Source organism: Solanum lycopersicum, chromosome 10 (genome assembly GCF_036512215.1).
Source record: "Solanum lycopersicum chromosome 10, SLM_r2.1".
In the NCBI taxonomy this organism is placed as follows: Eukaryota; Viridiplantae; Streptophyta; class Magnoliopsida; order Solanales; family Solanaceae; genus Solanum; species Solanum lycopersicum.
Window position 1 is genome coordinate 49,650,229 of NC_090809.1, and position 72,089 is coordinate 49,722,317.

At 32.1% G+C, this 72,089-nt stretch overlaps 5 protein-coding genes and 3 long non-coding RNA genes across 8 annotated transcripts; 4 read left to right on the forward strand and 4 right to left on the reverse strand.

Annotated features, from left to right (window-relative positions):
* The first annotated feature begins 3,382 nt into the window (after window positions 1-3,382).
* Window positions 3,383-5,187, forward strand: LOC101247078 (2-hydroxyisoflavanone dehydratase). Its single transcript, XM_004248689.5, has one exon. It carries the CDS (start codon window positions 3,960-3,962, stop codon window positions 4,896-4,898), a length of 939 nt encoding a protein of 312 aa, XP_004248737.1. The 5' UTR covers window positions 3,383-3,959; the 3' UTR covers window positions 4,899-5,187.
* Window positions 5,188-7,479: 2,292 nt separating this feature from the next.
* On the reverse strand, window positions 7,480-10,072 carry LOC778326 (ferredoxin--nitrite reductase, chloroplastic). The gene is made up of 4 exons (XM_004248688.5): window positions 9,493-10,072; window positions 9,064-9,418; window positions 8,661-8,949; window positions 7,480-8,394 (listed from the first exon to the last, which is right to left on the reverse strand). Exons 1-4 carry the CDS (start codon window positions 9,863-9,865, stop codon window positions 7,657-7,659), a joined length of 1,755 nt encoding a protein of 584 aa, XP_004248736.1. The 5' UTR covers window positions 9,866-10,072; the 3' UTR covers window positions 7,480-7,656.
* An 8,734-nt stretch (window positions 10,073-18,806) lies between these two features.
* Window positions 18,807-20,207, forward strand: LOC138338887 (uncharacterized). The gene is made up of 4 exons (XM_069289971.1): window positions 18,807-19,402; window positions 19,498-19,507; window positions 19,616-20,048; window positions 20,125-20,207. The coding sequence occupies exons 1-4, from the start codon at window positions 18,807-18,809 to the stop codon at window positions 20,205-20,207; spliced, it is 1,122 nt and encodes a 373-aa protein (XP_069146072.1).
* Window positions 20,208-20,384: 177 nt separating this feature from the next.
* On the forward strand, window positions 20,385-21,292 carry LOC138338888 (uncharacterized). The gene is made up of 2 exons (XM_069289972.1): window positions 20,385-20,735; window positions 20,852-21,292. The coding sequence occupies exons 1-2, from the start codon at window positions 20,385-20,387 to the stop codon at window positions 21,290-21,292; spliced, it is 792 nt and encodes a 263-aa protein (XP_069146073.1).
* Window positions 21,293-50,436: 29,144 nt separating this feature from the next.
* On the forward strand, window positions 50,437-50,946 carry LOC101243751 (agamous-like MADS-box protein AGL62). The gene has a single exon (XM_004248853.1). The coding sequence runs from the start codon at window positions 50,437-50,439 to the stop codon at window positions 50,944-50,946; it is 510 nt and encodes a 169-aa protein (XP_004248901.1).
* Window positions 50,947-51,509: 563 nt separating this feature from the next.
* Window positions 51,510-54,499, reverse strand: LOC138339161 (uncharacterized). Its single transcript, XR_011212184.1, has 2 exons — window positions 53,483-54,499; window positions 51,510-51,957 (listed from the first exon to the last, which is right to left on the reverse strand). It is a non-coding gene; the product is annotated as an uncharacterized lncRNA (long non-coding RNA).
* Window positions 54,500-55,377: 878 nt separating this feature from the next.
* LOC138339160 (uncharacterized) lies at window positions 55,378-57,756 on the reverse strand. The gene is made up of 2 exons (XR_011212183.1): window positions 57,492-57,756; window positions 55,378-55,616 (listed from the first exon to the last, which is right to left on the reverse strand). It is a non-coding gene; the product is annotated as an uncharacterized lncRNA (long non-coding RNA).
* Window positions 57,757-66,093: 8,337 nt separating this feature from the next.
* Window positions 66,094-72,059, reverse strand: LOC138339159 (uncharacterized). The gene is made up of 2 exons (XR_011212182.1): window positions 70,957-72,059; window positions 66,094-66,360 (listed from the first exon to the last, which is right to left on the reverse strand). It is a non-coding gene; the product is annotated as an uncharacterized lncRNA (long non-coding RNA).
* Window positions 72,060-72,089: the final 30 nt, after the last annotated feature.

Genomic DNA, 72,089 nt, shown 5'->3' on the forward strand with positions numbered 1-72,089 from the left:
GGAGATGGAAGAACTAGTTACTCTGCAGGACAATCACAACTCTACTGTGAATTTTTGTCTGTTGTGCGGAATTCGAGATAATACGAGAAAATATAAATGCGAAAAACAAGACAACAGATTTACGTGGTTCACCAATAAATTGGCTACATCCATGGGAAGAGAGGGAGCAGTTTTATTATGGAGAGGCAAAAACAGAATACAGAATAGGGTTTGCCATAGCGTCTATATATAGTGCTAAGCTACGTCCTAACAGGCTTGGGCCCAACATACAGAATTGACAGATAATTAAGGGCCCAATACAACAACATTGTATACCGTCAGGCCGGGGGGGCGTCTCCGCCCCCCGGACCCCCAGGCCAGGGGGCGCGTCGCCCCCCTGGACCCCCCGACTCGCTGACCGGGCAGCGAGACCCCCATCCTTTCTGTTATAACAGGTCCGATTCAAGGCATTCAACATTATCACTATAAAGGTCATACAAAAGAAACCTGTTACAAACTTCATGGTTATCCTAAAAAGAAAAAGAGAAACATCTTCTTATGCAAAAAATGCTTCTGCTGGCAATGATTCTGGAGCATTTGATTCATCTTTAGGTTTTAATACTAGAGCAAATGAGTCATCCACTAATACTACTTCAGGACAGAGTGTGTCAATGTTTACTCAAGAGCAATATCATGAGATTTTGCAGATGCTGAGAAAAGGAAAGAGTAAAAAGGTGGATGCAATGGCCAATGTAGCTACTACAGGTGTATCAGAGACATCAGGTAATTTTACAGCTCTAATGTCTAATATGTCACATGTTAATTGGATTATAGATATTGGTGCCTACAATCATATGGTACACAACTTTAGCTTAATAAGTCAGTCCACAAATCTTGATGTTCAGGGTGGTATTAAAGTAAATTTACCTACTGGTGATCAGGTGTCTATTAGTCATGTTGGTGAATCATTGGTTTTTAAACACAAACTAGTAAAGGATGTGTTTTTTGTTCCAGAATTAAAGTATAATCTCTTGTCAGTATCACAACTAACAAAACAATAGGAGTGTGATGTAGTGTTTTTTCCTGATTTTTTCATTTTTCAAGATCTCTTCAATAGGAGGGTCTTGGGTTACATGAAGAACTGATTGACAAACTAGGAATGAAAAATGTATTTTTCAATTCTTAGCTTGAGGGGGAGTGTTAAAAGGATTTATAAACTAATCGTGTACTCTTTTTAATATATATTTAGTTAGGTAGTTAGTTACAAGTTAGTTAGAAAATAGGAATAATGTTAGTTAGAATAATTAGTTGTCATTTTATACTCAAAACAGTTTTGTATATATATGATGTAAACACACAGATTCAATATACAGAAATTTCCAATTCTTCTTCAATTCCTTCTTTCGTCTTCTCCCATCTTCTTAAGCTCCATTAATGGAGTTTCTTCACACCTTCTCTTGTAACAAATTATCTCGAAAGAGATGTAAATGGAACTACATCTCATAAACTAGTTTCACTTTTGTATGGATAAACCTTCATATCAAAAATATAAAATCCTTTTCTTTCTTAAATAAAAAAAAATGTCCATTTAATTGTGTTGAGTAAAGCCATGAGCTAATTCTTAAACTTTTATATTAATCTTTCGTTTCTTCTCTTTCTCTTGGAACAATGCTAAAGTTATTAACTAATAACTTGATAATTATTGGTGCCAAATCTTTACGAAAATACACTTCTTATAAACATCTCCCAAATATGAGTCACTCTATATTCTGTCATCCAAGAAAACATCAACAATACTGGTATCCTATAAATTTGATAAATTTGATGTCTTTGATTTTTAATTATTAAACCACTTTCTCTCCAACATTTCAATTTTATTAATGCACTTTGTCAAACTTCAATTTCGTCGATTCACTTATAATCAATTTTCATACATTTTCTTCACTTTTTTTCATTTCAATTTCTATAGAAAAGTTTCCTTTTATTCCCTATGTAAATTTGCAACATTTATCACCTACCATTTTCTTAACATAGTTAAATTTTATGTTATATCATTTGTCAGACGGGCAACACACATTGGATAGCGTTGTTGGTCATTAGCGAAGGCTATAAAATTTTCTAACAAAATTACAGAGGCTTGGTACGCGCATCCGGCCCCAAATTTGAGCTCCCCCTCCCCTTCCCTTTTTTTTTTAAAAAAAAATAATTAATTATAATAATAGAATTATATAGGTTTTTAAGGGGAAAAAACGTAGTACTACATCATTTTTATTTGCGTCTTTTTTTGGTTTTATTTCAAAAAATATATATATTCTTTTTTTGTCAACTTTTTCATTTTAATTTTTAATATAATATATTTACGATCGTAAGATTTTGATATATTATACATACTTTTTAAAGATAATATAAGGTTTGAATTTTATTTTTTTTAATTTCGTCTCAAGTAAAAAAATTGACAAACCTTTTCATTAAAAGAAATGGAAACAAATGTTGCAGTGCTTGAAATTAAAACAATTGAAACAAATGTTGTACTATTTATAGAAAAGTAAACCTTTGCATTACGAAAAATGACATTGTATCTCAAAAATAATTCATTTATGTTAACAACTTTGCATCTGTAAAAGAAAACCTAAGGGAGTAAACTCTGAAATAAACCTTTTAAGTTCTATAATTTATTTTTGATTTTAGGTTATAAATGTGGTTTAGTCGCTCCTAATTATGTATTGAGATATGTATTATTAATACATGACAATTCATGATATTATTAATGCAGGAGTTTTAATGTGTGCATTAGCACCATTAAATATTCAATTGCTCCTAAAAATATTTTTTTCATATTTTTCATCACATTTATAAAGGATATATTCGTAAATAAATATTTTTTTTTAAAAATAATACGTAATACATGCTATTTTAATACACTCAATTAAACAATAAATAAAAAACAGTCTTTGTTTATCAATATACGCTTAACTAATATAAATTATTATATATTTTATTCAACATTATTTTTGTACTCGTTGCTAAACGATAACATAATATTCAAACACGACATGCTACTAGCATTATTGAAGTTACTTATTTTGTAGCTTGTATGGTATTCAAACATGACATGCTACTTTGTTGAATTTGCTTACTCTGAATTCAATAAAGTCAGTGTCAAAGAAATCATAAATTTCAGCATCTTAATAAGTTTTGAGGCCTAAAATTAAATTTTATAAGAGATTTTTATTTTTTAGTTATCATATATAAATGTAATAACTATAACATACTCAATATAATTTTACTAGTAGATTCTTAAGAAATTAAAATGTATGCAGACCTTATGAAATTTTTTATGAAAAAATATATTATAAAATAAAATTAATAAAATCTGACTCAAAAGATTTAAATGATAATATAAAGATACTGAAATAGTTACGTTCAATTTAATAATAAGTTGATAAAATAATATTGAATACACCTAAAAATAAATTTGCTTTTGTTTTAATAAACACATAACAATAGATTTTGCATAATACAAAAGGTTTGACTTTATAATAGACTTAAGAATATTCAATAATGAGAGAATAAAAATCAGCAGGCGATAAAAATGTTAAATATAAGAATAATAATGTTGCTTCTTGATAGTCATTGAGATATAAATAAATCAACAAAATAGATAGTCACGTAAGATTTGGGGCCCTAAGTATTACTTTAATGGCCTTATGGTGGAGATGGCCCAGAGGCGGACCAAACCCCTCTAGGTGGGAATGCACGTGCACTCGTTAACTTCAGACAGAATAATGTATTAATATGTATATGTATCTTGAGAAACTAACAGAGATTATGATATAATTAACCGTGCAACCATGAAAAGCATAGGAGTGTCATTGTGCTACTAGTATAAGCTAGAGGATCCACTCGCATTTGAATCCAGCTAGAGTGCCTATATATAGTGGGAATTCTACTTATATACTCTCAAGCTTTAATATCAAAGCATGGTTTCATTGCCAACAGATGAAATAGCCCATGATTTTCCCCCTTTCTTTCGTGTCTACAAAGATGGCAGAGTCGAAAGATTTCATAACTATGTCTATGTTCATCCATCAGATAATTTCAATACTGGAGTTCGATCTAAAGATGTCAATAACAATTCAGCTCGCCTTTATCTTCCCAAAATAACCGAAAAAGAACAAAAGTTTCCTCTCCTTATATACATCCATGGTGGAGGTTTTTCAATAGAATCAGCTTTTTCATCAGGGCATGATAAGTACCTACACTCTATAGTTACTAAGGCCAATGTGGTTGCGATATCCATTGATTATAGACTAGCTCCAGAGCACCTTTTACCTACGTGTTATGATGATTCTTGGTCCGTCATTAGATGGACTTCTTTACATGTTGAAATGTGTGATCATCTTATATTAACAGAAGAAACAGTTATGGAGCCATGGCTCAAGGATCACGTAGATTTCTCACGTGTTTTCTTGGCTGGTGAGAGTGCGGGTGCAAATATTGTACATGACATGGTTGTTAGAGCAAGTGCTAGTGAAAAGCCACTAGGGGATGGTTTTAAGATTGCTGGAATAGCACTAATCCATCCATTTTTCGGTAACGATGAAGTTGATGAGTATTGTTCGTTTATTTTTCCAGAGTGTGAAGGACTTGATGATCCTAGGTTGAATCCAGCAGCTCATCTTAGGTTACTATCAAGTCTTATTTGTCGAAAGGTTATGGTTTTTACCGCGGAGAAAGATTTTCTAAGAGAGAGGAGTTTGACTTATTATGATGCATTGAAGAAGAGTGGATGGAATGGTGAGGTTGAGATTATGGAGACACAAGGGGAGGATCATGTTTTTCATTTGCTTGAACCAAATTGTGAGAAGGCTGCTCTATTGATGAAAAGGCTAGTTGAGTTTTTTAATGAGAAGATTTGATAAACAATGTTTGGCTGATCTTCATATTTGCAAGCTAGTACCATGGTTTAAATTTATCGCCCGCGTCTTGATCATAATACTCGATGAAAGAACACTTAAGTCGTTCTTTTCAAGGCTTAGGCTATTTTTTTGTTGAGTAGGGTCGTCTTAATACGATTGGTCAAACTTCAATAGAATGTCTTAATGTTGTTATGGTATTCTGTTATTTTATAGAGAAAAACGAATATTAAATGTTAATTTGAGGCATTAAGAGATAAATGACAGATTTAAAAGTGAAAGTTAGAGATAACACATCTTTTGTACGATTTATGTGAACAAAATTATAGTGGGCATTTTTTAAGTTTATTCCCGACATTTGGAAAAATCACCATCCTATATTGTTTCCTCTTGAAAAAAAAATCATACATTATTTACTTTGTTTAATCATTTCTATTTGTCTTGGTTCTTGTTTAAATTCATCATGATAATAATCAAAAGGATAAACCTTGAGAAAGCAAGATGAAGTCTCTCTTCCTCGTAGATAAGGCTAGCCCGTTGGGTACTTTACTTTAGAGCTTGAGTAGCACTCATTTCTATTTCTAGAGGAGTTAATGCACTCCAATTAAAGTCTACTAAACGAGTGTTAGAGGGAGCGAAGCCCTCAATCTTGAGGTTACTGAGATCTACGGCTGACTGATATTACCCTTCGCCATTAAGCTATAACATTATTTTTCTCATCGATGATCATATGTCTAGAATCAATTTTGGAATTAGGCACAGATGGAAAATCTTTGAAGTTCTTGAGAGTTTGAAAAGGAAACACGAATCAAGCCATAACCTTCTCTATTAAAAGAAAACCTTTTGATCTTTACTTCATGGAATGGTGTGTCAGACACATGATTGCTTAATGATGATTTCCAACATCATCTCTAAGATCTCCTCAGTTACTAGACAATTTTCAATCCAAAATAAAAACTTTTAATATTTTAATTAAAAAGAGAGAACTACCTATAAATTTGTATGTAAGTGTATAATACGAATTAAGAAAAAGTAAACATGATTCCTCCTCGAGAAGCTAAAGTTAAATGATTGAAGTCTTTTTAGGTTCAAATTAATTACTAATATTTTTAACAATACAAAATAGAGCTTTGATACTTCAACTTGAGATGGACTCCGATCACAAAAGAAATCAAATTTTATTTATAACGATCATTTGTCCATAAGTTTTAGGCATGATTATGAATCAGAAAAAATATTTCATCTGAGATACTCTTCAAATTAAACAAATTCAATATTCCACCAATAGCTCAAATATTTAAGTTTAGTGCGATAGAGTCTAGTAGTGATTGCTCTTATCACCTAGAAAGATGGGAATATTGATTTATTGTTTTTATAAATCCCTTGAAACAATTCGCACAGCATGAATACTATATTAATATTTTAATTAAAGCTGTATCTATATATATGTGTTTCTTGTCACTATTGAACATAATTATTTAGGTAATTACTCTACTCGCGATGGCTGCGTAATTGATAGAGGAAAAAATAGAATTTTCTATTTGATGCAATGTTCACTACACTATATATATGTCATTGTCTTGCTTTATGATGTTTTCACTATGCTCATTGGTAAAGTAATTTGTTTTGCTGTTACACAATCTTAGTATTATCTCAATAGGGAGTTCTTTAGGGCATTTCTAGCCTTATTTTTATTTTGTCAGACACCTAATTTTAATTTTTAAATTATTTTTTTCATATTATATTATTTCTCCCCTTTTTCAAGTAATCATCCTATAATAATTTCATATAATTTAAAATTTAATTTATTTTATTTTATTTAAAATTGCATTTTATTTTAAATTTCTAAAGAACAATTACAAATAATTGATAAAAGAGATCAATAAGTATAACCATAATCACAACTAAAATAATTTTATGGACTGTACACTTATTTTTTTGAATATTATTAAATCTGAAAATAACCTACTAAATTATAGGATAATTTTTTAAAACTATTATGTTATGTTTATTCTTTTATATTTAAATTATTATATTATGTATTATATTTTCAATATTAAAATTTTCATTGTATCATTTAAATTTTGTACATTCTTTAAAGTAAAAAATTAATAATATAGCACTTAAAAGTGACAAATTTTAAAAGAATTATGAATACCTGCTCGGACATCCTTTGTGTTGGTACGACAATTTCAAATGCCAACACGACTTATTTAAGTACCTGATATGTTTGTCATGATTTTATTTTTAGAGTCAAACTATAAAAATTTTGATTAACATTTTAATATGTATCTTTTATCATATTTATATGCAACAAATTGCAATTTATAGTACTTTTCATATAATTTTAGAATATATAATTTTTTTTGTTTAAAAAATATCAAATTAATGTGATCTAATTTAAGTTTGAGGATTAGTCAAATTAACATTTAAAAAGTGCAACATGACAAGCAATACCGAATGGAGAGAATAAGTAAATTATTTTAAGAATATAATAATCAAAACAAATGAATATCAAATTACATTTTAAAAAATGTATTATTAGGAATTCAACAATTCAAAAGCCTTTTAGTTTGGATGAGTATTTCCAAAAGAATACACAATGTGATTATATTTTGAAACAAGTTCAAGTATTTGCATCATGCTATGTCACACATGAACATGTTAACAACATCTCATGTTGTGATTATTTTACTAACTTACAATGCTGTACCTTGGAAATATTTCAATATCATAAAAAGTACATTCTGAAGATTTTAGATTACTCCTCTGTTTCTTCTCTTTCTCTTGGAACAGCACCAAAGTTGTTAATTAGTAAGTCGACGATTATTGGTACCAAATCCTCACATGGTACAGACTTCTTATAAACTTCTCCTAAATGCGAGTCGCTCCCTATTCTGCCACCCAAGAAAACATCAGCACCTTCAACAGTTTTGCCTTCCTTTCTAGTCAGGCATCCCATGAATCCGATATCGGCAACTTGAACTTGTCCACATGTATTTGGGCAACCTGTCCAGTGCATCCTCACTGGCTGTGTCACAGAGACTAGACGTTGAACCTCCTCGGTTATCTTCATTGAACGTGCTTTAGTCTCGATTATTGCTTGCCCACAGAATTGGTTACCAGTACAAGCCACCAAATTTCTCATGAGAATAGGTGGATCAGGTGAAAATCTGTTCTTTAGGAGAGGCTCATTGAGTAATGCATCGATCTTTGAGTTCTCGATGTTGGGAATAATGATGTTCTGTTCAACAGTCAACCGGAGTTCTCCTGAACCATACTCATCAGCCAAACGAGCTAGCTCGTCCATGTCATCTGCTTGGACACGACCAACCGGAATGTGAAGACCAACAAAGCTGTATCCTTCCTGTTTCTGCGGATGCACGCCAAGGTACTCTCTCCTTTCCCATTGTTTCAGGACCAAATCCTCTGAAGATTCTCTATCTAGCTTCTTTTGGGGCATTCTCTTCACAACTTCTGCCCTGAATCCTTCAACACCCTGAATCATTCAAATTTAACAGGGAGAAAATGATACCGGTTAGATCATCTACCGAAAAGTTTGGTTCTGCCAAAAAGCGATATAGTATTACATCAGCTAACACTAGTAAGCACTTCTATTCAAAACCAATATGTCATCATGGAACTCATGTTTCCCTATCAACACCGTGTATGCTATGACTTTACCAACTCCAATTGAGGCCATACGAATGACAAATTATTATTTTTAACAAGTAAAACATAAACCAACTAAGCAATGCTACTCACCAGTTCGTCAATTAACCACATCATTCTTGTTTTCTGCCTGTTCCCTCGGGTACCAAGATCTCTATAAGCTTCTAATATAGCTTTGCAAACAGGGACTACATCATCAGCTGGAACCCATGCATCAAGAGGAATTGCCTCTGCACATCGCTTCGGACTGAAGAATCCACCCACAAGCAGGTTGAATCCAAATCGTCCATCTTTGGTTGCAGGCATATACGCAAGATCATTGATATGCGGATGCTCATAAAGATCATGTGACCCTATTACACATACATTCCACTTCCTTGGCCTGCAATAACATGATTATAATGTAAAAATCTGATTAGCAGATGCTTTAAGTTAACCTCGATCAAAGCTATAAAGTTGAAACACAAAATTGTGAAATGTTTAGTGCAAGGCTTACAAGTTAGTCACATCCACATTGCCACGAAAATTGGCGGTGACATATTGGGACAGCAAATTAGTGTAAGGCCTTGTGTCTACAATTTCATGAAGATCAATCCCTGCGAGAGGATTCCCCACCGGATTTCGAACATTATCCATGCCACTCTGCAGACTAGTCAAGCCAACTTCATCAAGCCCCTTTAGAATCTCAGGCACATCAGGTAACACAACCCCACGAATCTGCCAATTTTGCCTTGTAGTCACATCACCACATCCATCTTTCCCATATTTCCTAATCACACTACCTAAATATCGAGTTTGATCACTCGTCGTTACTCCATTTGGAAGCTTCAATCGCATCATGAATCGACCATCTGAATATCACAAACATTAATACTAATGTGACGAATGAACTAATAAGTAAATGATCCCAATTTTTGCTACTTACAGTGGTGTTTTCTCCGATGGAAGAGTCCAAGCCACTTGAGGCGAATATCAATATCTTCTTTAGTTAGCTTTGATTTCTCGATCTCTTCAAGCGAGATCTTAGCAAGATCTTCGATACCATTTTCAGTGAATAGTTTCATTGGTTCCTTTTCAATCTTCGCCTTTTCAGCTGGATTTATGCCTTGTCTGAACTTATCCTTAACTACCCAATACCCATCTCTTTGCTCAACTCTAGGCTCTAGTCTTTCAGCAGCTATCTCCGCCGCCCCGTACGACGGTACCGCCACCGTCTGCGGTGGAGTAGCATGAAGTTTGGAAAATCTATTAGAATTTGGAAGTGAAGTAGCTGAAAATTTAACAGAAAAAGAAGTCATTTCGACAAATTAAAAAGAACAACTAAGTTACAAAACCAACTTAAAATTGAGAATTTAGTCGATTGAGGTAGCGGTGATCGTGCCGGTGGTGATGAAAATGGAAGAATAAGACCATTTTTGTAGTCGTGAAGTGGGGTAGGGGGGTACGGTGCTTTTGGACTCTTGGAAGTTCCAAAGGGTCGTTATTGTTTCTAAATTACAAGTGCTAATGACTAGGATATCCTTTCAAAGTTATTACTCCTCCGTTTATTACTCCTCCGTTGATCTAATTTGATTTGAAATAAAGTTTAAAATATAAAAAAAAAATTAATTTTATAATTTTAGTTTAAATTTATATTAAATGTATTAAAATATCTTTTAATTTTGTTAAACATGTTATGTAGAAAATTAAAATTAAAAAATTGCTAAAAAAAGATTATTCTTTTTCTAAATAAACTAAAAAAGAAAATAGAAGAAGTACCTCGCTTCTGAAAACAATGATCTAATTTAATTTGATACGAAATTTAAAAATTAAATAATAATATTTTTAATCTTATGAACTTAAATATATTACGTGATAAATATGAACTTAAATATATTATATGATAAATAAAAATAAAGTATTGCTAAAAAAGTTATTGTATATTTAAGAATATATCAAAAAGAAATATTAGTATATAATTTTTAAAGTGTGGGGTATAGAAAGGTCAACATTGTGTTATGTGAAGCTCCCTTAGGGAGGTTGTTTTTAGTAAGGGGCAACCTTTTGGGCCATCCATGGGTCAAGGAAAGAGACGTGTGGCCTTTTGATTAAGGCTACAGCATACATATTAAGAAAATTGCTTGAGGTGGTTTTTCTTATAGAGTAATAGTTTCTTTCATAATTATGAAATGAAGCTATAGTTCGTAGATTTATAAAATGTATGATAATAAGTATTTAAAATATGAAGAATTTATTGCATAATTGGCACGCAAAAAAACAACTTATTCACGCATAAATAAGATATATGGTAACCACACGCAAGTGAAGTATAATGTATTAGTGTATGTATGACACTTATATTTTACTTGTTTCTTCCATTATAACTTTCTATAGTTTTTATATGTGATTTATGATTTACGGGATGGATAATATGATTTTTAGGTGTGCATATTTATATGATAAAAATATATCTTAAAATGTTAATCAAAATTCTTATAATTTGACTCTAACAATAGAAATTATGACAAATAGTAATGGACGAATGAGTATATGATATCATGTATTCATGTTGTAACTTCTATTTCTAATTCTTATATAATATTTTCTTTAGACAAATATCAAAGAAATCGAATCATACCAATAATGAAAAGAGATTTAAAATGATGAGATAGTGTCAAAAAAATCTAATATTAACCATACAAAATAAGATAATTGAGAAATTGATATAATTGGAAAAAAATTTAAAAATAATCTTGTTATCAAAACCAGAAGTTACTGATTCTAATAAATTGTTCAGAAACACGAAGTATCTGAAATTTATAGAACCAGTAAGAGAGATGAATAAAAAATTAATTCACAAAAATTAAAATCTATAAAAACATACTAGAATCTGAAAAAATATTTTAAATCGGAAAAAGATCAAGTTCATTGAACTCACAGTGTCCCCTTAAGGAAATTATTCCCCTCTAGTATCCGAGGTTTGATTTGGAATATAACCTCCCAGGGTAAAATGATCTTAATCAGCAGAGTGTAGATACCAAAAACTCTACTGTCAGCGAACCAATCCATAGCATGAAAGTACACGAAGAAAAATGTGTGCAGAGGAAGAAGAAGAAGATCAAAAAATTCGTTAGGAAATATTCTGAAGAATGAGTGGTATTTATAGGCAAGAAGAATATGTTCTGAAACCTTTCAGAATATACATGAACATTAATGAAAGTTTGCAACCTTTCAAACGGTACAAACTGTTCCTGAAAGTTGCAACCTTTCAGAACAATCATGGCGGAAAATTAAAATAAAACAGAAAAGTTCATATAAAACGGATCGCGCACAGATTCGAGTCGGGTCGGCTTAGTCAACTAAAAAGTGGAAGCATTTCGGTTAATTTTCAACTTCTGTTATCAACTAATAAATTGAAAACATTTTTGGTCATTTAATTAATTAATTAATTAAATAAATAATTAAAATAAACTTTGTCCAAAAAATAATCTCTCGATCATTTGCCCTAACCGTAGCCGTATCCGAAGCCGAGGCGAGCGACGACGACAGCGCGAGGGGAGTCCCTCTTTCCAACCCCTTTAACAATTAATAGGAGTGTTTATGTATTTAAACTCTTCTGTTTTTCTTTCTATCACCGATGAGGGACAAATGCTTTTTCATTAAAGCATAAGAGGACGTTTCAAATTCTCAACTTTTTAAATTCCTCTCCTTCCCTCTATTTCCCATCAATTCTTGCTACATACTCAACAAATCAATCCAGCTGTACCACTAACATCACCTAATAATTCATGTGATTCAATATTATGGCTGTCAAATGGACGGGTTGGGTTGAAATTGAAAATATTAAAATGAGTTCAATAGTAATCGGGTTGGGTCTTGACCCACCCAAGTTTATTTTTGAAGGAATATTGATTGTATTGAAGTGTTAACCTAATAACGGAATACATGGGAGATATATATAGGAGATATAGGAAGGAGTACTAATCCTAATAGGACTAGGATTAAGAAGTACTAATCCTAATAGGACTAGGATTAGTACGGATTAGTACACAGTAAATACTACTATTATTTAATACTATTTATTTAATACTATCTGTTATTATCCCCCCTCAAGGTGAGCTGAGCGGAAGCGAACGGAAGCTTGGAACTGAGGTAATCATGTTGTCGGCTCGGGAGAGGCTTGGTGAGAATATCAGCCGATTGTTCTTCAGTGGGTACATACTGCACAGTCATGGTGCCGGCCTGAACTTCATCGCGAACAAAGAGACAATCGGTATCAACATGCTTCATTCTGGTGTGTAGGACGAAATTCTTGGCCACACAGATGGTTGATTTGTTGTCACAATAGAGAGCAAGAACAGTGTGAGTGGTGCGGAGTTCGCGAAGAATATATGTGACCCACATGGTCTCAGCAGCAAGAAGAGCAAGGGCGCGATATTCAGCTTCAGTCGAGGACCGAGAGACCTTGGGTTTTTTTTGTACACCAGGAGATCAGGTTCGACCCCAAAAAAACGAGAAACCCCGATGTAGATTTTCTGTCATTTTTATCATTCTCCCAATCTGAATCGGAGAAACCCCGAAGCTCCAAGTCCCCGGGTCGAATGAGTAAACCACGACCAAGAGTGACAAAAATGTACCTGAGAATGTGTTTTAGACAATGGTAATCATGTTCACTTGGTTGATGCATGCGCTGAGCAACTCGGTTGACAACAAACTAGATGTCAGAACGGGTAATGGCCAGATACTATAGAGCCCCAATGAGGCTGCGGAAGTGGGTGATATCGGCAAAGGGGGTGTCGGCTCCATTCGTAGACGAAGAGACTGCCATCGGTGTTGGTTGACTGGTGCATTTTTCTAGTCCAGCTTTTTGCAATAGATCTCGAGCATATTTTGACTGATGAAGAAACAAGCCGCTGCATGTCCGAGAGACCTCCATTCCCAGAAAATAATGTAACGGGCCAAGGTCCTTCATTTTGATGGTAGTATGCATAGCTCGAGTGACATCCTGAATGAGAGCTGCAGTAGAGCCTGTAATAATGATATCATCTACATAGACAAGAAGAACGACTGTATCGTGTGTTGAATGTCGAGTAAACAGACTCGTGTCGTGTACGCAACACGTGAAGCCGAGTCCCTGGAGGAACATTTTCAGACGTGTGTACCAAGCACGGGGGGCTTGCTTGAGCCCATACAGAGACTTCTGGAGTTTGCAAACATGTTGTGGGAAGCGGGGATCAACATAGCCCGGTGGTTGCGTCATGTAGATAGTTTCATCAAGCATGCCATGAAGAAAAGCATTGGAAACATCCAACTGATTGATGAGCCAATTGTTGCGCACGGCGAGTGACAGTACCAGGCGAATGGTTTCCTGCCGAATAACTGGACTGAATGTCTCGGAGTAATCAAGCCCATACTCCCGATTGTAGCCTTTAACAACCAAACGAGCCTTGTACCTGGAAATACTGCCATCTGCATTGTGTTTAATTTTGTACACCCATTTACAACCCACTGGGTGCCGCCCATGGGGCTTAGGTACAAGAACCCAAGTTTTCTGATCAGTCAAAGCCTTAAACTCGTCATCCATAGCATGACGCCAATAAACATTTTTTGAGGCAACAGAGTAGGTTGTTGGTTCACTATCGGGAAGAGGTGTATTTGGTAGTATGGTAGCCTGAAAGGTTTTGGGTTTAAAAATATCGGCTTTGCCACGGGTTAACATGGGATGAGTATTGGGGGGTGGCACGGGCGGTGGTGATTCGGGGGTGATCGGGAAGGACCCAAAACGGATTGGGCAGGAGATGTTGTGGGTATGGGGTGGTTCGGGTTGGTTGTGAGTGTGGGTGGTGGTTGCGGGTGTATTGTGGGTGACGGTCGAAGGGGTGATGAGGGGTGGTTGGATAGTGGGTGGAGGTGTGGGGGAAGGTGGTGAGGGACCCTGTGAGTATGTTGGAAAACGGGGAAGGACGCCAATGAATGATGTATTTGTGGAGGAGGAAATAGACTCATAGGGAAACTCATTTTCGACAAATTTGACATTACGAGATATATAGACTTTATGAGTTTGTGGGTCAAGACAGCGATAACCCTTAGAGGTAGGATGATAGCCCAAAAAAATACAAGGTTGGGATCAGGGTTGTAATTTGTGAGTAATATGAGGGCGTAGCCAAGGGTAGGCAAGACACCCAAAGACGCGGAGGTTGGTATAATTGGGAAGTTCTTGGTAAAGGAGTTGATAGGGTGATTTGTTGGAGAGAGTGTGACTGGGCATTCTGTTAATGAGGTAATTTGCGGTGGCTAGAACTTCTACCCAAAAGGAGATAGGGAGATGAGATTGATGTAGAAGAGTAACCACCGTTTCAATGAGATGGCGATGCTTACGCTCAGCCACCCCATTCTGTTCGGGAGTGTATGGACAGGAGGTTTGATGTATAATTCCCAGGGATTGGAGAGACTGGCCAAAGATGTTATTGACATATTCATTTCCATTGTCACTTCGAAAAAGTTTAACATGAGAATTGAATTGTGTTTTGACCATTTTTTCAAAAGTGACAAAGGTGGTGTATGCCTGTGATTTGTGTTTTAGTGGGTACAACCAAGTGTATTTTGTAAAATCATCCACAAAATAATATAATAGCGAAAACCAGCAAATGAAGGAACAACAGTAGGACCCCATAGGTCAGAATGAATAAGTTGAAAAGGTGCAGTTGTACGCTTCTCAGATAAAGTAAAAGGTAATTTATGAGATTTAGCAATTGAACAGGAGTCACAATTATTTAAATGAATGGAAGAAAAACCTAATTGAGACATTAAAGAATTTATTATTTGAGTAGACGGGTGACTCAGACGACTGTGCCACAACAGACTGTGGCCATCAGCCGAAAGAGTCACCGGAGCCACAGGAACGCTTTCTGAAACTGGGTGGGCAGACGAACTTGTGCCAGGAAGAACGTACAGACCATGCTCACAGGGGCCCTGAAAAATCACCCTCTTAGTAGTTTGGTCTAGGATCTGAAAATCATTAGAGGTGAACAAGAGTGAACAATTATTGTCTTTTGTGAATTGGTGAACTGAAAGGAGATTGGTTTTAATAAAAGGGACGTGGGTAAGATTACCTAGGTGAAAGATAACGGTGGGGGTTTTAATGGTACCCGTGCCAGTGTGAGAAATATTAAGGGACTCACCGTTGCTAACAGTAATACCATTGGAGCCATGATATTCGATTTGGAGCGTTAAGCTTGGATAGATCAGAAGTAACGTGCATGTTGGCCCCAGTATCCAACAGCCATTCAGAGGAAGGGCCAGCTTGAGATGCATAATTGGCACGGTTATCATTATTTCGGCTCTCCTCATACCGAAACCAGTAACGAACAGCGGTGTGTCGTGTTTTCTGACAGATTTGACAAGTGGGATGACCCCGCTCGTAAGTGCCCTGCCCGCCGCTGGAAGATGACTGCCCGCCGCTGCTGAAGGAGTGCAGGCTGTTGTTGCTGCCGTGCTGCTGACCGTCGTACGGCGAATGACTGCCCTGCCGACCGCCGCGCCCGCGGCCTCCGCTGTTTCTGCCGTAGCCGCCGCGGCTCCCCTGTCGGCCGCCACCACGCCCCCCGCGATAGTTCTGGCTTGCGGTGAGGGCGGTGGCCGGCTCCATAACAGCGGCTTCTCGGAGAAGAAGTTTGCTCTCCAAATCCACATTGATTTCTTCACTTTTTAGCCATGAGGAGAAAGTAGTCAGGTCAACGGGTGTTGGACTGATGCGAACCGCCTGTTTAATGGAGGAGTAAGCTGATGGGAGCCCCCGAACGACGCACATGACGAGATCTTTTTCGGGAATGATTTCGTTCACGGTGTCGAGGGCTGTGATGATGGTGGAGACCTCGTCTAAATACTCCGCCATAGTTTTCGTTCCTTTGGTAATTGTGTGGAGACGATCACGCAATTGAAAAATATGAGAGTGAGAAATTGATGCATAGCGTGTTGCGAGGGCCGTCCACAGGGCTGAAGCAGTTGTGTAGGATCGGACGTGTTTCTGAACCGTAGGAGAGATGACCTCAATCAAACATGATCGGATCTGGCCATCCGCGGCTTTCCAGGCGGCATGGACCGGATTGGTTTTTTCTGATTTTTCCGTGACGGTGATGACTGCCGGCGGCAGTTCTGTGCTTCCATCGACGTATTTGAGAAGGTAATTGGCCTCAAGGACTACAAGAACGGTGATTTTCCATGTAGGGTAATTTATGTCTGATAATTTTTTGGGAATCAGGGCATGAAGATGCCTGAGAAGGAGTTTAACGCCAGAAGGAAGTGAATCGAGAGGATCCACCTCGGTTGTCATGGCTGCCGCCGCCTAAGAGAAGAGAGGGAACGATCGGTGCCCTAAAGAGAGAGAAAAAAATCTAGAGAAAAGAAGATCTAGGTTTTCTGGCTCTTGATACCATGAAGGAATATTGATTGTATTGAAGTGTTAACCTAATAAGGAAATACATGGGAGATATATATAGGAGATATAGGAAGGAGTACTAATCCTAATAGGACTAGGATTAAGGAGTACTAATCCTAATAGGACTAGGATTAGTACACAGTAAATACTAGTATTATTTAATACTATTTATTTAATACTATCTGTTATTAATTTTGGGCTCAAATGGACTAAAAACGATTTGGGTCTTGACCCGTCCAATTTGATCCGATTAATCTCAACAATTTAACATATTGATATTTAACTTTTATAATCACAATTTGAATTTCGTTCAAGAATTTTTTGTTAAAAAAAGTAATAAATAGATAGATAAATCCTAAAAGATGTTAAATAAATAAATAATTTATACCTTCAATATAGGAACATATCTTAATAAAAAGTTTTAAAACAAGTTGAAATTGGAGATTGAATTGGACTCAATTGAGAATTCTCTTCGAATAGATTAATCTTAAATGAGTTGAGAATGAACTCAATTCAAATTATCTTGACCGCAACCCTTAAATTATGAACATATTGAACAAATTATCTATTTTTTGAGTTCACTTTTAACACCCCTATTTAATATTTAAAAAATAATAGTTCTATCATCACTATTTAAAAGTTTTGTTAGCGACAACTTGGTTACCACGAAACTGGTTGCCGCAGTTTTCCTACTTGACGGGGGCCACCCGGTACTGTTGGAACGTAGAATCACAGTAATCATAGTTAATATATATATATATATATATATATATATATATATATATATATATAAAAGTTCGCATTCGATTAAAAAGTATTAAAATAATTATTGAGTATGTTCCCGAATATAAAAAATATTTTAAAAAATTTATAATAAATTTTATTAAATAAATAAATAAATTTCTCACTATTTTTCGTGCTTAATATTATATTAAAAAATTAAAAAATTTAAAATATTAATATATAATCTAAACAAATACGCATAAGCGGACAATAACAGTACAAGAAAAGTTGAAAAGGTAGTCAGATTCCAGATTGCAGAGGAATTTGTTGTAGCTATGTTTAAGATGGATAGAAAAGAGTCATTGGAGACAGTTAGGAGCTGAAAATAACAATTTTGGGAGCAATAATCTACCAGACATGGAAAGCAAGAAAGTGAAGAACTTCAAGGATTGTGGGGTGGTGGGGATGGATAAGACTTTATAGAGTTTATAATAAAAATAATATTAATTAGAGTATATTAGTAATGCTTGTACAAATTATATCTATATTAATTCTTATTTATTATTTGATTTGTGTATTCATATATTGCATAAAAATATTTATTTGCTAAGATACCCTTCACAATTATGATAATAAAGATGTAAAAAGATTTTGAGGGGCAATGAGCCCTTTAATAATGCTAAGCATGCATTAAAACCCCTTATATTACTAATATTTAAAAATTTATGGTATTAGCAATAAACGCCATAATACACAAAAGAGAAATATTAATTATACATAGTATGAAAAATATAAAGTAATACTTACATAAATAGCTATAGTTTGAGGGTTATTAGATTGAGATGTCTATATTTATCATATTTAAAAAAAATAGCTACAGTTTGTTTAAAAAATTGGCTAATTGTTTTTTTTAAAAAAATACAAAAATACATTGGAATTTAAATGTAACTGAAAATCCTATTTTGTAGCCCACTAATTTGGCACTTTCAACTTGTAACTTACCTTTCCTTAATAGGATTCTTGTCATTATATAAAAAAATGAAGATATGCATAATATGTTCTTATACACTGTACTACTGGAAAAAAAATTACGAAAAAAAATGGCAACAATCTGTGTTTTAATTCGCCATTCCGGAAAATGGAGCGATGAGAATTGTTATGTGGAATACAACATTGACGGGATTGTTTTGAAGGAATATGCTTCATATTCTGATTTAGTTGATGTGATTTCCGTACAATGGAACGTTGATCTTACAAAGAAGTGTATGAAGATTAAATACACTATCGAAGGTGACGACACGTCTATGGAAATACGTAACGACATGGGTGTGCGCCTATATGTTCAGTTGAAAAAAATGAATACTCAAATTGGAGTATATAGGTGTGTTAGTATTTACGATATTGATATTGTATATTCTGGTTCTGGAGAAACTTCTATTGAAAGTGATGTGTTGCAACTTGAATACAATAAAGAATCAAATAGTGAGGATGATCCATTAGCAATTGTACCAGCATTTGGCGATCAAACAGTAGATGCATTTGATGCTGAAAATGATTTAATAATCACTAACAGATCGCAAAAGGAGATAATGGTGGATCAGATATACATGGATAAGTCGACATTGAAAGATGTGATGGAAAAATATTCAATCGAAAAAAGGTTTAAATTCTTGGTGGAGAGGTCAAACTCTATTAGGTAAATTATGTTTAAATTTATTCATATTACGTTTATTTATATATGTTTGAAGATGCAACTCAAAACTAAAATCAAACTATAAATGGTATTCGCAGTTATACTCTTGTATGTCAATCTAAAGAATGCACGTGGTTAATGAAAGCGTCAAGTATTAACAAGTCAAAAATGTTCAGAATTAGAGTTTTTAACTCTGAACATACATGTCCTTTGAAGGATGGAGTGCATTCAGATTGTCGAGCAACAAGTTCGTTGATTGGAGGAATAATAGCACCTAAATTGAGGAATCATAAGAGGAAGTACAGTCCAAATGATATTAAAGATGACATTAAGTTGGATTTGGGTATTGATATTAATTACATGTTGGCATGGCGATCAAAGGAGAAGGCATTAGAATCTATCATGGGGCAACCAGCTGCGTCTTACGGGAAGCTACCAGGATACTTGTATACGTTGGATAAGACGTATCCTGGTTCACATATACGAATGCAGAAAACACCTAATGACGAATTTTTGTATGTTTTTATAGCGCTGGATGCTTTTATAAAGGGATTTGATCATTGCAGGCCAATTGTTATTGTAGACGCCAGCCACCTCAAATCAGCATACACTGGTGCATTCGTATCAGCCAGCACTATGGATGGAGCAGGTATTTGGATACATACATACAATTTAATTTATTTTTATTTTTCTTGTTATTCATATATTTTTGTATATTATAATAGGGAATATATTACCTTTGACATACGGAGTTATAGATTCGGAAAATGATGCTTCTTGGACATGGTTCTTTGAACAATTCAAATAAGCCTATGGAGAAAGAGAGAATATGTGTGTAGTATCTGACCGACATAATAGCATAATTAAGGCCGTATCTATTGTTTACAACAATGTCGAACATTACGCCTGCATATGACACTTGTGGGCTAATGTATGTAAGAATTTTCGAAAAGCAAATGATCAATTGAGTGAAGTATTCTACACTATGGCAAAGGCATATACTCAAAGTGATTTTGATAAGCTAATGAAAAGGGTTGAGCAGTTTGATGTAAGGGTTAAGAATTACTTGGAGATGGTTGGATATGAGAAGTGGGCAAGGTTGTATGCACCAGTTCCTCGTGGTTGGGTTATGACATCGAATATTGCAGAGTGCATCAATTCGACGTTAGTAGCAGCAAGAGAATTACATATATTTGACTTTCTTGAACAAGTGCGATTGATGTTTGCTAGATGGACTTGCACAAATCGGAAAAATGCATCATGCACATTCACACTGCTAGGGAAGAAGTTTCAAGAGATGCTTTTGCTTAATGAATCAAAATCGTGGCGTATGATGGTATGTATATTGAAAAAAAATTCTTGTTCAATGGATCGTGTATTCATTTATTTTAGTAATCAAAAATATTTGCTTTAATATTAAAGTGTATAATTGAATTTCTGTATTGATTATAGGTTGCCCCATCAACTGATTACGTTTATTCCGTAAGTGATGAAGGGAAGAGTTATATTGTATGCTTGGAAAAAAAGAATTGCAGTTGCAACATGTTTCAAGTTGGCGGTATACCGTGCTCACATGCGTGGAGTGTGTTGAATAAAAATCGCATGCTTCCGGAAGAATATTGTTCAGAATTTTATAAGCGAGGAACAATATTGAAAACATATGAAGTCCCTATATATCCTCTACCTGACAAAGGTGAATGGAACATACCTGAACACATTGCTACCGAAGTTGTGTTGCCACCAAAATTCAAGCGACCTCCAGGAAGGCCAAAAAAGCAACGTGAAAAGTCATTTAGCGAGCTGAGCAAAAGGAAGGGTACCAATTCTTGTAGTACATGTGGACAACAAGGTCATAATAGGCGTTCATGTCGATCTGCAACACGAAATGCATAGAAATTGTTACATGACACTATTAAATTTCTTGTAGTTAATTTTTGTTATTTTGAATAAAGGAATGATGAGTTATTTGTCTTTTGAATATTTTGAAATATTTATTAAATAAGATATCAATTATGTAAGTATAATTATTTATGTATATGTAAGTATTACTTTTATACAAATTTTGGAATCAATTTCTTTGGTATAAGTGTATATGTATTTTGACATTGATTCTCAATATGTAGACTGTTAAAAACTATTTGTGGGATCGCCTAGTTATGTGCATGGATGCCATGTTTATACATGTAAAAATGGGGTCACTTAATTTTTTGTTGATAATCCATTGACTAATTCACCGATGCCAAAGCCAAATCATGTCAAGTCATGAACATCTAATTAATTATGAAATAACACAGAAATAAATTTAAAACAACTAATGTGATCATATATGAATATAAAGAAAAGTTGATAATGTTTGACAAAAAACCAAAATATTAGTTTTTACCATAAGTTCAAAAAAATAGAACTAGTATGAAATACTAATCAATCACAACAAGTTGACTATTATCAATCCTTGCGGGTGTCCTCATTCTTCTCGGCGGTGCCTCATTATCGCTAACAGCCCCATCTTTCATCTTTTTCATTGCATATTCCCACAAGAGTGCACCGTATCTGATACGGTGTAACTTAGAATCAAGATACTTAACTGGAATACCTTCGCCCTCACTTAGGTACTCAGCAAATGCTAGCAAGTATATCCCGCAATCCCTGAAAATATACATTACTTTTTAAAATCTGATACTTTTTAGAAAAATTGAACGAAGAGATTTGTTTTGTACTTACAAAAAATCTGATCCTTGTTGAGGTATATCCTCCACATACGTTACGTCGTATGCGATGTGGTTATCTTCTGCATCATCCGAACCATCTCCAATCTCCATTGAAACATACATTGGCAGAAGCTGAGCAAGCTTTTGAATTTCTTCTCTAACATGATAGTTATGACCTGCTGCTCTGTATGAGTCATATACATAAATGTGTTTGTCAATTAATGACAAAACAGCCAACACTCAGTGATTTTTATGCTCCACGTTCACTGGTATGAACACATTGTCGATTGTATTCCATGGAATGGCAGCTATCAACCTATATCCTTTTATGTAATCACGTATGGCGCTTTCAACATTTGCAACACAAAAGTTACTTCCAACTTGAGCATATGCAGCATAAATTTAAGAAATTTTTGACTTGAATATACAATCAACAGTAGTGTATCTGTATCGACTATTGATGTTGTATTTACTTTTTTTACGCAAGTAATACATGATCACATCAATATGCTGTAAACAATTAAAAAACAAATGTACAAAATTAGCACATCATAAAAATATGAACAATACTTATACTACTTTTTATGTTTAAATTCATATGTTTACCTCATCATTCAGCAGTTTTTTATCATAAGATAGAGAGTAGAACCAATTCTTGTTTGATATTCGATGAATGCCCAAATCCATATCAACCGCCAGTTTTGCTTTTTTATTCTTATATCGATCTTCACCATGCATCCTTTTGATAACAAATAAGAATTAATTAATATTTAAGTATATTATGTTTACATAATCATATATATATATATATATATATATATATATATATATATATACACACACACTTACTTATTCATATGGCTAGTAAGAAGCCCTTCAGAAAGCCACAAACAGTAATCGTCGAAAAGATCATAATTATATGGCCCTTGTATGAAGTCAGTAACAAAAGGATGTTTCTTTTCATAAGTTTTAACCACGTCATAAGAGCTACCTAAAATATTTAGTATACAGACACACAAATTAAAACAAACATATTTTCGCATATATGTATTAGGCACTACGATTGTTATAGAATCGTATATGTAAAAAAAAAAAAACTAGTAGGGGGCAGGTACGACACTAAGTATGTTAAACATTGTTATTTACCAGATGATGATACAATATTTGTGGAGTAAGGAGAGCAAATCAATTGATCAGAATGTATGATAATTTGAACTGGCACGGGTGTATTATCATAAACGCCACCCTCTGAACGGACCACAACCTCGGAATGAACGACAACATTCTTTTTGGGATATATTGTGTCAATATCAGGTAACAGAGCATCAAGCAACTCAAATTGTGACTGAGGTTGTTGGATTCCGTCGTTCTGAATTACATTACCGTCTCCTGTCAATCGATCAGGATGTCTGATCCTTTTAACTGGCACGGGTGTAGTATCATAAACGACACCCTCTGGATGGACCACAACCTCTGAATGAACCACATCATTCTTTTTGGGATTGATTGCATCAAATCAGGTAACAAAGCATCTATCAACTCAATTTGTGACTGAGGTTGTTGGATGTCATGATTCTGAAATACATTAATGTCATTAAGCTGTTCATGTACCGTCAAAGGGTCTTGTATGTGTATCTGAACAGGCTGCAAATACTCATTGACATTAATTTTGACATGTTCTTGAAGAACGAAACGAGGTGTCCGAACCTAACAATATTACAATAAAAACTAGTATTTGTATTCTTTTAACATTTTTCACCTTCAACTACTAACTAATCAAAAAATAATTTATTCAAATAGTACCTCGTTTGCATCACAGTGAGGCTTATCCATAACATTTGATATCTGATTGTTGTTCGACCAATTAGTACATGACTTGGAGATTCAGTTGCATCTTCCTGTGTATTTTATCCATTAGAAAATGAGATATTATAAGTAAGTAACTTGTATATGTAAATGTATTGTATTAATTTAATATTGTCATAATTAACCTGATTTGGTGCTCCATATTCACGACAGCTTCTGTTAAGTGCATCCATAACTTGTCTAAAATTCCCCATTATCAACAATTGCAACTCCTTGAACTCATTATTAACTTGATTATTAAATAGAATGTAAGTTTATATTGTAATACAATGTGAACTAAAAAAAATAGAACGTATTGCATACATAATTCTTGAAGGATGCACGATCTTGTCTCAGCAAACAAATTTCATTTGCCTTGGTATCTTGAGGTTCTTTCGAACTCCTTGGTGGTGTACGGTAGCAGAATCATCCGGACGATTATGCATCTTGTGTACTGATACATTATCCTCCAATGGATTTGAATCAGGATTTAATGTTGTACTCTTTGCCTTACGACAACCACTCAATACTGTGGGGCATTTATCTTTCAACCTCGAACCTGCATGCAAATTGGACTTTTTGATCAATGTGGATCTTAAAACATATGCCTTCTGTTTACCTTTTTCTTTATTGTGTGGCTTATGATTTGGAGGCTTTGAAGTGAAATCATCATCTTCGTCGTCATCTTTGTCACTAACAATTTGAAAGGTATTCTCTGTGTTTGCATTACTTTTTGATTCAAGCTGATAAAATGCAATCTCCTTAAGTGAAGGTTCGATGTTTTTGAATTTTAACTGCACACAAAAATATTTATAATTAAAAATTATATTGAAATACAACAAAATCTATACTAATTGACTAATTAAAATATGTTAAATTACCGTATTGTCGTTATCACTGAACATTCCTTCCATGAGGAATTCATAATGTATTCTGCTGTTTCTGGTCATCCAATTGACGATTCTAGGTATACGATTGCTCTTCTTTACAACAATATTCGAATCAACCGCAGAACAATATTCATATATCCAAATTTGCATGGCTAGAGGCATACCATCAATTCTATAATACTTTTTCTTCTCATCCATTTTTTTGTTACGCTTTTGAGCAATTTGTAGAAAATATCTTTCCCCTAAGGGTATTCATGGTACCGGCCGCTCTCAACTAGATCAAAATGTATTCTTGGAATTGATGAGCTCTTCTTCTCGCCGGAATATATGAACGTACAAATAAAATACAGAATAGCGAATTTAACAGCATCATCATCATTGCCACCCCAAACCTTTTTTTTATACTTACTGATCAAATCCACTTTTGTAACAATACTTTTACCCTCAAAATACTGATTGATTAATCTATTTGTCTTCCTTGTATCAAATAAAAAAATCATCTTTATTACCAAAACACTTCAAATCAGTAATGATAGCAAATTCTTTGTGGTATGATTTATATGAAACAACAATTCATCAGTGGAACTGTCCTCTAATTCACATACCATGAAACACCTAAACATTTGTGGTTGCGCTCCACACACGTGCATTTTTGTATATGCTCCAAAACATGTATCTTTAAAATGATTGAACTGGGTCGCTGTAAGCTTCCCCTTCAAATCTGTGACTATGTTATGGTTCACATAAACCTGCATGCGTGGTGGTTTAATTGGGCGAGCCAATACATGGAATCTGATACCCTGTAATTATAAAACATGTATCTTTAAATAAACTTTCTTGTTATATACTCAACGTAACCTTTGTTGTTCGACTTTCATTACATTATTACCACAATATACATCACTATAACATGCAACCTGCATACATTACATCAACATGTATACATTACATCACTGCCTACATTAACTCAAAAAATATCTCATACAAGTTGTATCCACTTATGTACTTTTTACAAAATTAAATATGTATATATCTATACTACAGTTACCACCATTGAACAACATAAATACTATATCATAATCAAAAACTATATTCATTTAAGTAAATTTTACAAATTAAAGTACACTGCATGTACATATGCAAAAATTATTCAAAAAAATAAAAAAAATAAAAAATGTACATACCTTTAATTCTTCACTGACTTCGTCTTGTTCTTCATTAACTACATGTTCTCTGATCATGTCGGAAAGTACATTTTTTACTTTCCTCCTCTTGTAACAATTTTTTTTAATCGCTTTCACCGTTGACCCTACTTTTCTTTTTGAAGGAGTCCTTACTATTTCATCTTTCGACTTCTTATGTAATTCCATAGCAGTAGTATATCCTGAAATTTGTGTTTTAATCTGAGTTATACCTAGGTCAAAAGATGGTATTTCAACCATGTTATGTAATGTATATTTTGTACCTCTTGTGATTATCCTTGTGGTATTTCGTTTAGACATAACAACCCAGATCCTAAAAAATAAAAAACAAATAAATATTAAACAACATAAATATTTCCGAAAATCAAGCAATGTTGCGTATTTGATTTGAAAAAATAAAACCTAATTTCGTGGAAGCTTGATAGAGTTCTAATTGATTAAGAATTTTATGGTAACTTTGATTTTGGGAGGATTTTGGATATAATTTTGAAGCTGTAAAATTGGTTTCTTAGAAAATGACTACCCTAGAAATAAGATTTTAAGAAATAAGTAGTAAGCTGAAAAAAGGTTTTTTGGATTTAACATGAAAATAGCCTATTTAATTGAAGCTAGGCGTGAGGCTGAAAATTTTCTCCTTGGAATTGACGTGAAAATAGCTTCTTTAATTGAAGCTAGGCATCCTGTAGTACTATAGCTATGGTTTCTTGGAAAAAGACTAGAAATCATATTTTTGGTAGGATTTATGAGATAAAGTAAAAAGCTGAAAATAGATTCTCTGTAGTACTAATTATGTGCTGTAACTACATAAATGGAGGCGTGCATGCAAAATTATGGAAAGAATACAACCATAATTATTATAGAAAGAATAAAAAACGTTAATATAGAACATAATTAATTAGGTGAGTAATACTAATTAATATAGGAGTATATTAAAGAGAGAGAAACGGGAGGCGTGAAAATTTGCTAATTAATACTTATTTGCTATTTATTAATTAAATATAGTCATAAAATAAAAATTTATGGAAGTATAACTATATTATTTTAATATAAAATATAGTTTGCCATTTTATGTAGTTTTTCCAAAATATAAAGAGTTAATGCATGTATTATTTTTACTATTATATTCTACCAAACGATCCCCTAGAAATAAAGATAAGATGTGTTAGAAGTGAATGACAAAAAAAAACACTTGTACGACTTATTTTCAATTTAAGGAAGGCATTTTTAATTATTTTTTATTAGTTTTAAACAACTTATTTTTTCCTATAATTATTTTATTAAAAAATATAAAATTTAATAATATTTTACCTTATATCGAACACACTAAATGAAATTCATATTTGAAAAAATATAAGCGAAGATTATAGTAATTGAAAAATGACAAGCACAACTCACAAGCATCTCATAACAGATCTGAGTACATAAAAGATAAATGCATTGACTTTTATTTTTTTTACTGAGATTATCGTTTATCTATTTTTATTAATTTTTGACTCTTAATTTTTATTAAAAGTCCTTGTTAAATCTTGAAAATACACTTATATTAGGTGAAATTTCCAATTTAATATATAATCTTTTAACATTAACTACATCAATTAAATTTCTAATTGTTACCTCATATCTAAAACTTCAAAAATTAATAGATTCACTTAGTTTTCTTCCGCAACAATATTTTTCAGGCTAAGAAAATTGTAAGTAGGATAAAATTGAAAAACGAAAAACTCATAATTTGCTTAAAATTAATAGTAAGCCCTATGGTCAATAGCACGACAGGTACAAAATAGAAGATACAGTTACTGTGCAGTTTGACAAAAAGTAAAGAAAAAGATGAAAGTGCATTATATTATATTTTTGTAGAAAAATAATAAATTTGTTGGCCTCCAAGAACAGCCAAGAGTCTTCTATATCAACTAGCCGCCACAACATGTCATTGAGCCAAAGGTCCAATTGCACATTACATAGAGCTAAACTGAAGATATTTTATTTAATTACTTCATTAAGTATTAATTAATACTTTCTTTGTATCAAAAAGAATGATCTACTTTGATTTGGAACAGAGTTTTTTTAAAAAAAGACTTTATAATTCTGTGGTTGTAAATTAAAGTTATGTCAACTGTACCAAAATATTATTTAATCTTGTGTTTTAAACATGTCACGTGGAAAATTAAAGTTAAATTATTGCCAAAAAAATGTGTCATTCTTTTTGACAAAAGTTGAAAAAAATTAGGAATATTCTTTTTGAAACGGATGAAATATTAATATTATAGAAAGCCTCAAGTGGCACATGAAAGTACAAACCATATTGCTTAGTGTACTAATTGAAGCTTAATTGTAACTTGTAACAGAAATTGTTTGGGGTGTTATGAAGTTAAGAATTTAGTTAGTAAATTAATTACAAGTTCTATCTCTTTGTATCTTTAATAATAAGATTTAATAAGCAAGATTTGTAATTAGATAATAACTTAAATCTGAGAGATTATAATTATATCGTGTGTCTTTAAGAAATTGAATCACCCTATTATGATTTAAAATTTTGGATTAATTTTTTCTAAAATAGAATTAAAACACTATTATGTAATCATTGTACTTTATATCACATGACTTCACAAAAACGTAGGATGTGTTTGGTATGAATGATAATGTTTTCTATGAAAAATGTTTTTCTAGAAAAATATTTTTCTAGTTAATTGATGAGTAGAAAATAATTTTTAAAAAAAATTTCTTATTATCTGTTTTTTTTTATTAGAATAAAAAATAATTTTTGATATGTACACTAAAAATTACTAATTTTAGCCGCACCTGAAACAAAAGTTAAACATTATGGAAACAATGGGTAGCACTACTTCACCACTACTCCTACCATGCCACAAGCCACTGTTTTAGCGTCAGTGATAGCATTTTTAGGTGGGTATAATAAATATAGGAATAAATAAAAGGAAAAATTAATAAACTAATTAAAATTAATAGCTTAATTAATAAAAAATTTACTACTATAATAAATTTATTTAAAATATCAAAAAATGTTATTATTTTGTAAAAGAATATGTACCCTAATTAAATCTACTTTATCTCTTAAAAAAATAATTTATTTATATTTCTGTATATATCCATAGTTCACTTTTTTTTAAAATTATTTTAATTTTTAAAAAATCAAAATCTGCAAATTTTCTCCATATCTCTCTCTTCCATATTTATTCCATAAGTAAAAAAGTAAAATTCTCTCTCTTCATATTTTCATGTTCATATTCATATTCAACCTCCAAATTCTTCTTCTCTTCAACTTCAATTTTTTTTACGGACAAGGGCCTAAAATACCATTAAAGTATTGAAAATGGTACAAAATTTCCCTTCATCCACCCGTTGGCTTCAAAATACCCTTGTCATCCACCTTTGGGTTCAAAATTGACCATTTTTAATTGTTCTAAAATTAAACTCTTTAAATATTTTTCTAAATGCTGGACATTCAACTATTAATTATAATTTTAATTTATTAATATAATTTATACACCAATCTACTATCCACTCATTACTAACTAAACCTCACTCAATTGATAATTCAATTATAATATCAAAATCGTCATAAACACTACCAAAACATGATAAAATTATAAATTATTGAAATGACATTCAAAATTATTTGAGTCTGAATCGAAGGCCCAATTAAATTTAGGTTGAGCCGCTTATTTAGGAGGATACTTTCTTTCAAAATTGAATTAGAAATTTATGATTAAAGGTAAAGAAATAATACATCTCGAATTAATTCATGCACTTTTTTTTAATATAATTTTATAAATATTTATGATTTATTTTAAAACCTTTAATATATTATTTTGAAAAAAAGTTACCTATGAAGTAACATCACATAATTGAGACGTAAGAATAATTAAGATGAACATAGTCAGACTTTTAAGTTTATCGGTGATTTTTATATAGCCACTTGAATGTATGATAATTTACTTCTATATTTTTTAAAAACACTCAATTGGCAAGAGCTTGCATTAATAATGTGACGGGTTCATTAATTTAGAGGAATTTAATTAGTAATGGGTGGGTAGTGGATTGATTTATAAATTACACTAATAAGTTAATTATAACAAATAGTTGAGCGCCACGTATTTTAAAAAATATTTAAATAGTTTAAATATGAAATCGTTAAATAAGTGGTCAATTTTGAACCAAAAGGTTGATGACAAGGGTATTTTGGACCCAATAGGTGGGTGGGAAGGGCATGTTGGAGCCAATAGGTGGATGAAGGGTAATTTTGTACCATTTTCAATACTTTGAGGGTATTTTAGGCCCTTTTTCGATTTTTTTATTATCTTCTATCGAAATATTTTATTTTATCTTCAAAATCTGGATTCACACAAATTCCTCTAATAAAGGTATTTTCAGCGTTATCTTTTTAGATTTATTTTCTGATTTTATTTTTGTTTAAATCATTGGAGAAAGTAGGATTCTTCTCGTTTAGAACTATAAAACACTCTTCAAAAAATGATTTTAAGAGACACTATTCATCTTAGTAAAACGATTTCTAGTGATTTTCATCATTTAATCTATGTATTACTCAAGAAATAACTGATATTGTAAGGTCTGCTTCTAAAATTAGGGAAGAGAGACGACAAGAATAAAGTCTTCATCAAATTCAGATTGAAAACGTAATCGTAGGGTACAAGAAAATGACGGCGAAGACCAAATTGTTGATGAAGAGTTATTTAAATATTTTTTACATGTTTAGATTTTTGCATGTTTAGTTGAAGTTAAATAACAATTTGTTCAACAATGTGTACTGAATATATTTGTAAATTTCTTGTTATGTACATTGTTCAATATTTATTACTTTATATTTTTTATTCAGTTGTTATTTTATTATTGTATTTTGGGGTCAGTTTTTATTAATTTTGATAATGTATTTTTTTTATTCATTTATATTTTTTCACATTTTTAGAATATTCAATAATTTATGAATACATTTTACATGACTATGACATTTAAGATTTTATTAATGAACTTTTGTTAAATTTGTGTTGTATGCTATGAAATTTTTATGTATTTGTATTTGTATTTTTTCTTAGAATTTTATATCCTTTCTCAATTAATATTCAAATTAGTATGTATATTATTAATATTTATATTCATCCAAAATCTCATGTTGTATAGTTATGAATCTTGTATTTGTTCCTAATTGAATCCATCCCAAATGTATACTAACTAGATATGTATATTATTTACATGACAAACAAAATCCTATTAGTTTCTTTTTATATATGAAAAAATTCAGAATTTTGTATCCTTTTTCAATTTGTATTTAAAATCATGTGTATACAATTAATATTTGTATTCATTCAAAAATTATGTTGCATAGTTTATCAATTTAACATTTTTTTCTAATTTGTATTTATTCTAAAAGTATGTCAGTTATGTATTTATTTAAGAATGATTACACCAAATATTCAATTATTTCTCTTCAATTTTATATTTCATTCTCACTTATTCATCATACTATTTTTTTGTATTTTATATATTATTATACAAAATTTTAAATAAAAACTAGAATAAATAGAAATACAAATAAAATACATATTGAAATGAATACATACAAGATTTTTGAAGAAAAAAATAACTATAGAGGGAAAAAAAATATATGAATACAAATATATTTCTTAAATGACTATATAGATACATTTGGCATACTTATTGGAATGAATAGAAACTAATAAAAAACTATAATGAATATAAATAGAATATATTGTGGAATGAACATAATTTTAAAAAGGTAAAAATTCTGGAGAAAAAAAAAGAACAAAGTTTAAATTTTATTTGAAAAATATAACTTATGAGAAAATTAAGTGATCCTTACCTTTTCTTTTTGAAATATTCTCTCCCTTGATTTTCTCGCTTTTGTTATTAAATAATTATATTCTTTAAATAAAAACAAATAATAAAAACATAAATAAGATACATAACAAACTAAAATTTGACATTTCTACTAAATATTGAAAATATTACTAATGAGCTCTCCCTTGATTTTCTCGCTTTTGTTATTAAATAATTATATTCTTTAAATAAAAACATAAATAAGATACATAACAAACTAAAATTTGACATTTCTATTAAATATTGAAAGTATTACTAATGAGCCCTCTTAAATGTTAAAATATTGACATTTTGAAAAATATTCCTAAATAAAATCTAGCCGTTTGTCGTTTTAGTTTAAGAAATAAATTAATAAGAAATAAAGAGAAATTACAAAGGAAAAGAATAAAAATTTGGAGAGAGCTAAAATGAAGAGTTGTCCTCTTCAAAACTTGATCCACATCTCCACCTATGACTCGACCATTTCACCTCTAACCCGTCCGAAAAGCTTCTTTTTCAAGAGGCAGAACTGCTCCAACCATAGAAGAAAAAAACATCTTGTTTCTTTGTTATTATATTTGACCTCTTAAATCCGTACATATATTAGTAAAGAGGAAAATCCATGATCGAGCTTGTGATGGATTTCATCATTAAGTGATGAAATACTGAAAATCCATGTTGAAGAGATATCATAGTGATGGATTTCATCATTAAGTGTGACTCAATTGTGCTAGTCAAGGACCTTCAGTATGAGGAAGAAACGATTGCAATTCTTGATCGTGATGTGCGTAAGATGAGGACCAAGGAGTTTAAGTCCGTGAAAGTTCAGTGAAAGTATCGTCTAGTCGAAAGCGCTACTTGGGACACCAAGAAGGAAATGCGAGACAAGTATCCCAATTGTATGCCAATTCAGTTACTACTTCATTCTTTTTTATGCCTATTTTTCGTAAGTTTGTCACTCTGGGACGAGTGATGGGTACATTGATATCTATTATAACAGTCGGGTCCCATCGTTATAGAAAAGTCAATGGGGTAAAATTTTTGGGTTGGAAAACTTTTTCGTACTAACTTGGAATTTCCAACCTAGTCCAGATTTGGACGAAATTAGAATCATTAAAGTGTAGAGAAATCTGATAACAATTGGGTGATTTAATTATTAATTTTATCACATGAGTAGATAGATAAGTTTGTAATGAACCCGTACGATATTAAAAATATAAATTCTGGCGAATAAAACTCTCAAAATTGATCTTAGCGTGAACGGGTAGTTTCAGAGTGTCGTTGAAAAAATGTGAGATGTAAAATAGGGGTTTAAAATTCTTAAAATAGCTTACTGCTTTTGTGCAAGCAGCTGAGGTGGGATTTTTGTCGCCAGGCTTGGGCCACTGTAGCGGGGTGGGTTTCGTCGTGGTGGGGAAGACGCGACTTAAAGTCGAAAATAAATTCAAAAATATTTTATTTTGCAATTTTCAAGCTTTAGAGCCTAAGGAATAAACTCATGGGGTTTCTTGACATTTTTTCTCAATTACTGAGGCTAAAGGTAAGATTTTTACTCCCTGGATCTATTTTTCAATCTGTAGAATGTAATCTAATGGGTTATTATCGATGAAAAAGGATTTTGATCTGAAAATTATGGTGAAGAAAACCCTAATCTGGATATAGAAATCATGGATATGATCTAGGTTTGATAGCATTGTCGGTAATCTGGTAATTGGTGATTGTTTATTGATTTTCATATTATTATGATTATTTATAGACCATAAGAGGATATACTTAAATCACTTCGGTACAAAAAAAATTTGAGCTTAAAAAGTAGGAAATACTATAAATGTCCCTAGCTGGAACGACAAGCAGCCATGTTGATGAAGAGTTGATTGCCGTAGTTAAGATATATATCTATCCTGATTAATGAAAGTAAGAATAACAAGTTTGTTCATTCTCCTTCTTACCCACACAACACCCCACATTAATTATATTATTTTTTAGCTAATTTCTACTATATATAAGAGGCTAGAGAAGTAATTGTTCGTCAACATGCTTGCTTCCCTGGCCAGGGGTAATATGGATAGTTTTTTAATTTTTTCTTAATATTATGTTTAAATAATATTTGAAGCTTGAATATAAATTTTTATTTTCGTATTTTAACTTATATTTTTGCGTAGGATATATATTCAATTAGGGTAGATCGACTTGACTATCGATAGGTTAGTGTAAATATAAGTGACAATTGAATAATTTGAGTCAAATTTGGGTGAGTCATAATTGGTTAAGGCAACAATCGGGTTCAGACCCAACCCAATCTAAATTTGTTTGTATCAAAACGACTTAAGTAGTGGGTTATGTAACGAGTTAAGACCCACCTCAATCAAAAGTTGACAAAACTTATGATTTATTTGTTCTTTTAAACCTAAACCATTTTAGTACCCAATAAAATTATTATTTTTACTTTATTATAGTTATATATAACATATCAAATTGAAAAAAAAATATTCTGACAAAATTTCTCATGAACAAATTCAGATTACATATCAACGAAAAAATGGATTGAGCATCAACAAACCACACAAACTTAAGCGGGTTAAATTTGTTGGGTTTGATTTTGTAGCTCCTTAGATGAAATCAGTTGTAACTAAAAATTTTGTATTTGTTATGAAACTATATAAATTTAGAAGAAGAAGAAAAGAGGGAGAAGAGAAAAAACTTCTTATTCATCTTGAAGTATATTCAGGATTCATAGATCTTTCACAAATCTTATTTACAATGAAGGAAAATCCTTTAGTTATAGGAAAACCTCACTTGGTCCCCAAGTAGGATTCCTAACCATATCCTACCAGGACTCCACATTATTAAACATTCACTATAATACAAATTGTTTATAACACTCCCCCTTGAATGTCGGTAAATTATGTGCCTCGTTAAAACCTTACTTGATAAAATCCAGTAGGAAAAAAATCTAGTGAAGAAAAAAGAGTACACATATCTAATAATACGCATTATGGATGCCTCATTAAAAACCTTACAAGAAAAATCCAGTGGGACAAAACCTTGTGAGGAAAAAAGAGTACATCGTGTATTAACTCCCCCTAATCAACAATAATGTTACTTGAACATACCTCTTGCATGTTGATATCCCCATTCTTGGGAGCTCATGAGTGTAGAAAAACCTTGATGAAATATGATGAAATATGTTTTCTTCTATCTGCTTTTATGAATCTTTCCTTCAGGATCAAAGATTTTTGCAAGTTCCTTACTTCAACTTCTTTAAGCAAATAATCTATTGCCTTTTAAAAACTCTTCAAGAGTTTTGATTCTAGTCGTCAACTTGCATAATAATACTTGTATATGATCTATGCATTTTGAATCAATTTAATCCATATGAGGACGATAAATAAGTTTTCCAAAAACTTATATATGCTTTAGATTTTGAACTCATCGGATATTTTCATCTCAATTTTGTTAAGTGACAACATTCAATGTTAGATGTATGCCATCTTCTAGTGCCTAGATTGCAAGTCAAATAAGATTTACGCTTACCAAGATGCACTATTCCACTTTTCACTTAATAATTATTTCTACACCAGCATGCTTTAATAGTCGTAGAATTTATATCATAATAATCTTTTACAATATTGCGTGATATTGTATCAAAGATATCGTCAACGATATACCATTTTGTATCGATTCACAATATGACAAAACTTATTGAGATCTCATCACTTCATTATTTTTAGGCAGCTATCCCTCTCATGAGGTTTCATAAAGTGTTATGTCGTAGGCTCTACAAGAGCACATTGTTTCCTTATTATGATCATTTTGATTCTTTGATCCTTCCCCTATTTCAAGAAATATTTTATTTAGAATTGATTAGTCTATCGTGCTTCATGCATGTTGTCGCGCCCCATTTTCACAGAAAGCGGGTTTTGTGCGCGACCTAACAACTCTTTTGGGATTTTCGAGTTTGGAGTCGCCACCTAACGAGTTAAGGCGCGTTAGGGCACCTATCTAAACTAACTAAATCTAACTAAGGTCAACGAGCCAGAGATTAGGGTAAGGGTTCAAATTACCTCAAGGGGAAGGTGTTAGGCATCCCTCGAGGTCCACAAGCGTGGGTCCCGACCGTATCTCATGCAATCTATGTGGGGGGTTACAAGTAGCAATCAAGGTCACTTCATTATTATTCATTAATATGCTTGCTAAGTGATAACAAGTATAAAACAATTAAGACTATTTTATTAATTTAAACATACGAGGCTAGGTGACAGCAATAATAAACAATCAAGTTTATTTTTTTTATTTATTTAACATACGAGGCTATGTTATAGACAAAATTGGCAAATATTAAGCAATTAATATGTGCAAAAGTAAAGTTTGAAAATTGAGCAAGTTTTGAATATGTAATTTTTATTTTTTAAAAAATATTTGTTTCTTTATAGGGACGATGCCACGATATTATTGATCACACTTCTCCACCATTGAAACAATTTTGAATTGAGGTCGGTCTAAAAATAGTTTATGTTTTTGAAAAATAATTTAAAATATTTAGTTTAAACGTAGGCACATAATATTTACATATAAATGCACATAATTCCTTTTGAAAATCATGGGTAGATGGTACTTCCGGAGACGCGTCGTGTTTAAAAATTGGAACTAGACCTCGTAGTTCCTTTGACTTTCCCACTAACGATAGGTTAGGAGATAGTGCTTTATAATTTATTTCAAAAATAAGCAGAGTCATAATCAATCCAAAATTTTAAAGGAAGATTGAATTATGTTGCAAGGTTTTGATATGAAACATTTTTAAAAACCAAGTAACTTGCTAAATGCATAAAATGATTCTAATTTAGTAAAAAAAATATGTTGCATAATGAATGCGGAAATCTTCAAGAGGACAAATAGGATTTCTAATGATATTAACTAATTTTAGGGGGAGGGCACAAATATGCACAAACAAATTTTGTTAAAGATTATTTACAAACCTATAGACATGATTTCTAGGGGTTCAAAAGAAGGAGTAACATATATGCATGCTTTTGTAAATGATATGAACAACTTAATACTTAGGCATAGTTTCTACGTGATAAGACAAATGAAAATTTATAATATATTTTTAACATCTAACAACCTACTAGATTATTAGAATTTGATTTTAACATTTAAAAAAATTAATGGAATCTAGTTATTATTTTTTTAAGACTTATTAACGAAAGCGTCAAGCAAATTGAAAATTGATTAGATTATAACACCTACAAATATTAAATCTAGGCGATTAAAGACAAACCTATAGGCATGATTTCTAAAAAATTTAATGAAACAAGTAAGCATATAAATCCCCCTCCCCTAGACGACCCCCCAAATAAATTTATATATATGATCTTTTAGAGTTACAATTGTTACAATATTTGAATAAATAAAATAGGCAAAAATAATATATATATATATATATATACATTCAAATAAACAAATAAATCTTTCTTCAATCAATCTTCAGCTTGAACTTCAAGTTTGAAACCGGTTAAGCAAAACAAATTGATTCACCTTTTACTCAAACAAAGTAGCAAAATAGCGAAGAACGCTTGAATATTTATCGGAACATTAATGTGTTGTTAAAGTAGCAAGAGAGCAATGAGAGAAGAGAGAGTGATGAGAGAAATTCTTTTGATTGAGAGTGAATGAGTGTCTGAATGAATAAAATGAGTCTTTTTATATAGTAGAGGAGGGGGAAACAAATAGGGTAATAAATATTTCAAGGAATCAATCATAATACAATTTTCCTTATTTTAAAGGATATCCAAATCAGAAAATATGTTAATATATTTCATTATCAAATATAAACAAGTAAGAATAAATTAGTAAATTTAAAAATAAGAAAATCAATTAAACTTATTCTTATTTTAAGAGCAAAATCAAATTATTAAAATTTTTTTACTAAACTTAAGCAAGAAAGAATTAGGAAGAGCAATATATTTTCCTTAAATAAAGAAGAGCCAAAACATTTTAATTGAGAAAATCATTTAAATTTTAAAACATTTGAAATTCATTAATAATTTTAAAATATTATAATATTCACGATAATTTTATAAAGTAAAACATACTAAAATATATAATTTTCAAGCAAAGTCGACTAAAAATTCTAAAATTTAAAATACGTATTTAATCAAATCGGATTTCTAAAAAAGTTCAAAGGTCGGTCAAAATTGGGTGTCAACAGCTGCCCCTTGGTTGATTGAGAATGAAGAATGAATTGTCAGGCAACCAACGTTTACTTATTAGCCGATTTTGTCCGACCGACGAGAGATGTCAGTTGGATCAATTGAAACGATATAGAGTTGAAAAAGGGTACGACCGAGACTTTGGTTTTAAGTCGCCTACATATCTCTGGTTATACGAGAATCAGGTCGTGTGTAGTTCTAGATTCAAGAGAAAATGAAACTCTTAAAAGTTGAAAGAGCGCTAAGGTATTTGAAAGGCACGATATCGGCTTGAATGGATAAGATTAGAGTAGCGAGAAAAGAGAGATAGAGGCTAGAAGAGCGTGATAGAGAAGCAACATGTCAGCATTTGAGCACGGTTCAGAGTATGAGTAGCAAAGGATTGATAGAGTCGTTGTTGTGATAGAGGACAACATGATAATTGTAATCAAGGGCGATCGATCATATCTGCAAATTCTAGATAAAATGTTAGCTTATAAATAGATAAAATATGACCAATACTGATAAAATATGAGTTATAAATAGACAAGAGGTGATAAAAAGCGTATCTGTTTGAGACGTAGTGCAAGCCTTGATAGTCTTTAACTTCTTGAAGGATTGAAACCCATCTCTGAAGAATAACGTCAAACTCCAATAGATTTGATACTATAAATATATAATAATATAGACGAAACTATCTGGTTGTAAGGAGATTCTAAACGTCATTTTAAGGCGGGCGAGCCTAAGTGTCATTTTAAGGTGGACGGCCTACATATTTTATAAAGTGGACGAATAAATGTACTATGAGGCGGACAACCCTAGATGTCCCTTTTAAGGTGGACGGCCTAAATGTCCTATAAGATGGACAAACCTAAATGTCGTTTTAAGGCGGACGATCCTAAATGTCCTATTATAAGGCGGACGAGCCTAAATGCCCTATTGTAAGGAGGACGAGCCTAGATGTCGCATTGTAAGGCGGACGAGCCTAGATGTCGCATTGTAAGGCGGACGAGCCTAGATGTCGCATTGTAAGGCGGATGAGCCTAGATGAAGAGACAGTAGGTCACAGTGGTGAGTTGAATCCGAAGATATCTTCATGGTAGCCTGAATGATAGCGAAACGATAGTTCGAGTAGCCAAGAATTTGTCGGAGCCTTTGTGTGTAAGCAAGGGAACAGCCGTTCAGAAGGCGACTTTGTCTGTAATCTGCATAACTGTAACTTGTAGTAGAGTAATTAGAGCAAAATAAGCGGTAAATGTAAACATGATGCAATTTCCCATATAGACCATGAATGTTTGCCTTAAGACCATGCAAAATGATATATTAGGCTATGATGTCTAGGGCCATGATACGCGAAATGTATCCTCAGGTCATGAAAATGTTGTCTGCAGGCCATGAAGATGATGCCTTTAGACTATGACACCTTCGGATCATGATAGACAGAAATTAAACCCTTAGGCCATGATATGATGTCCGCAGGTCATGAGGATGATGCCTTTAGACTATGACGCCTTAGGAACATGATATGCATAAAATAAGTCCTCAGGCCATGACATGAAGTCTGCAGGCCAAGAGAGACGATGCCTTTGGAGGATGACGCCTTTGGGATATCAGTAATGAGTAAAGAGAGCGTATCTGTTTTTGACATCTGTTGATACTTATGAATTGATTTGATTTGGGCACATGTAAACTTCGAGCACGATGCAATATTGAGCTTATGCAAATTTCGGGCACAATGCAGTCTCGGGCACAATGCGATGATGCATTTCTTCGGGCACATTCAATATCGAGCACATCATATGATGCATTTCTTCGGGCACATTCAATGATGCATTTCTTCGGGCACATGCAGTATTGAGCACATGCAATAATGGATTTCTTCGGGCACAATGCAATGATGCATTTCTTCGGGCGCAATGCCATGATGCATTTCTTCGGGCACATGCATTGTCGGGCATATGCAATGATGCATTATCAGGCACATGCAATGATGCATTTCTTCGGGCACATGCATTATCGGGCACATGCAATGATGCATATCTTCGGGCACAATGCAATGATGCATTTCTTCGAGCACAATGCAATGATGCATTTTTTCGGGCACAATGCAATGATGCATTTTCGGGCACATGCATTATCGGGCACATGCTATGATGCATTTCTCGAGCATAGTGCGATCTCGGGCATAATGTAGTCATGCAAACCTAGATCTCAGGCATAGTGCAACTTCATATTGAATAATGAGGGTATGTAGTAGCTTGGACATTCGCCTTGTTGGAAGGGTCGAGTGTCATTTGTCAGGCTCAAAAGTGGTATGTTGATTGTTGAAACTGTCTTTGTATATGTACCTGTATTTTCTACATTCAAAGAAAAATAGTTAGTTTGAAGGGGAGGTTGATCTGTATCCATGATTTGGCACAACATGCTTCTTTGGTGTCTGATAGAATGCTCTTCGAAGTATTGTCAAAAATTTTGAGATTTTCTCAAAATTTCTGCCCCAGTGTAGAACTTCTGTTATTCTGACCTGTTGTAATTGTAGCTCGACTGTTGGATTTTTCGAGATTCTCTTAAAAATTTCTACCCGGTCTTGATTTTAGCAATTTTGAGATCCTCTCAAAATTTTGCCCCAGTTGTTGAGAAGATGTTTTTGATGGAATTTTTGAGTTTACTCAAAAATTCTGCCCCAGTATAGAGATGCGCAAGAAGAAATCTTGATGGAATTTTTGAGAAAAAATTCTTCCCCAATTATCAATAGAAGGGGAAAATAAAGGTTTTATTTATTATAAGACCGAACTCCATAGGAGCGCCTACGTATCCCCTCCTAAACGGGAATCAGGTCTGACGTAGTTCCAAAAGATATGGCATAGGAGGCCTTTGGTACAGAGACATTTGATATGGAGGCTTTGGAAATGGCATGAGAGGTGCATGATGCCAAGGAACTTGGTGCAGAGGTGTTTCGTATTGAGGAGTTTGCATAGTGGGATAATGCTGGTGTAAAGTAATATGTTGAGGTTTAGGAGCATATGCATGGTGTTTGCGGAGGATATGGGTGATTTGGAAAGTAGATGTTCTTTAGAAGCATTTGAATGGAGCTCGGTTGACCTTGAGAGGTAGAATAATCCGGAGGAATATTATTTTCGAGAGTGACTTGACTTGCGAAAGGTGACATATCCATTTTCGTCTCCAAAGTTGGATTGGCGTAGAGTAACAACTTTGCCCACTCGCGCATGTCCAACAACAATGCGTCTAACTTCTTTATTTTCTGCTCAAGGTTTGATACCAACTTGTCTGAAAGACATTTTTTTCCCCAATAGTTTTGCACATAACCTTAGCATTAGTCCCTTTCACTTTTTCCTTTGCAATTCTCAGTGGGAAGAGGAGGAAATGAATCATTTGATTGCGTGTGATAAACCATGGTCTACAGATCAACCATTGGGAAAGGGTAAAATAAATAAAAATAAATAAAAGCAAAATAAAGCCCAAGTTAGAACATTGCATAAATTGGGATATCAAACACGTTATTTAAGATAAACGACCTAAATGCAAAAGAGCCTCGTTGAGCCAGAGGTAGGCCTAAGCGACACATAAGTGATGCACAATAATTAATTCAAGCCTTATTTGCCAATTTGGAGTTTAGAGTTAGACAATAAAACGACTTTCAATTATTGAAATAATTTCTATTTATTACATCAATCTAAAGATAACTAAAGGGATAGGGATAACACATGGGGAATAAAGAGAATACTAAAAAAAAAAAACTTCACTTATGTTGCTCTCCAATGTTAGGCACAATCTGCTTCCTCATGTGTGCAGAGGGTTCAAAACAGCGAGGCCGCCTAACAGTGGTTGTAGGCTTTTTTATCTTGGTTTAAACTTTCTGAGTAAGTATGTATGTGTGGTGGTATAAATAATGAGTCTTTTTGGTTCTTTGGAATAAATGGTTTATCGAAGATTTTGTTCATATTTAAATTTGTATATCTTATTCCACTGGCTCCTTTTGTTGTAGATGTGCTTGCTGTAGCTGCATTTAAACAAACATTGTCATGGGTTTTATGGAGTTTCCCAACGTCTCCTTCTAGTTCTGGCTTTTTATCATCCGCCGAACGACGTAGCTCCGCATTTTTAGAGTCATGCTGCTGACTGTTAGCTTTCAGATTTTGTAACTCTTTTCCCATATTGTCCACCTTCGTAGAAAGTGTAGTAATTGCTTTGACTATTTCTTCTATTGTATCTTGTTCAGTTTGAGTTCCTTTTTCTTGATAGGTAGTCTGCAACAAGGTTCTTGTCAGTCTTAATTACTTCAATTGTAAATGTAAAATTTAATATATTCAATACTAATCTCCTTATTTCTTTTGTTGTAACTGAATCTTCTAATTTTTTTTGTTATCCACCATTTTACCTGTGTGTTATCTGTTCTTACAATAAATTTATTGTAAACAATATATGGTTCAAATGCTAATAAGCATTTATATAATGCGAATAATTCTTTTCTATTTATTTCCCATTTTATTTGTGCTTTTGTATAAGATCCTGAATAATATCTACAATGGTGTTCTATTTTTTCTTTTTCATATTTGTATTTTAAAACTCCTCCATAACTATGATCACTCGAATCTGTTTCAACAATGTAAGTAAATGTTTTATTTTCATCGGGAAAATATAGTTTTGGTAATTTTTTACATAGATCCTTAATAATTTTTATATGTTTTTTATCTTTATTATCAAAATGATATTCTACATCTTTTTAAGTTTTTTATGTAATGGTTTTAAATGTTCTGCTAATTTTGGTATATATTCTCTTACCTGGTTTACCAATCCTAGAAAGGATTGTAATTTCTTTTTTGTATCTATATTTTCATCAATAGTAATTATTTTTTGTACTATATGAGTTTGCATTTTTATTCCATTTTTATCTATTTGTATTTCTAGAAATTCTATTTGTGATTTCATAATTTCTGCTTTTCTTTTACTCAAACTTATACCTGTATTTTTTACTATATGTATAAATTTTTTCAATAATCTTATATGTTCATCTTGTGTTCTAGAATATAGCAATATGTCATCTATATATACAATACAGTTTTCTAGTTGGTTAAAACAGTTATCCATAAAATGTTGGAATCTACCAGGTGCATTTTTATATCCAAAAGGTAAAACATTCCATTCATAGAAACCTTGCGGTACTGTGAATGCTGTTAATTGTTTGGATTCTTCTTCTAGTTTTAGGTGGTAAAATCTTGATTTGCAGTCAAATTTGCTAAAATAATTATATCCTTGTATTTGTCTTATTTTTAGTATTTTGTTTGGTATCGGATAATTGTATGTTTTAGTTTTAGCATTTAGATTACGATAATCTATGACCATTCTACTTTTACCTCTTTTTTGTTCACTGTGTTTTATTATTATAAATGCTGGACTTGTATGTTTACTATTGCTTTTTTTGTATGTAATTATTTTCTAACAATTCATTTATATGTATTTTAAATTCTTCTAGATCATCAAAGTTATATTTTAATGGTTTCTGTGTTATTATACTATTTTCATCTATTAATTCAATTTTTACTTTTGTCTTATGTTTTTCCCATCCTTGTAATGGATCTTCACTATATAATTGTTCTAGTTGTTCATTAATTAATTTGACTTTGTCTATAGCAAATATAATAATTTCTAATTGCGTTATTTGTTTATTATTTATATTTTCCATTTCTTGGTTTATCTTTTCACTTCCTTTTATCCATTCCATAGTTTTTCGTTGTTTATTATTTACTCTTTTTGCTCCTATCTTATTTCCGCATGGTGTAGTAAGCCACCAATGTGTTTTTGTTATTATGTGTGGATAATATCTATCTAGAAATGGCATTCCTAATAACATATCTTTTGTAGTAAATTCAAAATTATACATTTCTTCTATCGTTAGTATTTTATCCCATATTTGTATTTTTATATTTTTTGCTTTGTATTTAATCATACTTCCTTCATTGTTAAATCCCGTTACTACCATAGGTGTTTTTAATTTTTCCCATTTATCTTCTGGTAAGCAATTATATTTACATATATTCGCTTCTGCTCCTGTATCTATCATAGGGGTATAATATCTGTTGTGATATCCTTCTACTATAATTTTTGCAAGTATAAATATTTTCATTAATCATTTTGTCCTTTTTATAATTATTTTCTTATTTTGACAAGTTATTGTTAATTGTTCATTTTCTATATTGTATGGTTTGACTTTTTCTAACCATTTTATTCCTAATGTAATATTATGATTTCCTTGGTATATTTTAAATTGTATTACTAAGGGTATTCCTCCTATAATTATTTCTTTTTCTGTTGTTTCTTCATTCGTGTTCACTATCTCACTAGGTAGTCCAGGGCATGTATGTCCTGTTCTTATAATTTCTTCTTCTAATACTAACTCTCTTGTTATATAATTTTCTTCTTGTCCTGTATTTATTAATATTTTATATTTTCTTTGGTCTATTATTCCTGTTATGAAATAATGATATGGTGTTATTTCTTCTTTATCTAATAAGCTTTGTGGAATTTCATATTTTCTTTTAGATGTACCCATCCTTGATGAGGTAGCTCTTGTCAATGTATTTGGTACGCTTGAAGTGCTTAATCTTTCTTTTACTATCTCTAAATTTTCTTCTATATCAATTTCTTTATAGCTATAGTCATTATTGTCTATTACAGTAATTATTTTTCAAAAGGATTTTCTATTTTTATTTTATTAATTTTATTTCTTGCTGTTATTTTATGCTTTGTTGTTAATATATATAAATTTTTACATCTTGCTGTAAATAATTTGCTCCCTGGTGCTAGTTCTATTCCAGACATTTTCCAATATAGAACTAATGATCTATCTATATTTTTATCTGTTAATGATACTGTATAATTAGCACTTATTGTAAACTTAAATTTTTGATATATTAAGTTTCCTTTTACTGCACTAATTATGCTTTTTTCTATAGGGTGTACAATTCTATCATCTGCTAAATATATTTCTATAGGTGTATCTATTCCTTCTCTAAAGCAGACTTTTATTAATATTTCTGTTCCTCCTAAATGTACATATTTTATTGGTGTTTTAGCTTTTATATCTTGTATTTCTTTGTTTATCATTCTTTTATTTATTATAGGTATATATGCTTTTCCTCTTGTGTATTTACAATCTATGATATGTTCATTTTGACTAACTACATAGTATTCTTCTTTTTGTCTTTTAAACCAATTTCTTAAAATAGGTATTTCTAGTACTTTTTCAACACTTAAATCTAATTCTTTTCCTTTTATTTGTTCAAATATCGTATTATCAAATATAATTTTCTGTTCTGATGATTCTTCATCTTGATATTCTTCCTTAGATATTATTTTTATTTCATTTTCAGACATTATATTTCTTCATCTGTTTCGTTGTAATCTATGTTAATATTTTCTTCTTCATTCTCAGTTTCTATGTCTGATACTTCATATATACTATCATTTTCACTTAATTCATAATCTATGTACTCTATTTGCATATATTTTTCATTGTCTATAATTAATTCTGCTATTTGTTTTCTCTTTGGATTTTTGGGTAATTTACAATCTTTAGCTATGTGTCCTATCTTTCCACAATAATAACAAGTACATTGGGATATTTTTCTTTTTGGTCTGTATGGTCTTTTTATTTTATGATTTTTTACATAATACCTTCGTCTTGGTTGTTTATATTTATATATAGTTTTGTTTTTTCTATAATTTTTATATCTTTTAGATTTTTGTTTTTTAGTTGTGCATCCAAATTGTGGTGCCATTTTATTTTTGCAACATGATAAATTTTTATTTAATACTTTTTCCATTTTAAATTTTTCTTTTTGGTTTTCACATAGTTGTATGAACCATTGATTTAAAAATTTTATTCTAGATCCTAAAGTATCTACCATTCCTTCATTATTCCAATCCTTTATCACATTTGTACTAAATGGTTCTGGTAATTTTGTATAATATTGTTTTCTTATTTCTTTTGCTTCGTCTAAATTGTATTTAGCTTTGTAATAATATTCTTTAAATGCGCAAGTATATTCTTCTAAGTAACACATTTTACATATAGCTAATTTTGTCATAAGTTGTCTATTTATTATTTTTTCTCTATTTTGTTCTCTTATATCTGTAGTCATGCCTCCAAATTCATTTCTTATTGCTGATTCATATTTATCTAGTATTTCTATATTTGTTGCTGATGGGGATCCATCCATTTTCTTATCATTTCTAAGTACTTCTAAACTTTCTGGGGGTAGATTTTCTATCCATAATTTTGCTGTTCCTATGAATGTTCTTTCTATGTATCTTGGTGTTTTCGCTGTTTCTATTTTGTTATCTATTAACTGTTTAGACATATTTCCTATCCATAACAATATTGTTTTATTTATATTTGCGACACAATCTAAATCTAAGAAATTGTATTGTTCATTTGCTGGTTTAGGTGTCCAATTTTTATTTAGTCTACTGTTCCATATTGCATTATTTCTGTCTGATTGTTGATAGCTTTTTGTATAATAAGTTGATGGTGTTCTCCTAGGACTAACTCTAGGACTATTTCTGGGACTATTATCTGGGGTTTTAACTCTTGACATACTAGGCCTATTCATATCTCCTGCATTTATTTCTAATTTTTTTGATTTATTTATCTGTTCTAGAATTTCTGTATATGTTTCACTTATATCACTTATTTCTGATTGTTGGTCATTTTCATTTCCGTCTATTTCATTTACTTCAATATCTTCATTTAGATCTTTTAGATCTTCATTTAGTTTCTGTTCCATTTGTTTTATTTCATTTGTTAATTCTAGCTCTTTATCTTTTTGTTTTTGTTTATTTTCATATAATAATTTTAACCTAGCTAATTCTTTTTCTAATTCACTTATTCTTGTATTTTTTATTTCTTATAAATTTTGTACTTCTTGTTTTGCTTGTGTTTTTATTTTTTCAATTTCTCTTGATTTATCTATTTCTTCATTTTCTTTTGTTATTCTTACCATAGCTGTTAAACTATCTTCTAATTTTGCTGTTTCTTTTTCTAGCATTAAGTATAAGTTATTTCCTATTCTCTTGTATCTTCTTCCTAAATTTGAAAATACTATTTTTATTATCATTCCATCTTGGTTTTCATATGTTTTTTCGTCTATTGCAAACTCTTCTTTATTCATTATGATCTATGTATTATATTATGTTGTAATTCATATTCAAGACAATCTAATTCTAATTCTAACATTAATATATCTTTTCTTTGTGCTAGTATTGATTTATTACATACTCCTGCTAATATATTTTCTTCTAACCTATTTTTTCTATGTTGTAATTCTTGTTCTTTCTCAGTTATTTTTTCCATTATTTTTTCTATTAATTGTTGTTTATAAATTTCTTTGTTCATACTGTTTTTTCAAATAGTGAACATATTTGTATTCTGTTTTCGAAATTATATTTATCAATTGATATTTTTTACCATTGTCTGTTTTGACTAGTTTCGATAGTTCATATTCTATATACAAGGGTCTTAATTTTTTCCATATTTTTCTTACCTTTTTATCTATCTTGGTTCTTTCCATTTTAGTATTTTTCTTCATCATAATTTTTTATATAATATTTTAAAAAGTCTACTTAATTTATCTGGATATTTAATCTTTTTTAACCTATAATTTCTACCATATCGTCTTAGCCAATATTCAGTCATATTTAATCTCCAATATCTAAATCATCATATAAATCATACATGTCATAATAAAGCTCATCTTGTATACTTTGTATGGTTAACTCAGTCCAACCTTGGGTTGTTATTTCTATTATCTCATATGTTAATAATTTATTATAAATTTCTCTTTTTATATCAGTATTCAAATTTTTTAGTATATAGAGTAGTAATATCTTATAATCAACATTATCGTCTAATAGGTATGTTTCCATTTTTATTATTTTCATTTTTCACTAAAACTTTATTCCTTCCAACCTCTTAATAAATTATACTTGCTTATTATGCAAAAATAATGATTTAATAATCATCTCGTCTGGTCACTACTACAGCTTTCTTCTTTGATTAGTTACCCTAACAGCGCCTCAACTTTGTTTACTCCCCTAAACGGCCTTCTCTGCCTACCGGTTTCAACCTTAGGATGGCATAGTCTGGGCATACTTATTCGAAGAATATTTCTGTAGCAAACTTTCTAAAGATGGTTATTATAACATTATTCAAACATGATAAACAATTATAATTAACAAGAGATTTTCAGGAATAAATTAATTTAGCTACTCATGAATATAAAATGGTATACCTGTTTTTGTGGATTACTAGGATGAGCAGGATGAAATTCTGTACGAACCGTGTACAATTTCCCAACGGAAAGGGACAAGAGTCGTGCGATCTCGAGCGAAGGACAACAAATTTTGGAGATCACTCCACCTGTCCTGCGAAGGACGCATTTCTTGCTGGAAACGTACAAAATATGCAGAGATTCGCCCAAAGTTGAGCCAGAAGATGGAACGAAGAGAGAGGAACGATAGCAGCTTTTACGTTGACGCCGTGTATCATCATCATCTAGAGCTTCTCTCTCGCATTGCCGTTGACGTTGTTGTCTAGCGAAACGCCATGAAGATGGCGTGAATAGCTGTCTCATCACGCGTTTCTCACACGTTAAAACAGAAGACGAAGAAGAAGAGGGAAAAGACGGATGGGTCGGGTTGCGTTGTTGGGCTTAGCTGAATGGGAGTAAAAAAGTTGGGCTTGAAGAAGGAAATAAAATAAAGGTGAAGTGAATTTTTATATTTTAGTTGGATTGTGAGGGAATTGGGCCGGGGATAGAGTTTTGGGCTGCGGAAAATCTAAGGAAGACCCAAACTTAGTCTTTTAGCTAAATGCTACCATTTTAGTCAAACTAAAATTGTAGACGGTCAATTTGATTAGATAAGACGAATTAATCAAAACTAAAAAGCTTCTTAAGGTTAACAAAATAAAATAATTATTTTGAAAATAAACTAATATTTCAAAATATGAGCTAAAATGCTTAAACAAATATTCGTCAACAAAATGATACTATCACTATTATACTTTTTCCGATTTTAAATATTCGTAAAATTGAAATGATCATAAGAATAAATATGCAAGATAATACGATAGTTAAAAACAATAGAGACAACGTCAAACCTTATTTAAAATAACTCGCAATTCAAAATTTATTTGTTACTGTTGTTTTCATTATATATATATATATATACACACACACACACACAAATTTATAAAATAAATTATTTAAACTCGAGAAGCTTGCTAGTTAATTACCTATCGAGGCGGACCAAAATTTAGGTGTCAACAAATATGTTTCCCTGTTATGGTTAAATTTTAGATTTAGTTTTATATTAATATATTTTCCTATTATGTTAAACATCAGATTTTTGTTCTGTAATAATATATTTTCCTATTATGGTTAAAGTTTAGATTTAGTTATATATTGACATATCTTCCTATTATAGTTCAATTTTAGATTTAGTTTTATATGAACATATTTTCTTATTATGGTTAAGTTTTAGATTTAGTTTTGTATTAACATATTTTTTCATTATGGTTAAACTTTAGATTTAATTTTATATTATTATATTTTCATATTATGGTTTAACTTTATATTTGTTTTAATTATTAAAATATTTTCCTGTTATGATTAAATTTTAGAATTAGATCTATACTAACTTATTTTCCTATTATGGTTAAATTTCAGATTTAGTTTTATATGAACTTTTTTTTTTACTATGGTTTAAGCTTTAGATTTAGCTTTATATTAATATATTTTCCTATTATGGGTAAACTTTAGATTTAATTTTATATTAATATATTTTCAATTATGGTGTAATTATTAACATGTTTTCCTATTATGGTTAAACTTTAGAATAAGATCTATATTAACTTATTTTCCTATTATGGTTAAATTTCAGATTTAGTTTTATATTGACATATTTTTCTGTTACCATTAAATGTTAACTTTAATTTTATATTAATATATTTTCCTATTATGGTTTTTAGATTACTTTTATATTAACATTTTTTTTAATTATGATTACATTTAAGGTTTATTTTTGTTAATGCAAATGGAAACTTTGATTTGCTTTTTACACAAAAAATTTCTATCTACAAGTTAATAAATTATAAAATTGATTTCCCTTACTAATTTTATCTATAATGAAGATATTATTTTTATTTATAATAGAAATTTAGTTATGTGCCACTTGATAAAAAATTTAATGTATATAAATAGTCGCGATATCGTCTTCTCATAAGTATCATTTACTAAAAGCATTTCATAAATCGTGTTTTATCAATTAGCCATGGAGAATAAGAAGACTAAAGGACGTCAAAAGATACCAATGAAAAAAATAGAAAATGAAAAGGCCTTGTTAAGTTCATTTTCAAAGCGCCGTAATGGTTTGTTCAAAGCAGCGAATAATCTCGTAAAAAAATTTGATGTAGACATTGGAATAATAGTGTTTTCTCCTACTGGTAAGCCTCATTCATATTTTCATCCTACAGTTGATGCAGTCATTTCTCGTTTTCAGAATCCTGATATGCAGTTAAGTGATGAAACTCACCTGGCCATGATTTTTGCTCGAAATTCGGTGAATCAACTCGAAAAAAAGCTTGAAGAACTTGACATCCAAGAAAAAATTGAAATTGATCGAACAAATTATCTTGACCAAATGACAGAAACTAGACAGAAAGGTTGGTGGGAATCAATTGAGCAACTTAATGAAGATGAAGTGTCCAAGTTTGAAGAATGGTTGAATGTTGCTAGTTTTACTATGCACTACCGTTTGAACCAATCAATTGTGTCATCCTAATTGGAATGTGAATCTTGTGGAGTGTTAAGTTTGAATGAAATCACTCATAAGTTATCTTAGGTTATCAAATCCAGGTTGAGGGTTTCAATTCAGGTTTTAGGATTTAGTTTTTAGAGTTCAGAATCAAGTCAGGGTCATGGTCAAAATCAATATTCGGCGCTAGAATCAAAATTCAGGGTTTAGGTTCAAGGATAAGGTTTAGGGTCCTAGAAAGTTCAAATTTATATTATTGAGATGTTGAATTTCTGTTTTGCCTTTTATTTTATTTTAATAATATTACAATCATGTAAGTTGCTATGATTTTCATTAATAATATCTGATCTAATTGTTTATATTATTTTCTCATTTAAATAAACGAACATTCATATCTCTTTTCGATTTTAGCTTTGGATTATTTTTCAAATTCAACTCAAATGTTGTCAAACCTTATCATATGCATTATTATAATTAAATCAAAATATTTAATTGAACCAAACTTCTTTTGTTATTTGGTTTAGGATTATAACTTTTTTAAAAATAATTTATCAATTGAATTGTTGTATCATGTTCTATATCTATAAAACTAGTGGAAAGTTGCTCATGCTTTGCAGGAGCCCAATGACTTAGTATTAAAAGTTGAATGTGCCATTAATTAAACTTCATCGCTAATTTGTTGCTTCATACTAAATGAAATGATAATTACAATCAGAAGATTGTTGCATAGAGCATGAAATTTATCTAATTTCCTTATAAATAACTAAATAAAAAAACATAACATACAAATGTTGTCCCCAAAATTTAATTAGAGCCTCAGTTACTCCATTTTTTAAAACCATAGTGTTGCTTGTTGCATATCGGTTGTACCATTATCCTCACTATGCTATTAAGTACATTTGTCTTTGCAGGTTGGTGCAACATATCTTGTCTAACCAAAATTGTCTAGGCTACTTTCTTCCATTGTTTCGGACTTCTTGCTGAAATTGTTTTAACCTCTAACTCTCTCAAGAGAGTGAATTATACTTTGTTTGTCATCTGTAAATTTAAGAAAAAAATAGTTTTACTTTAAAATAGTTGAAGACGATTTATGTGGTGTATAAGTGTGTAGTTAAGAATTGAATAATAAATGGCAGGAGGGGAGGGGGTAATAATTTTTTTTAAAAAAACAATATTCTTAAACTATGTGAAATTGAACAAAATAACCCTGTTAATAGATTGGTCAATTGGTCTAAAATGCTCTAGCTTGTCATCATAATTTAGTTTTAAAAATGTCTTTGCTACTAGTAAGTTTTATCAGAAACACCCACATCGTTACTTAAGGGATCAAAAATGTTATTTTTTTTTAAAAATAAATATATTATTTCTAGACTAAACTATTAGTAACAGGGGCATTTTGAACCAAATTATTAACAGTAAAAATATCTTTGACCAAACTATTAAACGGAGACATTTTTGTTCAATTTCACATAGTTATCTTTCAATAAAATTAAAGAGTTTCAAAAAGAAATATTGTATTCCTAAATATTTGTACTCACTATTATAGAGCTACCTGTGATTCTTATGCCGATTAGATATAAAATAGAAAAACTAAGGGTTTGTTTGGTCATGCGATACGAAATTATAATATGTAATTATGAGATGATTTTGAAGTTTTGTTTGGACATACGATTTAGACTTTCTAAGTTATATGTTTTTTCATAAACATACAACCTCCATAAGTTATAAAACTATCAAAATTGTCCCAATTGTTTATACTATCTTACCAAATAAAAGTTTATGAAATCGCACTATACTATATTACAAAGCTATCCTAAAGAATACAACATTTACTGGTCAAACCTTAATTCAATACAAAAAAATTGAATTAGTAGCTAAAGAAATTATTTTTGCAAATAAATGCCAAAGTGATTAGTCTCGTCCACTCAATATAATTATGAAATTCTTATTATGATGAATCATTGATTTGAATGAAATAGTAATAAATTTAATAAAAAAGTAATGAATTTTGTGAATATAAATAGTAAATTAAGTATGGATTGGAAATAAAAAATAACTTTATACTGGAGCTAATAAATGTTATAGAGATATAAATGGCTTAAAAAGAAATGATATGAATTATAAGTTGTATTAATATATGAAACGAATGGCTAGTAGATATATATATAAATTAAATATGTGTTATTTTTACAAAATATAAACTTGTGGGTTAATTTATGTATTTGAAAAATCTCAAATCATAATTTGAAATTTTCAAATCATGATTGTTTGAGAATCTAGAATTTCATCGCGCGATGAAATTATAAAATAAAATCAGCATGAAATCGCATACCCTTCGATTTCATAATTTCATGTCATGATATGAAATCACATTTCCTTTTATTTCATAATTTCGTATAATAATATGAAATCGCATGATCAAACGCCTAAGGGGATAACAAATATGATATTTTATGCCTTTTAAAGATATAACTACTAGAGGTAATTCAAGTCATCGAAATCCAAAATAATAGTGAAATTGATAAATTAGTATAATAAATTAAGGTCTGAATCAGAGGATAACCTTGTTAGTGTCCGCCTTATCATTATCATATTGTTGTTCAATACCGCCCTTCGGGGTGGAGGGTGCGGATAGCAAACCTAGCGTGCCCAAAATATTCCGGTGAGCAGGACCAGAGTTAGGCTAAGAATTGATGCCGAACAAAATGACAGTCGATGTCTACATGTTTGATGCATTCGTGAAAAACAGGGTTCTTGAAAATATGTATAGTAACTTGGCCATCTCAATGAACAGAAACAGGCAATGAAGGATGAACAGAGAGATCTTCGAGTAAACGAACAAGCCAAAGTGATTTCAGCAACAACTGGAAGCATAGAGCGATACTCGGCCTCAACCGAAAAAAGAGAGATAGAGGGTTGTTTCTTTGATTTCAAAGATATAGGATTCCCTCCAAGAGTAAAAAAGAACCCACTGATAGAACCACGACTTTCTGGGCAGGTCTCCCAATCATCATCGCAAAAAGAGAGTAATTTGAAAGAAGGGGAATACGATGGAATAAACCAAGCCTTGGACCCAGAAGAACATAGAGAATGACATGGATTGCAGCATCAAGTTATGGTTAGCGTGGTTGTTGCATATATTGACTCAAATGTTGCACAGAAAAGAATAAATCAGGATACATATGTGTAAGAAAATTAAGCTTTCCAATCAACCTTCGATATAAATTAGGATTAGGTGATAAAACACCCTCTCCAGCTTTTAATAGATTAGATGGATCCAAAGGATAAAGGAACTGGTCGAAGATGAAGGCAATCAAACTCTGTCAATAATTCCATTGCAAACTTCCGCTGAATCAGAATTATCCCATGAGGCTTATGGAGTACCTCAATCCCCAAAAAATAATGTAAATTTTCCAAGTCTGTGATTTTGAATTCAGCATAAAAAAACCCCCCTTAATAGCATGTATGTCATCAACATCATTTGCTGTCAAAAAAATGTCAACATATGCTGCCAACAAAATGATAGCAAACCCATTTTATTTAGAAAACAGAGAATAATCATAATAAGAGTGTTTATGACACTTGAAATTGAGTGTCGAGGTCAATTTAGAATACCATTGGCGTGAACCCTGCCAAAGTCCATATAATAATTTTTTGAGTTTGCAGACAACAGTAGGACAAGGGCTTTCAAAATCACGGGAAAACTTCATAAATATCATTTCATCTAAATCGCCATGTCGGAAAGCATTGTTCACATCATGTTGGAATATCCCCATCGATTAGTTGTTATCTTCACGACATGGCTAAAGAATTTAGTAAAATCTATCCCCTTCCTCTGTATGTTCCCCCCGTGTAACCAACCTTGCTTTTATTTTCTCAAGTGTCCCATTTGACTTCAACTTCACCTTGTTTTACTAAGTTTCAGAAAATATTATATTTTATGTTTTTAACTTTTTAGAGTCGTCACTTAATTTTTGGAGAAAAATCAAAAAAATTATTTTTCCATTTGATCAAAAATAGGAAAACCAAATTGAAAGATTTTTTGGAGGGGGAGGAGGTTCGGGGATTCTCATTTATATTTTAGAAAGGTTTTACGACACCTAATATATTCACCAACTTGTGATTTTACGGCAACTAAATTATATTACTAAAAATAATTTTAACTTGATAAATGAAACTAAACATAGCGAGAAACCTAACTTGCAAATTTTATTATTTTAAAACTAATCAGATTTTGAATTCATTTAAAATTCTTTCCAAAAGATGGGACAAAATCAATCTATTATCTAATGAGTTGCCTATTTCGCAAATGTTATTTGTTTATCATTTTTACGTCTATTTAGAGACGGTCGATTTAGTTAAGATAGTTAAAACATAAAGGCATCTTACGAGGTATTTTGAACTTTTTTAACCCTAAAACTAACGGCAATTAATAACACAAGTAAATAAGCAGTAAAGTGAGAGAGAGAAAAAGAGAGGGTCGAGTCCAAATTCGATTTCTGTGCACGTGAATCGATATTTGGATCCCTTTGTTTTTGCTTTAGGCCTTGGGCCTATTTGATTTGTATCTGTCCTAAACTACTAAGATAATAATATACAAAAGGACTTGGGCCACAGAAAAATAAAATACAATATTTCCATGATAATTTGGACCACTTCTTCAAATCTCCTACTTCTTGACCTTGCAACTTCGGGACCTGTGCGCCGATTTCCGATGAACCTAACTCAAATTTTAAAGAATATGGCCGATTTGCGATAATGAAGTTTGGGTTTTAAGCAACCCGAAATGCATAGGAGATTTGGATCCAAAAGATTCCATCGACGCTCACATGTAACAAGAATGAATATATGAAATATATAGGTAACAAGTCATTATTTAATGAATATAATAATATGTATAGAAAAAAACTAAGGGAGGGATCATGTTCCGTTATCTCAACTGCCAAACATTATGAAGGGACAATAATTCAGAGGATCCACCCCATGATACAATCCATTAAAATTTGCCAAAACACGTCACCACTCATAAAATTAAATGGTAGTAGCAAATTTGGTGAACAAAACATAATATGTGAAATTCCAAATCCTAACTTGTCTAATAAACCCCATGAAAGGAAAATCAAGACGCAAAATATATGTGTCATAAACTTGCACATAACTCAAAATATGCAGAAAACAATAAATTAATACCAATTTTAATTAATGAACAAGGCTATTGTGACTTAGAGATAGAGGGGATATACAGGTAAAAGGGACTAATTAAAATGATAAGCAAAAATTTCCAGCAATAAGCATATAAACTATTACGGGACAACGATGATCAACATGATGCAAACGGGTCAACATTTCACAGCGGATTCCTCCTATCATAAATTAGTATTTCCCAACTCAAGGATGAAACAATATAAGACCAATAAAAAAAACTAAAAATCCCAGAAATTATAAACAACCAAAATCAATTTTATTATAACAAAGTAATGCATACATAAACAAAAACTTTTCTTCCTAGCAGACAAATAAACTCAAAATAGCTCAGGAGGATGCATATTGTATTCAGACACATTTAAGCAATTAAAGAAGAAAATACATGATATTAGTAAAAACTTTATACAAAACATATCAACAAAGAGAAAGACATTGGCCGGGGATTAATATATAATAGCCTAAAATTACATGATATCTCGAACTAAATTACTACAAAGATCTTAACATACCGACTTATCACTTCATACAACTTGATTTAACGCCAAAGTTTTGCAGCAAACAAAGGATGAAAAACGTATAGACACATTAAGGGGGGAGAAACATCAGATATGGAGGCAGAATATGTGTCAACAACACCAATCCCAAAAATTATAGAAACTAAATAGGCAGTTGAACCACGAGGGTTTGAGAACGGGAGGAAAACGAGCATTAGCACCAAACTAATAATCGATAATACAATATACATTTTCATCTTATTCTAAAGAAAAACAGTACTACCAGTAGCAAAATGAAATAAGAAAGAACAGAACTTTTGAGGCATAGGACCAGCAAAACACGATAAAAGATTTGGCCTAACTAAACAAATATGCAAGCAGAAATATCATAGCACAAGTCAGACCCTTCCCCCCAAAAAAAGAGAGGCCACACCGTTGAGCACAAATTCATGAAAAAAGTTTTTATTCTATTGAAGCTAACAGGATGAAACGACTAAGAACACACTCGTCATGTTAATGTGACCTCAAATAACCACTTGAAAATACATTGGGAAATAAGGAGATAAACTTCTTCAAACTAATGAATATGTAGCCAAAATGGGAAAATTACTTCAGTGAACTGAGTCAAGGTGATTGACATGATTAATTCAAGCTTGAGGCAAGCATGACAATCGCGCAATAGAAGAGGACATGGTCGGCGATATGAGCTTAAGCAAGTATTAAACCACTAAGAAAAAAAACACATACTAACATTAAAAAAAATGAAGGGAAAAACATAAATTGAACACATCGCAGAAACTCATCTTAGGATCTCGGAAGAACTACCCATCAAATCAACTCAAAAAGAGAAACCAAAGATTACGAGTTGTTTACCTTGTTGTGGGCGGCGACTGGACAAGACGAGCTAATACACAAAACAACCTTCACTTTCCCGTTATTCCAAGGACGGTTCTTGCGTGCTGCGATATCAGACGATAAAGAACGCTTTGAGGAAGAAAACAAAGTTGGAGTATACCGGCTTGATTTTCCTCGCTTTCCCGTTACGCTTGCCCTCGTTGCTCACGCGCCTGGGTTTCTTCCTTGGACTTGGCATATGGCCACGCGAGGAAGAAGAGAGATTGACGCGGGTCGGTTAATTGGATATAAGAAATTGGATTGAATTTTGATCTTATGAGATTGGGTTAGGGAGAAGTGGGCTGGGAGTGGGCCTTTTCTAGGAATAATTACATAGGGCTGGTTTCAATTTAGGGACGATTGGGCTGATGCAGAGTAGGACCAACACCTTGTCTTTTGAATAGAATTAAACGAATAGACTAAGGTTAATATAAAATGAATTTATCAACAAGCTTTTTTTTTAATTCTATCGAGATAAAATAAAATGACTTGGTTATAAATCGATGACTCAAAATATGAACTACTAATTCAGACAAAAGTAACCTAACAAAGTGTTAAGTAAGACTAAATTATTCTCATGTATCATCTAAAAATTATAAGTAGTAAGATTAACCTAGGATAATTTAAAACCATTTTATTTACATATATATATTTGTATGAATTTTATAGAATTTAATTATTTCAAATCGTTTAAAATAATTTATTTTAGGGAGTGTCAACACACCTTATACACCCATTTGCAAAGTAAATTTTTCTTCGCATGGGGTAAGTCAACTACATCCCAAGTATCATTGACAATCAGGGCATAAGTTTCCTTTGTCATGGCTTCTTTCCACCCAGGGTGTACAAGATATTTGGAATAACTGGTTGTTTCATTGATGTGGGAAATGGAGTTAAGTAAGTGCTGGTTGGAAGAGGAGATACTAAAAAAAGAAACAGAAAGAGGAGACACGGGTGACAAGAAACAGTCTAAGGAAACATTTGTTAAGAAAACTGGGTTGCAGATATAATCTTCTAAATAAGATGGGGTTTTAACCACTCGAGAGGATTTGCGCAAAATAAGAGGATTAATGGAAGGAACCTCAGTTGGAGTAGGAATATGAATCGGAATAGGAGGAGGCAAACCAGGAAACTCAGTTTCAAGATGAGGAAAGGACAAGGAGAGTCCATGGTAGGAGGTGAGGAGAAAGGTATATGAGCTGTGTCATTAATGGAATCAGGAACGAACCTTACTGGAAATAAAAGAGACTTTGTGGTTATGCAAGAAAAAGGAAAAATGTTTTCATGAAAGACAACATTTCTGAACACTAAAATTTTCTGAGAAGGAAGACTAAGTAATTTATATCCCTTCTTCCCAAAAGAATATCCCAAAAACAAACAGGTTTTCGCCCTAGGGTCCAATTTAGAACTTCCTGATGATACAGTAGAGGCAAATCCTAGACAGCCAAAGCATCAAGGATAAAATAATCGGGTGTAGTCCCAAAAAGCTTTCCAAAAGGATTTTTGAAATGTAGGATTCTCGTAGGACACCTATTTATCAAAAAAGTGGTTGTCATGAGACAGTCCCTCCAGAATTTGTGGAAGTTTAGATTGAAGTAACAGGGCTTTTGACACCTCCAAAAAATGTCTATGTTTGCGTTCTACTATGTCATTTTGTTGTGGTGTGTCCACACTGGATGTTTGATGTAGAATGCCCCAAGAATTTAAGAAAGAGCAATACTCAAAACTACTACCCGATTCCTAGGCATGATCGTACCTGATGATATTAACCCTTTTATTGAATTTTGTTTCAATTATGATGAGAATAGATTTCAAAATTATAAAGCAATGCTTTTGGTGGCCAACAAATAAGTCCAGGTTTCCCTTACTATAGTCATCAACTATAGTAAGGAAATAGTTGAAACCATCATTAGTCGGAACTTTATATGATCCCCAAGTGTCAATATGGATTAAATTAAAAGGTTGTTTGTTTAGCTTGCTTAGCCAGAGGAAAAGTATCACAAGGGAAACTGAATTTAGAACAAACTGAATTAGAAATTCCATTGATGTTTTTCATGTTGGATAAAGGCATGTGACCTAACCTAATGTGCCACAGCCTACTGTTTACATCAGAAAAGGAAAGAACTTCTGTCAATTCTATGACTTGACTGACTTCAGACTGGAATGAACCATCCAAGAAATCTTTCGCCCTAAGTAAGATCTAACTTGCTTTCTCCCGGGATTCTCTTATATAACCAACCAAGCCAGGGGAAGGGCTAGCCTAGAAGACAAACTACAAGGCAAAATGCCTTTTGATTGAGAAACAGAACTATCATAAGTAGTACTAGGATTGATAGTATTAGAGACTACCAGAGAACTGGGCTGCAACACGTAGAGACCATTTTGGAAATCACCAAGGACCTTGGGGCTCTTCATTGAAGGGCCCTGTATCAGACAATGAGAGGAATTAAACATAAGATGATAACCAAACTAAAGGCATAGTTTGTGAAGAGAGAACGAACCAAACATCATGAATTACTATTTGTGTAAAAAGCTTGACAGAACCTCCATGAGTGACCTCAACATTTTGAGAATTTGGTAGTTGTACAAAGATAAATCTAGTCAAAGGTAATAAAGAAAGCGATAGATCCTTATTGAAACTCATGCTCTCAGTTGCACCCGAGTCTATTATCCAAGATTTCCTACGGATGGTAGTCCTCAAATGATTTGAACTAAAAGGGAAAGGAATGTGAATTGTACCAGCACAATTGTTACTAGCAGAAGCAAGGGAATTAGTGCCATAATCATCAGGTTTTATTTGGTGAAGCAACAATATCACTTGTTCCAACTATTCCTTAGTAAGAGGCTTGCGTTTTCTCACTCGTATCCCTATTATACATGAACTGAGCCCCATATCCTTCATTGCGGAGCACTGTATTACATGGACATAATTTTGAAAAGATTTTTTCTTAGTCAACTTAAAATTGGATGGAAAACCATGTATTTTATAGCACTTATCAATGGTGTGTCCATGGTTTTTGCAATATCTGCAAGTCAATCCATATTTTCTGTGTTCAGTGAAAAAACCTCTGCCTTTATAGATTTGAAGAATTTGGCCTCTGATTTCCACTATTTTGTCCTACCCGATAGAAGAAGAAGACTCTCTTGGGTATTTAGGAGTGTTGTGCATTTTTCTTTTTTTCCTCTTGCATCAAAAGACCCTATGCATTAGCTATGCAAGGAAGAGGTGAGATCATGAGGGAAGCAAGTCCCATCAAGAACCGTACCAACCTCGCATCTTGTTTCACTTTAATATTTCTACCTCTTACTTCAAAGGTGTAAAGAATTGAAGCATCTAAGTTGTCGACTTCATCTTATAGACTTTTCATCTTGGTATAGTAGATTGCAATGTCAGTCGCACCTTAAACAAGATCACTCAGCGTTTTTTGTAGCTGAAATAGCTTAGCCCCGCTTCTTTATCCTAAATCTACACCTGAAGGTCACTCTAAAGTTCTTTAGCAGTAGAGAAATATATAACACTCTAATAAATTTCACGAGAAAGAGAATTCAAGAGCCAAGATACTACCCTATTATAGGCCCTAAGCCAAGCCTTATGCAGCTCTGAATCAGGTGTTGGTTTAGGAGAGGAACCATCAATCAAACCTATCTTGTTCTTAGCAGTCAAAGCAATAAAAAATTCTCGTTTGCAACCTGTAAAACCCTTCATATTAAATGGGGTATTAACAAGAAGCATCCCTGGTATAAAATGTGAGATGTATAAGGATGAGAAAAATTGATATGATTTACTATTGTGTGAACAACAGTCTCAGAAGATGTAGAAGAATTTGTAGTGGTAATATAAAACCATCTCAAAAGATCTTCAAACAAAAATTGATATAGATTCAAGAGGAAGAAAAATATATGCAAAAAGCTTTGAGTAGGTTTCTTCACAGGACCTGCTGTGATACCATATTGGAAAAGAGACGAAACAATTTGGAAATATTGTCTTCTGTATTTTCTCTTTTGATGTGCATCATTTCATTATGTAGAGAATAAAATCTAACTACCTGGACAAATGACCACTAACTATTTGTTATTCCTTGACAAACTAATTTGATGTATAAAATAATATTTCCAATACACTGCAACAGATAAGAAGAAAATACAAAATACAATCTAGAAGCTTTCGTAGGAGGTTCTAGGTGTATATCAACGAGGACACGTGTACGCTCAAGATTACGCTGGAACTTCTTCTTTGATTTTGAAAAGTCCGCCTTATCATTATCATTCTGTTTTTCAATAAAATTCAATAGATGCTTTTTCATAAGCTCTACCTCCGTCCTCAGTCGTAGTAAAAGTTCCAAGCCACACTCTAGCTTCCCTTCTTAGATTTCCAATTTCCGTAGCCCATTTTCCCAATGATCTATGTCACACTCCTATGTAATTTTTCTTCTTCCAACAATCTTTGATGTGCTGTTGTAGTTAACATCGACCGCCATTGATGATGTTGCAAAATAATTGCAGCCTAAACATGTTCTCAAGGACCTTGACACAACCATTTGGTGGAATATCTTTTCATATAACCATGATAAGATCTCAAAACCAATACGGATTATAATCATTAGTGAACTTGAAATAACCACCACACACTCATAAGGCACACACGCTCATAGGTATTATCAATATTTCCTTCTAACAACATAAACTTTTCTCAAGCTTAAATTATAAAAAATTAATCTTTGGACATCTGATACTCATCAAGGGAGAACAAAACTTATCTAACCCAAAGAAAAAGAATGATCTAGTAACCACCCATCGAGCGATACACCCAAGCATACATAACCTCTAATAACATTATCAAATTCCTAGATTAATAACTATTATAAACAAATCATAAGAATGACAAAACTAGATTGAAAGGTCCTCACATTCAATCTCACATAGTCAAAACATGATATTGATGATGAGATAAATCTTAAGTCCATTGAACAACTTTAAATTTTCATGGTAGCTATCCTATAAATTCTCATAAATAAAATTGTGCATGTAGAATTACTAGTGTACTTCAACTATCCCAAACAACATCAAATCTTCCACAACTGAATCAACAAGTCTAACCTAGGATGCCGCCTTACCAGGAGGACAATCACATAATTGATACATAACCCAGGTTGAATCACTCTAGATACTTCTTCCATAGTGTCCATATCAAATATTTTCATTCATCTGACTCTATCTCTTTGATTTTCCATCTATCCACAATCACTAATTTAGTCCCTATTATTAGTGCGCAAATACTTGGTTTATCAAACCCCACATTCACTGAACTCAACACTTTAATACTAACAAAACATCATAACCACACTAATCATCTACCTTACTCCCAAACCATCATCAAAATTAAAGTATTTTTACAAAATACATGTTCAAAATATGGTTATATCTCTTTCTATTTAAGCATTTCATGAAAAGTACGAGTCTAAAACAAGGCTAGTAGCACTAATTCAAAATTTATAGTACCTTTCCATCAAGATAAAACTATAAAATCACACTCAAAATTAACTCCACACCACTTCCACATACCATGCTTTAGCTAAATTTGTAAACCATCACATACCTCATGCCAACACTTAGAAAAATTCTCGGTCACTCAAATTATTCGGTATACTATAAACTCATTATCTCTATTCACCATCAAATGTCTATTTAATGCATCTTAACATTCTATGTAGTCCTATTAATAGAGGAGTATTAACCCAACTCTAAATTATTATTAACCATGTAGAATTATATATCATCTTGTACATCATTCGTAAGTTATTTAACATAATTTGAGAAATCTAACCCCACTTAAAAGACTAAATTTTCCATACATCACTATTTGTCACCCAAATCAAAACTCAATCTTTATAAAAGTCAATGATAACCTCCTAGTAAGTCTGTACCGAACTTGTTCAAATCTAACAGTCATATCTAAATATGTAGGCAAAAATCAATATAACCTTCAACTACACCCCAAGGATTTATTTGAGAGGTCTTATTCATTCATTTTCCTCAAATTCTTCTGATGATGCAAAATTCTAAATATCTTGACCCTTGAATTTATCCGACTCTTGTTTCTCTAGCTGACTTACCGATCTTATCCTTTTACCAACAACCCGTAACACTTTACTTCACACTCTAAAATCAAAACTCTGATGGAAACCCTCCCTTAGATCCTTTAACAATAAAAAATAACAAACTTTATGGTTCAAAACATGAATAAGTTCTTTCACATGCTCAATACCGATGCAATCAATCATTTTTTTATCTTACCAATTCATATCTTGACTAAACATATCACCATAAATGTAGACATATAATAAAAAATTTGAATTGTAAACTCAACTGTGTAACTCAATCCTCTTATCTATCATCATTTGCTCATACATTGAAGATTTTTAAGAATTCTATATCTAAACTTATTATTGATTGTCTCTTCATAGATCTTACCATATCCTCCGCTAAAAATTAAATAGTACTCATTAGTAAACTCAAAATCACAAAAGAACTTATCGTCACATTCGTGTTGAACGTATGTACACTCTTTTCTCAAGTCTTATCCAAAAAAATTTAACCAATTTGATGAACATGTGATACTATTACCTTAACAAAAACAAAATAGATAAAATCATACGTCCCTAATCTAATTCTCTACCCTTTGAAGATACATTTTTAGCCCTTGTAGTAAGAGAAACTATTTTTGCTCTCCCCTATTTTTGAAGGCTACACATCCCACAAATTCGAGCGGTGGCCCAACATCCCCTAAAACGTTCCATTAAACAACATTACTCCCTAAATAGTAGAAAATCACAACCTTAGATACTCACAAGTCTTTATTACCATACAAAATTCACTTATCCAACAAATCCAAATACTGTAGTTTCATCCCAATGAAATTCCCTCACAATTTTTTTTAACATCATGCTCAGTTAGCCCTTGTCATCACTACGAAGTGAAATTTTTCCTTGACCTGACACCTTAAACATAGGGACTAAACCAACTTTATACTCACATTTAATAAAATCTTCAATTTACTTTGCATAAGTATATTCACTAGCACTTTCTTTCCCTATAAATTTGTCATTCTAGTATCAATCTACCCTTTGAAGGTTAACATAAAATCACATGTCCTCATTTAGAACCCTCAATATACATCTCACAACCTAAATGTATTAATATTGTACCAAAGATCTACCACTAAAATTTTTCATAAAAATAATGCTCAATCTAACCGCCCGTAGTAATAACTAGTTGCTTTCTCAAATGTGAAAACAATAACGAATCTCACTATCTAAACATGTCATAAAACTGATGAATCTTTAAGTAGTTAGTATTCACACTTGACAAACATTATATTCGTTTCCACGTAACACTAGTATTGTACCATGAAAGGCCATTAAATCCATCACTAGAACACATCATACTTATCGAGAAGCTCGTACACAAATAGTCCACACATTTCTACCCATTGAATAGTTGTAAAATATTACTCAATTTGTTCCTTCTTTAGCCCAAGCAATTGGAATTCTTTCTTAGATTAGGTTGATAACAAAAGTAACACACTTTGTAAATCTAACCAAGTAATCGTTGGTACTATCATGAGACTCTTTAAAATACAATCAATGCCTGAACTCATAATAAAAATTTAACTTCAATTGGCACAATCTAATTTCATCATTCACTAACCAACTCATACATGTTATGAAAACTTCACCGACTGTATTTTCTAAAGTAAAGATATTTATTTTCTAGTTGTCACTTACAAAACTTCTTGAATGTTGTTACATATCTAGATAAAGTACAAAATATGATCTCATAGGCTGCAACACATATCTTTCATTTCACTAGATTCACGAAATCATCCTCCTTCTATTGCTCAAAGTTTAGGGCATATAATTGGATGAAGAAGCCAGAAAAAGATGCCTTAAGTCATATGTAGTGCCTTTACTAATCGTCACTCAACATGAGGCTACCACTAAGCCCCTTCACTATATTCATTTTATGAAGCAAGTCAAAATAATCAACAACGAAAGCATAAGCATCTTCAAAATTAATAAGAATGAGGGTTTCAATTTTATGAACTTAGTAAAAAAATCATGCTGATCACTAGTCATTACACGCCCTGTAGTCAATCAAGAAAAAATACATATTTTCAAGGACACATTTTTTTTTGTGTTGATATTTCAACTTCTAATACTCTAGTACCTAAGCAGAGTGTTTAAGTTCAGATACCAAGTTGTATCACCTAGGTATTACTTGGAATCAAGTAGTATCACGAAAGAAAGAAGGAATGAAGTTTTCCTAAAATCCTATAGCCTCTCGAAGAAAAGTAAAGCGTCTCCAAACTATTCTGCAAGACTCTACTAGAATTGACCTGTGATGAGATCATCGAACCTAACGCTTGATACCATGTTTGTCACGATCCAAATTGAGTCGTGAGTGACACCCAACCTCCTAAGTGGGCGAACCAAGGAATTCAACTTCAACATATACTAATAATGCAACTACAAATAATAACAATAGTACAGAAGATCCTAACTTAATATAGTAACTAATCAAATAAACCTCTAAAGTCTTTTACATATTATTTCCAAAATCTGAAATTCATCACATTAAGGACATTTAATCTTCAAATACTAAGTAAGAGTATCAAAGACATCAAAATAAATGAAATAAAGTAATTTGTGATAAAAAACTAAGGACACCAAGTCATGACCGTGAAAATCCAATACAATCTCAAATGAATAGCTCGCCCGTCAACCTGATATGCTGAGACTGGCTAGAGCTTAAGGCGAGTCAAAGTTGCTGGTACACTCGTTGCACTCCACTAAAGGAAAATGAAGAAAAACACAAGTAAGGCAGTATGGAGTAATATGTACTGAGTAGGTATCAACGGCCAACCCAAAATAGAAATTAATATACAATGAATAATACTATAAAATCAACTATGACACTTAACAGGTGGCAATCAACAAACAACATAAACCAGTGACAGCAACACTAAAGTGAGTACTTAATCGATCAAAATATCAAACACATATGGGGACTCATGCCTCCACACCACGCTCATTTGGGAAATGGGTTATTTTAGATCGAGTACATTAAGTTAATTCAATATCTTTTTCCTTTAATGTTACCGTGTCGAAGCGTAACACTACGATCCAATTATACCGTGTCAGAACGTGATACTCCGATCCAATATTCAGTCAATCATTTATTATCACCACTTATCAATTCATTAACAATATTTCATCAAGTCTTCTTTATTCCAGGCATCAGTTCGATAGAGAGGGTTCAAGATTATAAATTTCATGGTCTCACGATTTCAGGCCCCACAAACCACAAAACCAAGTTACACAATCGCACAATCAAGTACATAGAGTACTACACAATATCATTCAATACATATTAATCACTATTGAAAGTTTATCTATCAAATAGAATAAACCATAACTTACCTCCACGAAAGATCTGAAATCAAACAAGCTACTTTCTCATTACTTTTCCTTTCCTTAATGCCTCCAAACCTTTCAATTCTATGAAGTATATAAAATTTGTACATTAACGAGTATATAAACACCCAAATCTATAATTAATTTTCTAAAGTTCAAGCCGAAGAATATTCTAAGTTCTTTCTATTAGCGTAACTTTAATGAAGTTAAAATAATACAATACACTGATATTTAATTATCTATCTCAATACATCAACATATAATTTGTAATAAGATAAAACATTTTAATATTTAAAGGTTCGAGCCACTGGTTACGAAACCAGTGGCAACACCTCCATCTATACAATTACACTTTAATACTCTAATTCTTTACATTATTAATGTTCTGTCCTAACTTTTCTCTCACCATTCATCTAACATCAAATACTATACATATGCACACTTTCACTTTATAACGTACTTCCTCCGTTTCAAAAAGGATGGTCTAATCTGATTTGAAACAGAGTTTAAGAAAGAAAGAAAACTTTTTTATCTTATAGCTCTAAATTAATGTTATGTCAAATATACTAAAATGCCCTTAATTTCGGAATATTAAATATGCCAGGTGGAAAAGTAAAATTAAAGTGTTGTCAAAAAAAAAATTAATCATTCTTTTTGTAAAAGACTAAAAAAAACATATGAACATTTTTTTTAAACAGATGGAGTAATATAATAATATTAAAAAATAATTAAAGTTTCGGCCGTTGGTTACAAAACCAGTGGCACTACCTCTGAGCCACGTACAAATCCTACCACGGAAGAAATCCACTCACATACAGTACTCATCAAACTACACTAATAATTTACAATATAATACTCTTATAATCATACAATATAGCATGGCCACTAAGTTACAATAAGTAACTTGTATTGGAGAACAATGTGCATAAGCCAAAACAACCACATATTCATTCCCTTAAAGCTTGTCCATTACTGTTAATGGTCATTCCCATCATTAAATAATTAATCCTACAATCTATGTCATACATATAAAATCTACGAAGGTTGATTCTTTACCTGAAATTATCGTCCTTTCTTCGAGGTTACAGTCTGCAGATATGATTACTGCCTAAAACTTATTTCTTTTTACAGAATATTTACTACTTTGGTTATTATTTAAGCCTAATTTTGAGAGTAGTAGAAATTATCCACTATTAATTCTAATGTTATTTATTTTAACTATCAACTAAATAAATTATAAAAACTATCCCATTAATTCTATAATTGCAATTACGAATAATTTAAAATGTCTCTTTAAATCAAAAAGTATTTAATGAAATAAAAAACTCTAATACTCAAAACAACCAAAAGGTTCGTTACAATTATTGTACTAGGTAAATTACCCGTGTTTCGCATGAGATTGAACTATTTTACCAAGCTTGCATATGATCATTCGTAATATTCGTATTTTTGATACATACACTATACTCTTAATAACATTTTGTTCTAAGACAAATTGTTCCTCGAAATCTTAAAGTGCTATATTTTTTTAATTTTTTATTTTTGTTATACAAAAATTATGAGTCATAGATATATTTTAAGTATAAGAAAATCTCCCTTGGTTTGATGTAGTGAAATTTGTTAAGTTCCAAGAAGTTATAACGAACAACATCAAACGTTAAAAAAAGAGACAAAAAATGTCAACCAACAACACTGCCAAGTAAAGTAGAACATCACATCCATATAAGATCATAATTTACTAAATTCAAATGGATGACCTTGGACTCCTTTCTTATGAACCTCCAATCTCATTTTTTATTATTGTATGCAAGTATATGCTAAAACTGACTCTAAAGTTATTATTATAAATGTTTCTTGTCATTGTCTCAAAATCGTCATTACTATTTTTAAGGTTTCATATCACAGGCCCCAACATATTTGGACTAAACCATAGTTATTATTATGGTTATAGTATGCAGTTACAAAAAAAAATAATGCTATTATCAACCAAGCACTAGGTTATATCTAAATGTTCAAAACGAGGTATGGTAAATCAAAATTATGACACATAACATATTAAAATCTCAAAACATAATTTTGTGAGCACTTGAACTCACAAATATCCAGAAATAATATTAAAAAGAATCTTACTTTCCTAACAATCAAGAAGAAAAAGGCATGTTGCTTAATACACTTTTCAAAAGATAGTCTTTCGGGTTGTATTCAAGTTTACAGTTTACAATTTAATTGAAGAAAACAAAAAAAAGAGTTATTTCTGTTTACATCCCTACTCTTTCGAAATAGGACGAAACGTCGCGGCAACTCGAAAATTATTAATTGATTCAAAATAAACGAGTTTTAAAAGAGTCGCCACCTAATTTTAGGAAAACTAGGAAACCAATTATTAAAGCAAAGTCTACGAAACCAATTGATTCTAGATTAGGGGGTTCAAGTTATTCCGAAGGGAAGGGGTTAGGCACCCTTCGGAATCCACAAATATGGTTACCGACTGAATTCATTTTTTTTCAAATTGAGGAAGAATATAAAATAATGTACAGATATAATAAACACACAATATACACAATAAAATAAAATAAAATAATAATTATCGGCCTAAAGTTTGCCTAACGTCAATACTCATATAATAATGAAATAAAGTACGGTTCGAACTTCATTCGAATAATTTAAGGAGATGCACCTCCGGGTACCTGTAAACACTTAGTAAAAGAGTTAGTACCAAATAAATACAAATAAAAATGAATAACTCAAAAAAAAAATTCGTCTTATTAACATGGGAGGCCTTGGAAATCGACGGTAATTTCTTCATCGGCCAATTTCAACAACTAAAATATATAAACTTAAATTAAAATTCCGTCTTTTAATATTGGGGAGGCCTCTAAACCCGACGGGTAGATTTTTCATCAGCCCACTTTCAACATATAAAATATATAAACTTGAATTAAAATTCCGTCTTTTTAAAATGGGGAGGCCTCTAAACCCGACGGATAGATTTTTCATCGGCCCATTTCAACAACTAAAATATATAAACTTAAATTAAAATTCCGTCTTTTTAAAATGGGGAGGCCTCTAAACCCGACGGATAGATTTTTCATCGGCCCATTTTAACTTGTAATGTTCAACGTCATTCGAACAAGAAATGAAAAAGATAATAAATTTACAAACATAAAATGAGAATGAAGGCAACCGATAATAGAACAATGTCCTAATTACTGTCACAACAGATCAATATGATTTAAAGACAATCCCAATAAATTAACGTATCAAAATAACTATAAAACAAACTAAGATAAAATACACTTAAAGTAGATGAGATTAACAGAAAGTACCGATATGCTATAAACGAAACTAAATTCATATACCTAGCTACTACACTACAAGACGAGAACAACAAATGAAAATAGAATAGATTATTAATTCAAATGTAGAACAAAACTACTTTAACAAAAAAAAAAAATAACAATACTACTACAACCTAGTGCAACAGTAGACTTGCAATATATACTTCACAATTTCAAAAAAAAAATAATGTGGAAACAGAGGAGCAATAATAAATGAACACAAACTTGCTAAATCAAAAGAGCCAAAAAAATTGATAAAAAACAATACAAGAATTCAATAATTAAAAGTGAAAAATAATGCAACAGTGAGAACATTTATCAACAATAATACCCAACAATATTATACACTAGTCAAAACGTTAATAACATAATAAATAAGATTAAGACTTAACAAAAAAAACAGATAAAACCCAACTCAAAAGCAAAATAGCCAAACAAAATTAAAGAATATGCAGATTTGAAAAATTTGAAAACTAACAAATAGCTGGACAACTATATTTAATCATTATTAAAAAAAATGATCACAATAAATAGAAATTAACAATAAGCAAAATATCACCAAAAGATAAATGAATCAATAGTAAAACATAAGAAAGAACCAAGCAAACAATTTATAGAGGTGGGTTACCGTACTGAAGTATTTTCCAGCCAGATTTGAAACTCCGCCTGAATTGCTTCTCGCCAAACTGCTCTCCGGTTGTTGTTGTCCTCGCTGCTGTCCGTTGGAGCTGTTGTTTGCAGCGCGCTGCTGTTGCTCGCTGGTGGTGGTGCTGTTTTTCAGTCATTTTCAATGACTGCTTCGCCGCAAAAAAGGGAGAAAACAAAGAGAGGTTAGGTCTGGTTGTTGTGGGTTTGGCGAAGAGAGGGAGAGAGCTTTTTGGGTGAGGTTTGTGCTGGCTTTTGGTGCTCTCTGTTTGAGCGGATGTTTGAGCTGAATTTTGATCGGGATTTGGTGGGTCTGTTGTGAAGTTGACGGGAAAAACGGGGTCGTTTGGTTCAGCTTAGAGCTTTGCCGAAGCTGCTGGTCGGAAACGAAAAAACGAAAGAAACGGGGTTGGCGTTGAGCTTCTTCTTCGGTTGCTGTTACAGAGTTGTTGTTGCCTGAAACTCGCCGGTAAAGAGGAGAGGACGAGCGGACTGTCGGCTGGCGTGCTCCTCGCCGGCACTGCTGTTTGGAATGGTTGTTTCAGTGTTGCTTCCGGTGGATTTTTCACCAGAAAAGGGAGAAAAACGAAGGGGTTTGGGGTTTGGGTTTCACCGGAGTTTGGTGGGTGTTAGTGGCGGTTGTCGATGGTTTGTGGAGGTAGGTTTGAAGTTGTTTCAGCTGGAGCATAGAGGGAAGGAGGGAGAGAAGATAAGAAGAGGGGGGGGGGAGAAGGGGCGGCGGGAGAGTGGTAGAGAGGGCAGGGAAGGTGGGCGACAGAAAGAGGGAGAAGGGAAGGGAGGCGGCTGAGGCGATTGTTTGCTTGCTGTTTAATGTTCTTCTCCAGTCAGTGGTGGCGTGAGCTCGGAGCAGTGAAAGGGGAGAGGAGAGGGGAAGGGACTGGCAGGGGGGCGGACAAAAGGGAAAAGGGAAAAGGATAGGAAGGGGGAGGGGAGAAGAGAAGAGCGGCTGGAGGAAGGGGAGAGGAAGGGGGAAAGGGGAGGGGAGAGAGAAGAAGAGGAAGGAGTTTTTTAGGGTTTTTCTCTATTTTATTTTTTTTGAAAATTTTTATTCCCCTCCACCATAATTTGACCTAGTTTATAACTTAAATAAACACAAAATG

Excerpts from the sequence above, each read along its gene's own strand:
- LOC138338887 (XM_069289971.1), top strand. The coding sequence starts at position 18,807 with ATGGCAACAATCTGTGTTTTAATTCGCCATTCCGGAAAATGGAGCGAT. Across the intron at positions 20,049-20,124 it reads CAGCACTATGGATGGAGCAG|GGAATATATTACCTTTGACA; the intron begins GTATTTGGATAC and ends ATATTATAATAG.
- LOC778326 (XM_004248688.5), bottom strand. The coding sequence starts at position 9,865 with ATGACTTCTTTTTCTGTTAAATTTTCAGCTACTTCACTTCCAAATTCT. Across the intron at positions 9,419-9,492 it reads CCATCGGAGAAAACACCACT|ATGGTCGATTCATGATGCGA; the intron begins GTAAGTAGCAAA and ends TGTGATATTCAG. Across the intron at positions 8,950-9,063 it reads AATGTGGATGTGACTAACTT|GCCAAGGAAGTGGAATGTAT; the intron begins GTAAGCCTTGCA and ends ATGTTATTGCAG.
- LOC101243751 (XM_004248853.1), top strand. The coding sequence starts at position 50,437 with ATGGAGAATAAGAAGACTAAAGGACGTCAAAAGATACCAATGAAAAAA.
- LOC101247078 (XM_004248689.5), top strand. The coding sequence starts at position 3,960 with ATGGTTTCATTGCCAACAGATGAAATAGCCCATGATTTTCCCCCTTTC.
- LOC138338888 (XM_069289972.1), top strand. The coding sequence starts at position 20,385 with ATGGCAAAGGCATATACTCAAAGTGATTTTGATAAGCTAATGAAAAGG. Across the intron at positions 20,736-20,851 it reads CAAAATCGTGGCGTATGATG|GTTGCCCCATCAACTGATTA; the intron begins GTATGTATATTG and ends TATTGATTATAG.